The following is a 72089-nucleotide window of genomic DNA, read 5'->3' on the forward strand; positions in this document are numbered from 1 at the left end:
ACTAATGAAAATGTACTACATAAAAAAACTTGTATATACTAGATACGTACTAACGTAGCAGTGATCTTATGGAACATCTTGATGTACACTGTTCGGCCAAAACTATATATAGTCCCATACAGCCAGAGGTACTGACGCTCCATGACCCCACGCATGGCCAACGCCACCACCTTCGCTTGCCATGATCGCCGCCAACTCCCTTATCATCTCCTCCTGCACCTTCTCCCTCACGCTGGTGAGATGGTCAACGGCGTCCTTCTCAAACTTTCTCTTCTTGTTACTTTGAAGAAGAGCATGTGGCCACCGCATTAGCAGCAGTAGCTCTTGGATTAGTTTTGCTGGTCGCCGTCGTAACAAGTAGCTTTATGAAATTTGCGTTCTTTGTTGACTAGCTAGCATATGGGTGTGTTGTTTATGTGGATGTATCCTTATATAAATCACAAGAGTGTACTGTAGCAGTGAATGTAGATAATTTGCATGTGGCATTCAACCAAAAGCCAGAAACCATACTCTCTTATCACCCAAACATCGTAGGGACATTCGGATTAGCAGTTCATTTAGTCATAGTTTAACATCAAAATGATGCACACAAAAAAATCGTGCAATGGAGCCTCCGGTCAATGGATTCCAACGCCAACTTTTTAGTTTTGGGTGATGATGAACAATAGTTACTTATTTTGGTAATTAGCGTACACCAAGTTGAACGTGCTGGTCATAACTATGAAAAATTACAATCATTCTACAATGTAATCACTACTCAGTCAAACTTAGCTGTGACTTATCTATCAGAATATCTCAAAATTTGCACAATACTACGGAAACAAAGTGCCCCAATCCTTGGTTCGTCCCTCAATGACCACTCGGTGGTTTGTTCTCACATTATTTCTTCAGATGCCTTTTTGGTGCTACGCTCAGTTGTTAATTTTCACTAAAAAATCACTGCGGCTTGTGCATGTCTTGCAGCTTCCTCTGTCTGGCTTGAAGGATCTGTAGCATCTAGCATGGCATGCTTGTTTGTTCTTCCCCAATATCTCACTCCAACTGCATATTATTTTAGACACCTATGGCAACTCTCAACTATGACAAGAAAAAGGGAAACTACAAATGGCTCAGTAGCAATGCCCAGAACAGATTATCATGACTTTGCCCAACACCATGTTCATCCAATTTTGCACTGTTGTCATGCATGTGTTGGTGTACGTTCACATATAGTTTATGATATTGTTTTGGAGGTAGTACATAATGTGTGTGTTTTTGCACTTTTCCTATATTCGGTCTCTTTTCTCATCATCTTAACATATAAGTAAATCACACGTGTATATTATGAATCTTGGACAAAACTTAATGTCTTCTTCCCTATATATTGAAAGAATTGTATGTACCTGCATGTTCATGCAATTTTGGCAATTTAATTGTAGCAAGTTCATCGATTTTTGCATTATTGTCATGCACTTTTGAGGAATAGTTGCCATGTACTTTTAGTATTCACATATAGCCTTCATGCATGCTATCTTGCCAACAACGGAACGTGGCTAGGCTAGCCAATGGCGGCAGCGACCTGGAAGACAAACGATCTGCCTGCTGAAGTGTTGGTGGAATTTGGTGATGCCCTAGATGAACTTTTTTTTTCTAGGTTAGATGAACTTGTGTAAAACATACACTCTCATCCAGTTGTGTGGTACTCAACCAAACCACAATCTTGTATCACTCAAATTTCACAGGGTATTCATGGGAGACTTCGTATCGATGAGTATGGAGGCTCAACATTTAACAGAATCTGGATACTCTATTTTGGCTTACATATTGTATACTTCCCCAAAATAATGTTTTCATCACATACATCACCGCAATCAACTCTAGCAAATGAATGTAGTAGTCTTTGCATGTAGCATTCAGTACAAGTCACAAGATAATCTCAAGTTCATCAAAATTGCAAGCTGCATTCATCAGATCAATTATCCCATTTCAAACACGGTTAAGAACAAAATGACTAGATAGTAAACCTATATCCTCCCCGATTAAATCCATTGCAACGTGCTACTATTTTACAAGCAAAGCAGGGAAGTAATCCATTCCAATTGCATTGAATTAGCTAGAAACCCGTAATGTGACGTGTGTACTTTTTTCGTTGCTTTCTTGTTACCCCTTCGTGGAGCTCGATAACTCGTGCATCGCCAGAGGTGCCTCCTCTTCTTGCTTGCAACATCCCGCTCGCCATGACCGTTACCAATTACCTCGTCACATCCTCATGCACCTTCCCTCGTAGAAGTCACTAGATTCGATACGATTTCAAATTGCAGGTAAAAATAAAGTGTGCTTTTAAAACAGTACCACCTTCAATGTGCCATGCACTTCGCACAAAACTAATAACAAAAATTCACAATCATGCTAGAAGGTAAGTACTGTTCACCAGACGGTCAAGCAAACACAAAATTACATGCAGAACATGTTTAAGTGGGTTGGGCTTTAACATCTCAAGTTTGCACACGTGCAAGGACATATAAGTCTCGCCTTCCATCTAGAGGTCCTTCAAAAGGTGGCGGACTGCTTAAACATTGTTGATCCTCCTGTTCCACATGGAGATCCTTCCACATTGCCATATACTCTTTATATCTAGCATTGGAGTGATTGTTTGCTTTACCCCAATATCTCGCGTCGATTGCATATTTACTTTTGACACCTACAACAACTAGTATGATTAAAAAAGAGTACTAAGCAGAGGAGTCATGCATACATCTGTCTACCGAGCAAACCATGCATGTCTCTGCCTAGCGGCCTCGCCAATTTATGTGGGAAGAAATGCATGTGTTTGCGTTTTACTAGCTGGTTCATATCCAGTTGTTCATTGTTGTCATGCATGCGTTGTGCTACATTCACATCTAGTATGTTTACGAAGGACCAACACTACTAGGAAAAGGGCTATAGATGAAATTGACACTAATGGCGCACCAGACATGTGATGCGCCATTACTATATACTAATGGCGCACCATGTGTTGGTGCGTCATTAATGTCCAAATACTAATGACGCACCACATCCACGCACTACAAGGATTCCGGTCTATTGCAACAAAAATTATTGCTACAACTATCTTTTGTTGCAATGAAGTGTTATATTACCACAAAATTCCAGTTCGTGGTAATAGGATCTACATATCGCCACAACTTCGTTTCATCGCGCTAAGTACTCATTTTGTTGCAATAGAAGCCATGAATTGCCACAAGCGGCATTTGGCGTTGTAATATGGTAGTAATATTGCGACAGTTCCGTCCCGTTGCGTGAATTGGTCATCTTGTTGCAATAAAGGCTAGGTATTGCAACAAAGTACATCTTTGTGGTAATATTTAGACATATATTGCAACAATTCTGACCTGTGGCGCTAGTCATAGATACTGTTGCAAAAAAACATGGCTTCATATTGCAATAAAGCATGTATTGGTTGTAATAGGGTGACTTTTTGCCTCACCTTCGTTGTGTTGCAATAACTATTACATATTTCTGCCGCTGAAGATGTGTTACATGCATGCTTCTGGTAACACATAATTGTATGTTGCTTTATAGTTTTACAAATTCAAGGGAGGAAGCGAAGAATATGATTAACTACATTAATAAATCATAATTATCAAAGCACATAGGACTCGCTTTTCTATATTAAATTAGTTATTTATATTTTGATGTATTCATCAACTAGGACCCGAACAAGACCAGCATGACACATAATTCAAATGGCAAATATTTTGATGTATTCATCAACTAGGGCCCGAAGAGGACCAACATGACACATGATTCAAATGGCAAAAAAAAAAACATGTTGGCATCAGATTCGAAATAGGGACAAATAGATCCACAGCACACGAGCGTAACCATCACACCAAGCAGCCATGAGCTATGAAAGTCCACGTTATTACCTTATTTAGAATTTGGTTGGGCAGTTGGGCCTGGAAGCAATCTCCATTTTTTTTTAATCCACCAATGGGCCAGTCGCCCAAAGCTAAGCGGATTTTATTATTTTTTGAGAAAAAGCGGACCAACTAGACAGGGCTGTAGCGGCACAAGAGGCTTGCCCACTGGCCTTGGCCCAGTCATCCGCTTTAAGCGTCGAATACAAGCAATTAGGTACAGGAGCGAACCAAAAATATTGCGTTCGCTGTGCATCGAACCGTGTTCGTTTTGTTTAAGTAGGGAGCGAACCAAACCAATGGGATCAGATGACCAGATGTGCTAGAATGGTTTTAGGTATTCTTTATAAAATGAAAAAGAATGCGCTGTTTTCCAGTTTGCTTTCCTTTTACCTTTCTCTCTTTTTTCCTTAAATGCGTGAACCTTTTTCGAAGACAACGAAGTTTCTGCAAAAGTGATGAACTTTTCTTCAAATTAGATGAACTTTTTCAAATTCAACGAACTTTTTAAAAATTGATGAACTGTTTTTCAAATTAGATGAACTTTTTTTCAAATTCGACAAACTTTTTTCAAATAGGATGAACTTTTTTTCTAAAATTGATGATTTTTTTTCAAATTTGATGAACTTTTTCAAAATCGACGAACTTTTTTTCAAACTCGATGAACTTTTTTCAAATACGATGATTTTTTTTCAAATTTGATAGACTTTTTAGATTTTTGTGAAAATTTCGTTGAAAAGCCGTGAATTATCTTACAAAATGGATGAACTTCAAACAAAATGTGGATCGTTTTCCAAATTTATGTTTTCTTTAAAAAAATTGTACTGCCACGGAAACAATTTTCAAATAGTATGTTTTCGGAATAAACACACCAAAGTCGACGAGGTGCATTGGTACTGTGCGCAAGTTCCTCATGTTGGCTTGCGTGTTCGATTCCTAGTTCCCTCATATTTTTTATGAGATTTTGTTTTTTTTAGCATAGACACGAGCAATGTTGGGCCGGCCCACTATAGCGTACCTTCGGGCGCCCTCTCCCATAGAACCGGCACCAACCACCATTTAATGGAAGCTGCTGGCCAATACAGCTAATGGATGCTGATGACTAAATGGCAACGTGAATATTTGAACTAACTTCAGTTGCTGATTTGAAACAAAATTCGAAGTCCCAAATCAGCTTTTAGAAAACACAAACAAATTTCAGAATTTTCATTTGGTTGAACATTTTTTAAAAACACGAACAAAATTTGTAATGTGATTGTTTAAAAAATCGAACAAATTTTGAGATCTCAAAATTTTAATAAAGACATGATCTTTTTTGGAAATTCGAAACATTTTGGGTAATTTTTAGAGCAAATTTAAAATATTTGGAATTTTTATGTACGAACAATATGGAAATTCCTGAACATTTTATAAAAACTTAAATAAAACTTGTAATTCTCGATCATTTAGAAAAGTAATATTGTTTAAAATTCTAAACATTTCACATATGAACATTTTTTAAATTATGAATTTATAAATAAAAGAAATAAAAAGGAAAAAATGATAAGGAGAAAACGTAAAAAATAATTAAAAAAGAAAACCCAAAAACCGAGAAAACATATAAAAGAAACGTAAAACCAGTTCAGGAACCTTACTATCTAGAAGGTCCCTAAAACAGGTAAAACTGTCAGGAAACTTGTAGAAGATTACCAAAACCAGAAAAAGAATGCTTTATGTACAGCCAAAAATGGGTTGGTCCAGTTCGCACAATGTGTGTACCTTTCCATGTAATTTGACGCAGTTAGCGTCGTATAGAAATTCTGTAAGAAAGAGCATATGGAACAACTTGTTGGCTTCATAAGAGATTCATCCCAAATAAGTGAAGAAAGCTGTAAATATATTTTAGTTTCTAAAAAATAAAAGAGAATAAATAGAGTATTATGTTGAAAAACCAAGAAAATTCCTCGATGCATATGTAGTATCTAAATGCAAAAGATTAAGATAAAAGTATAAATAAAAAAGTAAGTGCCATGGTCACCATCACCATAGCTTTCTATGAATGATTTGATTAATTTCACGATCATATTTTCGCACGACCTTTCAATGGTGCATAGCCAAACACAGTTTATTACCCTCAGTAAAATAGAAAAATTGTTTAGTACTTTTTGTAATGACAAATATTAAATTAAAAATGCCACTAATATGCCATAATTTTGTTCTCCTACTTTTTGAGCAACCAAAAGGGACTCTCGTGGGTGATAACTCTTCTGTGCTTGAGAAGTTAGTTTGAATAGCTAGTGATATTTGTTTGCTTTCATCAGGTGAAAATGTTTAGTGCCTGACTCTTCTACTTGAACCACTAGGGAGAACACGATAAATAACCCTATTATTTTGTGAAAATAAACAGATATGGTATAAAAGTTCACTGAAAGTACAAAGTATATTAAACATAATAAAAATTACATCGAGATTTTGAGACCATCGAATAACCACTACTGCCGCCAGAACGAGTTGCCGACGCTCCATTGTTGCCGCCCTCGTAACAGAGCCGGCTTGACCTTGTCGATGTCAACCGAGAAATCTTCGTGCATGTGTTCCTAAGGGCCAACGTCCTGGAGCCGTAGTCGTAGCAGTTGTACTCTTGCATAGATCTGAGTAACCAGTGACACAAAATCTTTCCACTAGACGAGAAACCCTAACCTCATCGCCCCAAGGAGAAGGCAAAAATCTACGTCGGAGCTCCTCGACTACGTCTAAACGACCGGACTTGAGGGGGAACATAGCCCGGAAGACAGGCCTAAAAAAGAGACACCACCATCCGCCCGAGCGTCGCTCCTGCGAGGACTAAAAAACCCTAACCTAAACAACTAACCAGAGCGGATGCACCAGGGTTCCGCTCTCTGCCACCAGCCGCCGGAGCGATAAGCAGAGGGAATGCGAATTCACGGGCTCGCCGATTAAGTCTCGAGGGAGAAGTTTGCCCAAGCAACCTAGGGTTACGAGAGGAAACAAGATAAAGGCGTGGCTAATATTTTTAATAAATATAGCTCTATTCTATAGCCTCATAAGGCCCAAGTAGAGAAACCCACCCATTGTACACACCAAAATCATATGGTGGGGATGAACTATTTAGGATACTGGATTATGTTGCGATTATGTGTGTATCGTTGTTTCTACCACAATAACAATTTATAACTCAAATAAAATTTAAAAATAAATAAGATAATTACATTTTAGAACATATGTACAAGCTTAGGTCATATACACAAGATGGTTGGGAAAATCAATTATTTGTGAGCTAAAAAATTCTGACTCTAATTTTTCTATGGTTTTCAAGGTTCATTTAAGTGTTTGTGTTCTTTTATTACTGTAGTTATAATTTTTTTATCGTAAGTCTATGTAATAATGTTATAAAACTGGGATTTCTAATAAAATTTTGCATAGACTATGTCACGTGGGGCCAAAATGAAGCAGGCCCATCAGCCGCCAATGGAGGACAAAATATCAATATGAAAAGATTAGCGAGGGCGGAGCGCGCGGGGAGGCAAAATTCTCAGTGCCTTACGCGGGGTGTCAAATTTCGATCGATTTAACCCTGCATCGAACACAAAGACCTAACCCCGTCCCTTCTCCCACTCCGTGCGCCGCCCCCATCCCATCGTCGCCGCCCCGCATCCCTCCTACTCCTCCTCGAGCCTCCTGGATCGCATACTCATTGCAGCGCCGTCCAGATCCGTCAAAGACGGTGAGTCGCCCTTCTCTCATAGCAAGGCCGCCAATCTCTTCGTCCTTGTCCACAATAGACGCTGCATGGAGCTCCAGAGACGGCGCACTGGTGACGCGGGTCTCGGCGAGGAAGCCTGCATCAGTGGCCTTCATCGAGGCCAAGAACTCATGGAGCTTCAGATCTCCATCAGACCTATCTGTAAGGGAATACGGTTAGTCCAAAGTCATTTTTTTGGCTTTTCCATCCGCTGTTGACATAGCTATAGGCTTTCGATCTCTGTTTAACTCCGATGTTAGTGCTGCTGGGATTGTCCTTGGTGGGGTGGCGATAATGCCTTCAGGTCCACTCACGCCTGGCTGCTGCTGCACGTTCAAGGATGAGCAGTCCCGTCGCCGGCATCACAGGACAAGTGGCAGCCTAGAAGCAGTTTCTATCACAGACGACGGGCTCAGATTCATGTGCATAGAAAAAACATTATGCACGCCATGGATGCATGTTAATGTATTTATAGGCTATACCGTCGTGTGTTGGATGCGGTACTTTTTACATGTCGGGGTAGTACTAATAAGTCTCTAATTAGTCCAGCAATTCAGCGTGCATGCGTAGTGTGTTGTATCTAGCAAGAACCGATCAGTCTGATGGTTAGCTTTCTAACTATTGTGTACGTTGATTCATTGTTAATCAATTAATACAGATGGAGTTTCCTTTGTGCAGGATCATGTCAAAGAGGAATTGCCATCCTTTGTCGTCATCATGGTCGCCCCATGCCGAAAAGTACTCGCGTAGGAATGGGGCCAAGTCGGCGAATCGTCATCAGCGAGCTAGAACGTTCGATGGGTTGGTATTGATTGATGCAATCATATATTTCTACTAATGTATATATATCTTCCATGCGACAAGTATCTTCCATTCTCCACCACATGGAAGTGGAATCCATGTAAAATTTGTGTGAGAATGATGATGCTGATTAAGTGTTGTAGGAGATAGTTGCGCAAAAGATGTAAATTTGACATTTAAGGTAGTGATATGTTTTTGTACAGTTTACAATACCAGATTGTTTTAGTTTCTACGTCAAGATGGAAATTTGTAAGATGAGATATTAAGGCATGTCTCGGTGTCAATATATACTAGAAGAAACAACCTTCAGGTTTTCAATAATAATGTAGAAATTAAGGTGTGTTGATCTTTTGCTAACATAATTGTGAATATATGAGGTAATTACATGTCACAAATATTCTCTAGTAAAGCCTACACTTTTAATGTTATAGTTGCTGCTCATGTATTAATAATATGGTTAATTGTAATTGGGCTTATGAGCAGAACAAACTAGATGATCTATAACTCTTTGAAGTGCTACTATTTCCAATTGTGCCACTCCATTTAATATTGCTGTTACATTCCAGTTCTATAAAAACTTGGCCATTTGTCCTAAAACTAATCATATGTTTCTTTCCTAACAAGCTTGCTATCATTGGATTTCTAGAAAGTTGAGATTAGACATGGTTGTATTAATATATTGTCGTTTAGAAGTTAGAAAGATAATGGTTGCCTTGCATGTAAGTATGCATTATTGCATTTTTTGTGGTTTCATACTTCTCTTATACATCCACATTCAGGTTCACTCACATATATTTTCTCAAAAGATAAGGGATATAAAATATAGAATCTTCCAACTTTCGGAGACAATGTGTCTTTGAAGGGGAAAGTCTAAACGTTGGACAAAGCATATTGGACTACAAAGTTATCCAAGCAGCAAGAGGAAGTAGCAAGTATGTCAACCCGTCTATTCTGTATTGAATTTGTTTTATTCAGATTACACAAATCCATGCATTTTGTATATAGTTCGAATTCTTAGTTTCAGTCCTTCCAACATTGCATCTGTCAGATGTGAGTCTAGTTGTTGAGTATCACGGGAGACGAAACAGAACCAATGTATGGAATAGTTATTAAAGTCAAGATGCCATCTATCTATCATATTATCACTTTACATGCTACTGTTGTATCATTACATTGATTGGTGCAACAGAAAAAGTGTTTCCTGAACAATCCTACTTACATTGCTCCAAGATGAAGAAGGGAAAATAAGAGTTGTCATTTTGTTATGAAGCATTGGGAGCAGCTAAAGCTTCGTCCACTATGGGATCTAAGACAACCACTGAACAAGGTAATTTTGTCATGTTGTCCTTCCCTATATCTAAGCTCACTTTACATGACTCATTAACTAGAACTCTTTTTATTTCTTGATTGCAGGATCCAAAGAACTAGCTGGACTAGACTCTACATCATGAACAGTTTAGTCTTCGTAGTTAATTAGGATGGCTAAATTACATTTGAGTTTCATTTGATGGATGTTTGCTATGAGAAATTATGAATTTTATGAATCTACATATCATACATATGGTTTTGAATATTGTCACAATATTTTCTCGCTACAAAGATTTTACCTGTTGTGATACCTATTTATCACCACCAAAAGTATGTTGCAATTTTCTGTTACGATGACTGGAATATTTGTTGCCATAAGTTAATGCCACAAGTGCAATGGGTCGTGGCAACATGCCTAATGCCACGAAAACAAGGATTGTTGCCATAGTGTATTGCCACAAGTGCAGTGGGTCGTGGCAACATGCCTAATGCCACAAAAACAAGGATTGTTGCCATAGTTTATTACCACAATTGACTATCGCCACGGAAAAGTAATGCGCCACGAAACGGCCGTCGTTGGCATAGGTTGTTGCCACAAATCTCTATCGCTACGAGATATCAGTCGCCATGATTCGTTACATGTTGCATTAAGTCTATCTCCACAAATTAAATTGTGGCATCAGGTGAGTGTTGCCACGGGAAAACATGTGGTAACTTTCTGCATGGATGTTGCAATAGCACACATTATTGCCACGATTGCTTTTTTTTGGTAATAACCTATTACCATGCGTCCAGTCGCAACGGCTCCCAACGAATGTCGTTTCGTGGCAATAGGTACTTATTGCCACGAAACAAGATGTATTGCAACAAACGATTTTGTTGCAATAGACCAAGATCCTTGTAGTGACGGTGCGCCATTAGTAACAAGATTTTTTTATATTTTTTTTCAAAACTAGTAATGACGCACCAGAGGATACTGCGCCATTACTAGTTAAACTAGTAATGGCGCACCACATCCACGGTGCGCCACTAGTAATTTTTTTAATATTTTTTAAAAACTAGTAATGGTGCACCGTGGGAGTGGTGCGCCATTACTAGTTCAACTAGTAATGATGCACCACTCCCATGGTGCGTCATTACTAACTTGGCCCAAAAATTCCCTCGCATGCACACCCCCCCCCCCCCCCCGACTGCCTTTTCAGTTTAAAAAAATAAAAGAAAATGATGAAAATGTCAAAAAAATAAAAGAAAATTAGTTTTCCATGTGATATGTGGTCTAGTTGTTGGAAAAATTTACAAATATGAATTTTGACTTTATTTGCAAAATCTCTCTGGAATTTATAAAATGGGCATAACTTTTGCATATGAACTCGGATTAAAAAGTTTTCTATATGAAAAATCATCTACTCAAGAAGTTACATCTGAATTTAACTGGGGAACCCGTTAAACATTTTCAAAATCCTCAAAAACCTAACAGAAAAAAGTTACGGGGCTTTTAAGATCTGAAGGCAAAAAAATTCAAAAAAATTCAAACTTACTAGTGGCGCACCGTAGGCTAGGTGCGCCACTAGTAACAGAAAAAAAATAGTTTCAATTTTTTTCGGGATTTTTTTTCAAAATATGATACGTAATATGAACGGAAGTTTGAAATATTTTTTTCAAAATTTCATCACACTCATGAACATGAACAAAGTCCTAAACATCAACAAGGTTTAATAGGATTGATATGCTAGATATATCAACAAGTGCCTGTGAAGTGAGCTGGTGTTGGGGTTGGATAGAACTCTGAAGTTAAGCATGCTTGGGTTGGAGTAGTGTGAGGATGGGTGACTTTTTGAGAAATTTGACCACGGAGTACGATTTGACCTGAGATTAAGCATATTGACCCGAGATTAAGAAAAAAAAAATAAAAAAATTAAATTTTTAAAAAAAATTGAAAAAAAATTATTACTAATGATGCACTTCAGGTGCGCCATTAGTATATTAAAAAAAAATATTACTAATGACGCACTTCAGGTGCGCCATTAGTATCTGGTATACTAATGGCGCACCAGTGATGCGCCATTAGTAAAAAAATACTAATGCCGTGGTACTAGTGGCGCACCAGTAGTGCGCCATTAGTAGGCAAAACTGGTGCGCCACTAATAGGCCTTTTTCTAGTAGTGCAAGTATGGCTGATCCACTGAGCATTGACCCATATGGACATACTCCAATAGAATTTGGCTACATTGTTGAGCTTCCCACTAGTCTACATGTTCTAAATAATCTTAGCATCACATCAAATCCAATCTAGTAGTGAACGTAGTACATTTAGCAGTTCATTCAGTAAAAAGTTAGTCATTCGGAGGGAGTAGGTAATTTGTATGCAGCTTTCAACCAAAAGTCCAAAACCATATATGTTTAGAGGGAATCACCACTATCCTACAATGCTGATCAATAATCAGTCAAACACACAAAATGCATATCTATACTACTCCCTTCGTCCCATATTAGTGTTGCTCAAACGGATGTATCTAATGGGACAGAGGGAGTACTATATATAGTGTAGCAATTTGAAAGTTTAAATCCGAGCAATATAATGAAATTTCAACTGTTGATTGGACCCATCTGACGGCCCGGAATGCTTGGAAAAAAAGTAACCCCAGATCTCCCGGTGATTGTTTTGCGCTAACAGGGGTCCTTAGCATGTAGCAGGGGCATGCTTGTTTGTTCTTCCCCAATATCCCTACTTCAGTTGCATATTAGTTTTGGCACCTGTGGCAACTATCAACCATGATAAGAAAAAAAAAACAGGAAACTGCAGATGGCTTGGGTCATGCCTGACTCTGCCCATCCGCTCACCAATTTATATGGAAAAAAGATACCTTTGCACTGTACCTACTAGATCATCCAACATGTGCCAATGGACACCCACATAAGGTTTATGATATTGTTCAGGAGGAAGCAAAATATGTGTGTTCCTACATTTTCACTTTTTCAACGCATGACTGGGGACCAAGTATGGCACTTTCGTCCGTAGAGCGAAGCAAAAATTGCATGGAAGAGTTGCCCTGCTTACTACTCCTACTGCTGATTGAATTTGGCAACATTATTGACAGTCATATTTTCCTCAGCGTAATGATCTTAACCTCTGATAAAACCCAATTTAGCAGTGAACCAAGAAATCTAGCATTGAAGAAACCACATAGGCATATAATTCCATACCATCAAAACAAATCAGAAAAATAAAATTGATTTCCATGCTGCAATACAAGTAAGCAACCGTTCCCAATTACTATCAGTTTGCAATTGCATCAAAGATCAAACGTGTGTAAAATAGTTCAAGGTCACTAGGCCTGCATACTAGCGCCGTCGCCATGGCGCTCCATGACAAGACGCATGGCTAACAAAAGCCCAAAATTGTAATCTCCTATCACCCAGATGTCATACGGCAGTCCAATTAGCAGTGCATTGGGTCACAATTTGACAACAAAATGATGAGAAAAATAAAGATGTCGGTTTCCACCACTTTTTTTTTTGCTAATGTTGAACGTGAATCACCACCATATTACAATGTTGATGATCACTATCAACCAAACACACAAAATGCATATAGTAAGTTGGGTTGTGACAAAAACTATTTCAAATTTGGACAAATACTACAATAATCGTCTCTCTTAGTGTTTGTTTCTCGCTAACAAACTTGCACAGGCATTTTGTGCTTGGAGCCAAATAGAATGACCCAAACATTCTATGAAACTAGTTCAGTATTGTTAAGTTCTCCTAAAACTACATCATGACTCTGCCCATCCACTCACCAATTTATATGGAAAAAAATATGCGCTTGCACTGTACCTACAAGTTCATCCAACTTTGCAGTGGTGTCACGCATGTGACCATGTACACTCACATCAGGTTTATGATAATGTGTACGAGCAAGCATAATGTGTGCGTTCCTACATTTCCCCACTCTTTTAGAATACGAGGACGAAACAACCAAGCAAAAATTGCATGGAAGGGTTGCGTACTACTACTGCTGCTGATTGAATCGGCATTGTTGAGAGTCATACATGACGTTGCTGCTAATCCAGATATTCTATCAGGACTTTGTACAGCATATATTTCCTTAGCAGAATAATCTTAACCTCGATAAACTCCAATTTAGCAGTGAACCAAGAAATCTAGCATTGAAGAAACCATATAGGCATATAATTCCATACCATCAAAACAAATCGGACAAATAAAATTGAGTGAGTTCCATGCTGCAATACAAGTAAGCAACCGTTCCCAATTACTATCAGTTTGCAATTGCATCAAAGATCAAACGTGTGTAAAATAGTCTCAGGTCACTAGGCCTGCATACTGGCGCCGTCGCCGTGGCGCTCCATGACCCGGCGCATGGCCAGCGCCGCTGCCTCACTTGCCCGCAGCGTGCCACTGGCCATGAGCGCCGCAAACTCCCTCATCACCTCCTCCTGCACCTTCCCCCTCGCGCTGCCGAGATGGTCGGCCACAGTGGGCGCTGCTGCAGCGGCGGCTTTCTCCGGAGTCTGCTTCTCGACCTTCTTCTCTTCTTCTTTCTTGGAAGAAGAGCCAACGGGCGCCGCACTAGCAGCAGCAGCAGTTGTAGAACTCGTAGGGGCAGCAGGTGTCTTGCTGGCCGCCGCCGGCTGCGGCACAGAGACCGAGGCCGGAGTGGGCACGAACTGCGTGGTCTGGGGCGCGGCGTTGTTCCTGAGCGTGGCCTCGAGGTTCTGGATCATGGGCATGATCATGGCGCCCATGGGGCTGGACATGACCTCGTTGGGCAGGTTGAGGATGTAGTCGGGGATCCCGGCGCCGACGAGGAACTGCGCGACCTCGTTGCTGAAGTTGTTGCAGTTGTGGGTGAGCAGGCTGTAGGTGGCGGCGGTGTAGCGCGGCGCGATGTCGCGGAGGTAGTCCTCGAAGACCTCGCGGGGCAGGTGGGTGACGCCCAGGTCGACGACCCGCACGGGGCGGCCGTACTGCGTGGCCCCCGCCGGCGCCGCCTGGATCCCGCCCCCGAAGAAGTACTCGTTGCCGTACACCACCACGCCCGTGTGCCTGCCGGGATCGATCGGTGCGCGGACCGGGTCAAAATCGCGTCTTTTTCGGATCAATCGAATCGAGAGGGGAAATCTCAGAGGGGGCAAGGTGGACTCACCAGATGGCCTCGATGGGCTTGCCGAGGAAGGAGGTGGAGAGCTGGCGCGCGAGGCCGTTGCTGAGGTCGTACACGTTGAGCGCCACCTTGTGCCCCTCCTGCCGTCGGCGACAATCAGGCGAGCATCGTCAGATCCCGGACTAATTCGATCGATTGCGAGCGGCGCCGTACCGAACAACAACACCAACAACGAATTGGGAGTGAAGGGGAAGGGACGAGCGTTTACCTCCGCCATTATCGCTTAGGAAATCGTCGAGTCGAAGAGATTCGAGTCGAATCTGGAGGAAGACGACGACGCCGCCGGAAAGGAACGGGAACAGGAACGCACGCGCGGATCTGGGAGGAGCGGCGAAAGAGAGAGCACAGAGACCAGCCGGGGGACGCGCGCGCGTATATAAAAACGGAGAGGATTAGTTTAAGTCGGATTAAGAAAATAATAATACTGGTGGCGGAAGCTTCTCGAGCCGAGTGGGGAGAGGTTTGTGGTAGCGGATCCGGGTTTCCTGGGCCGTCGGATGGGGAACCGGGCAACGTGGCCGACGGCGGGGAGGGTTTCGTGGAAGGTTCGGAGGCGTGTCGGGATGGGACGGGGATGTTCTGGAAGGCTTGGGGAAGGAGGGTTGTGGTCGTGGTCGTTGTTGGTTGCTGCGTGTGGCAAGTGAGCCGGTTGGTTGCGTGCGCTCGGGTTCGGGTTCGGGAACGGATCCTCTAACATGAAGAGATATCATGAATCTATAGTGTAATCTCAGTGTAAAATAAAGAAGGAATATCACAGGCACCGTAACAAAAACACTGTGCGCAATTACTGTTTATAGAAAATAAATTCCGAAATTAATTTTATTGCATCATAATTTTGTTTGTATGTAATTTTTATAATTGCATATAGTAGATTTGTAATTTGCAAATTAATTCAAGTTATTTTAGGCTTAATCATATGGATGTGAAGAAGGGATGTCAGGGTACTGTAGCTTCCCTGACATCTCTTCGTGATGTTAGAGGATCTCGTTCCCTCGGGTCCGACGACTCACTCGTGCGCTGGTTGGTTGGGGGCTAATTTTTTTTAAATAATACATTTTTTATTAATTTGCACAAATATTACGCCTAAAAAATAATTTCAAAAATAATACATCGTCGGCCCGCAGCAGGCCGAGTGGACCTAGTCGGCCCACAGCAGGCCGACTGAGATCCTATCGGCTTGCAGCTGGCCGATTGGCCTATCGGCCACCAATTCAGGGCCGATATGGCCTGCTGTGGGCCGACATGGACTAATTGGCCTGCTGTGGGCCGACAGGTGCATGCCACCATTTTTGTCCTGAACGATCCCCGGATTTTTTTTATAAACTATGACGTATTTCGTGCAACCCTTTCCCCGCAATATTTTCCCGCCATATGTTCGCGCCAACTCTTTCCCGTCACCCGTTTCCCGCCATATGTTCGCGTCAACTCTTTCCCGTCACCCGTTTCCCGCCAATCGTTTCCCGCCATACCGCAGTCGTTCTTTCCCGCCATTTTCTCATCCCTGCCTATAAAACCCCCTTCAGACAAAGGAGGATAAGCATTCCAGTGTAGTGTAGTTGAGATGTCCCATTATCCTTTCGATCGTAGTTTTCACCCTGAGATGAGCAGGACTCTTCTGAGGCTAGCTACCGATTTCAGGATGGACAAATATGATAGTTCCATGAGACGAACTCACCGGTAGTGACACCATAATGAATGAGTTGGCTCACGAATTACGTGTGTCTGGGTGGCCTGAAAGGACCTATGAGGAGGTACGTATAGAACTTCTTAGGTTGCATGCAAGGTGGAAGAAGGTAGTGGAGCCGGAGAGTGAAACTTTCAGAAGGACTGCAGAAAAGCATACATTTTAATGGACTGAGGAGAGCGAGGATGAAGATGATATCTTCATGCTGCCGCTTCCGGGTTCTGCATCGTCAAAGAGAGTTTTGCATCGTCCAAGGGCAAGAGTACTGCATCCTCGAAGGGCAAGAGTTCTGCATCGTCCAAGGGTAAGAGTTCTGCATCCTCGAAGGGCAAGAGTTCTGCATCGACGGAGGATAACGATGATGACTTCATGTAGTTTTTATGATGTATGTTGTAAGTTTAGTCGTACGTACCGTTAATTTAGATGTAGTTCTATCTAGTTGTTTATACTGTCTTGTTGTACGAGCATTATGTTCTATCTAAATATGATGTTGTAGTTCGGATAACAGAGTACTAAAATAGAGTAGGCATATGTCTCATACATAAGTACATAGTCATTTGTCTCATACATAGAATAGACATAAGTCTCATACATAAGTAGATGGTCATGTCTCTACTGATAGATGAAAGCGTCAGTGACGACGTCTGGCCTAGCGGGGAGGCGGATCTGGAAGCGGCGACCATCCCAACCTGTTAGGTGGCCTAATATTACGAGGAGGAATTTCAGACTCTCCCTGGTCATGCTGTGTATCCTGTGTGGGGCCTGGTGGAGGAGTCGAATACATGTTCATCCACTGGGTGTGTTGCGACATCTGAGCATGTATATTCTCCTCGGGATTTTGATCACTCCCCCACGTATCATGTGATGCTGACATAGACGCATGATATCCGTAGACTCCTGCACAATGGAACGTTTAGTCATGAAGAATGAGGTCGCCTCAATTAATATTGAAAACAATAAAAATGAAGACACTTACCTGTTGGTTGTGACGGCTGCTCTGGCTCAAACACGAAGCTCGACGAGGGACTGTGCTGTTGTGGCTGTGGAGAAAACACGAAGCTCGACAAGGGACCGTGATGCTGTGGCTGTGGAGAAAACACGAAGCCCGACGTGGGACCATAGTGTTGTGGTTGCTGCCACGTTGAACTGCCAGGTTGGTCAGGACGGGGTGGCCTGGTTGTCGGCTGATGTGCTAGACATGGACGTGGTTGATGTCGGTGCATGGAGTGACGCGACTGCTGCTGCTGGTGCTGAACAACGTTGGTTCTCCGGGTGCACGTGATAGCCTCGTACATAGTCCGTATCTTGTTCTGAATTCGTTCCAAGAAGGGCTGTAGCACTGGACGGTGTTGAAGAAGAGGTCCAGATGACAGTGATCGTCCAAAGGTGGTCACGTCCTCATAGAGTTCGTGTGTTAAGGTAGCCTGCAAATTTCCATGACGATTAATAATGTATGTCTCTTGCACGTCAAAGTATGTGACTACATTACTTAAAGAAAATATATCTTGCCGCGTACTGCCTAGAGCCCGAAGTGTCATAGCTCGGGTACATATCCGACGGAGTAGGATCCGGTATCTCCTCTGGGCGGGAGTGCTCAACGATGCGTAACCGTGTTCCGGTCATGTAGCGCCGCAGATAGAGATTGAATTCATTGAGATCAAAATTGTGATTCTCGTGCCATAGATGTGTGTTTGCTGTCTCCTATTCTATAACATACGGCTCTAGTCTAACTAACCAGTCAGCAGTTGTCCTGGTCATGCCCTTCTTTGTCGTCCTAAAATTGTGGTGTGTGTTCAACAATTACCTAAAGCTTCAAATGGAGTACTATGAAAGATAATGCAACATTGAAAAACTAGTTAATACCTATGGATGTATGCTGGCACCGGGTTCTTTATAGGGGGAGGCAGCTCCAACTGCAGAAGACCAAATTGCCTCATAACCCTCTATTGTGCCATCTCCTCGATGAAGACATCGAAGATGATCTTTGATTTTGTCATCCAGTAATCTCGGTCCCTTGTGCATAGCATAGACAGACCACCAGGGTATCTCGCTTGTATGGCTGCTTCCGTGTAGGGCTGCCAGATGACCCCGGTGTACGCATCGAACTTCTCGTTCAACGCTGTGTATGCCTTCCTGGTCTGATCACTAGCAAAGCGTCGCTGCAGAAAACAAAAGTTAGTAGCCGCTAGCATCGAACTATCTCTTGTGCAGAAAAAAATTGCATTAAACTGTAACACGGTGCATACCTCGCGACGTGTCCAACACAGACCAAAAGTAGGCATGTCGATGCCGTCAGCATCAAACATGGCGTCTATAGGCTCACGAACACGTACATCTGGCGCCCTATAGAGAACCTCTCCCACGACCATAGCTGTAGGAATAGAGGGCATCCAAGAAGGGCTGGCTTTCTCGATGTAAGCTGGCAACCGTTGCACATACCTCGGTATGTAGCCGCTAAGACCGCGGAACCCCAACTCCTCTGTCTGATCTGATCCGCCGTTTGAGCGCTCGCTATCTCGAGTGCCATAGGGATGTAGAGCGTGCTAATAGTGGTGACATGGTTTTCTGTGAACATCACCTTGCCGAAAAGCTACATCAAGTAGGCCTCCAGGCTCCGAGTGATCTGTTCCGCGGTCAACGGCGCCCGGAAGTTTTGGATCTGCATTAAGCAAAGAGAAAGTTTTAGTTAGCCGTAGTTATTTTCTCTAAAACCATATGCACGATAACTTGAAGATAAGAGGTTGGGGAAATTACCCGGAAATTGAGCAACCACTCATATTTAGGTCTGTGATGCTCCCATACCGGATCCGGAGCATCCGGAAAAACACCATGAAAACGTTGTGTAAGGGCTCGCTCCCAACCAGCCGGTGCGTCCAACGGTCCTATGGCATGACCTGCCAATGGTAGTCCGAGCAAAAGTGACACATCCTCCAGAGTAGGAGCCATCTTTCCCTATCGGAAGTGAAACGTGTGGGTCTCTGGCCTCCAACCGTCCACTAAGCAGCTCAGAAAGGACCCGTCGATGGAGATGCGTTTCTCACCCGGAATAGACTCAATCAGATGCGCGAAAGGTAAACGGCCGGCCCATTTCAACCTTCATCAGAGAACATTTCAGTTAGTGTCTCCCATTAATATGCATGTTAGTGTGCAAATTAATAAAGCACGTATCGCTGAAGCCATCCTGGGTGTATCATCCAGTTTTCCTTAGGAGTGCGAGTGACCAGAGGCTCAAGCTTGCGCTCATACCATATCGCACCACGATGACCCCTATCAATGTCCCCATTCAGCAACCACATTCCCGACATTCTTGCACATAAAAAAATCAGAACATAGTGCCACACTTAATAAAAATTCAGAACATAGCGCAACACTAAATACAAATTCCGAACATAGTGTCACACTTATAAAAATTCAGAACATGGTGCCACACTTAATACAAATTCAGAACATAGTGCCACACTTAATAAAAATTCAGAACATAGTGCCACACTTAATACAAATTCAGAACATAGTGCCACACTTAATACAAATTCAGAACATACTACTGCTAGCTTAGCTTCTTCCTCTCGCCCTTACTCCTCTACTGCCTCTACCTCCTCTTCTTCCCCGATTGCCTCGTCCACGCCCAGTGATGAAAGTGGGACAATTAGTGTCCCTATGGCCAAATTCATTGCATAGAATGCATTGCCTAGTCGGACCTCCTGCTTCAGATTCATCCATATCATTCCGGATGTGCTGACACTGCTGTCTGCCTACACTTGTATGCATGTGCTCTGGGTTTGGAATGTAACGCCTTTCAGCGGGGTTGACGCTGTTGAAATTACCCATTGATCGAAAACCCATCAGCTCACCTGTCCAGGTATTGAGGACAGACTCTTTCAGAAAAAATGGAGACACAAACGATATTGCGTCCATTCCAAGCTGCCCGCAAGCAGCAAGTACATGTGAGCAAGGTAGGTGAAGCAATTTTGTTTGTTGCATGTGCACTCACACGTTGGCCAGGCTTCATTACCAATTTTCACCTCATGCGTCCTAAACTCATTTGCACATCCGAATTTGTTGTTGGCTAAGCGGACCTCAAACCTTCTTTCTTGATTACCGATGGCGACTACAGTGTGTGATATAGCTTTTTGCATCTTGTTGTCCATGTACTTTGTGACTCTTTCACAGTACCGTGTATTCGGGTTGTTGAAGATATGTTGCTCTGCTTTTTGACGTCTATCTCTGAAATACTTGACGGTGCCATAGAAAATACCCTCAACGATGGCTGTAAGTGGCAATGCCCGGTTTCCTCTGAGGACAAAGTTGTGTGTTTCTGCGAGGTTCGTTGTCATGACACCGTACCTTGCTCCATGTGTGTCATGTAGCAAAGACCACCTCTCCAGAGGCTCATGCTCTATCCACTGCTCGAAGGTTTTAATCGACCTCCCAAGCCTTCTCCTAGTACCAGGTGGGTCAAAGCCTGGCAGGTCACATAGCCCAACAGGCTCCTCCTCCACGGCCGCTGTTCCTGTTGCCAACTGTGCAGCTACTGCTTCAACATGTGCCCTCACCGCTGCATCTCTTGCAGCTTTCCTGTCCCTCACGTGTCTCTGCGTGCACATATTAAGTCTGTCGCATATCAAATTATACTTCCATAACTGGTTCTGCTTGCAGAGTTTTTTTGAATAGATTCATCAGGTTCTTATTTCTAAACCGCGAGAAGAAATTAGCCCCCAGATGGCGCATGCACCAACGGCTCTGCAAGTCCTGCCATGGAACTTGTTCCTCAGGGCCTGGGTTTGTGAGTGTCCTTATCGCACTGAGTATACATGCATGCCTGTCATGAAGGATGCACACATTGGGCTTCTCCTTCACAACTGATATTTTCAGCTGCCTGAAGAACCATGTTCAACTTTCAATGTTCTCACTCTCCACAAAAGCAAATGCGAGTGGGACGACTTGATTTTGGCCGTCTTGACCTATGGCTGTCAGGATTTGACCCTTGTACTTGCCTGTGAGAAAAGTACCGTCAACACATATCACCGGTCGGCAATGCCTGAAAGTTTCGATGCATACACCAAAAGAGAAGAAGAGACGATGCAACACCCTCACAGTTGGGAACTCTGGCATGAACATGTCTTGGATATCGATATAGGTGCCTGGATTCCACTGCTGCAGGGTGTGGAGGAGCTGGACAACAGAGTCATATGCATCAAAATAAGAACCAAATCTCCTCTCAAGCGCCGCATGCTTAGCCCTCCAAGCCTTGCCATAAGATTCTGTACTTGAACCTGGCGAAGACTTTTGTCTGGACTGCCTTCACTTCTATAGCTTTGCCCTGCACTATCTCATCGTAAAACAACCGAGCAATAAGCGTCGATGAAAGGTTGGCATGATCCTGAGGGATGCAGGGAATAAGACAAATGTGATTAACTAAGTCATCACCCAACTTGTGCCATACTTAGGGAGAAAGCCGTACACCCTGGCGGGACAATCTGCGTTCTTGCATACCATTGTCAGGAATTTCTGACTGGACACCTGAGCTGTGAAAACCCTTTGTGTGGACATTGCCCAGTTAATTATTGCATCTTTCAGGGCTTGCTTGTTCGGATACATAGCACCCGTCGCAATATTGTTCTGGTGATATTGCCAGGCTGAATCATGTCCATCATTCACGGTCATTGCAGATGAGAAGTCATGATTCCACGATGCAGGATTCGGGACCTCCTCTGCATTTTCTTCTTCATCTGACTCGTCGGAATCATCGGCATGACCCCTTTCAACATCGGTGTCTTCTTCTTCCATTTGGTCCTGCATGTGCCCATCTACCTCGTCAGCGTCCACGTCGCCATTGTAATCACCATAGGCATTTCCTCCTTTTACCTGACTACTCTGCCCTAGTTCATAACCATAAGCATTTCCTCCTTCTACCGGACTGCTCTGTCCTTGTTCGTAACCATCATCTCCAGCATTTGACATAGATAACTGCCTCCCTACACTGCTATGACCAGGATCGTAGCCACCCTCGCCTTCATGTGCAGTGACCTCCTTCACGACGAGAAGCACTAAAGCAACAGGATTGCATCCCCTTCGTTCACAACCTTGTAACCACCGCACCCATTCGGAGTCTCGCTCTATCGGCCTCAAATAAAAGTAAATTATTGAACTTGCCCGTGTCCACAATGCATGAACACCGACGGTGTGTGTTTCAGTATCAAGACCTAAACTTGCCGCAATCCATTCTTTCAACTGACAGACAGACCATGTTTGAGGTGCGCTCATTGGCACATCTATGTGAGTAAATTCACTCAGATCTGCTCCCATCTCAGTTGTTTGGACAGTACCAGGACCATAGAAAAATCTGAAGTTCACTACATCGGACATCGCGGCTCACCTTTTTTTTTCAACAACGAAATGCAGGTATTAAGCAACAACTTAATATACCCCCACTAACAAATATTAGACATATCTATTATATTAGCTAGCTATATATTACAGAATATTAACGGAGCAACTAATACTACCGGAGCAACTACAAATTTTTACACAACTAATTAGTTAACATCTAAATATATTTACGTATACTACCGGAGCAACTACAAATTTTTACACAACTAATTAGTTAACATCTAAATATATTTACGTATACTACCGGAGCAACTAACAACAATCACACACCTAATTTATTTCACATCGAAACATATTAACAAATACTACCGGAGCACCTACGAAAAAAATGTTGGTTGAAATATACCCTTGAAGCATGCGTGCGAACGACGAACGGCGGCCTTCAATCACCGGAATCGGAGCGGGAAACTCCACCAAACTGCCGGAGCTTCACCTCCACCGCCTCCACCACACTGTCCCAGCTTCTCCACCACCACCTCCACCTCCACCGCCGCAACAAGCTCCACCAATGAGCTGGAAAAAAACTCCACCCAAATGCTCACCACGACCGCCACGAGCTACCCCATCAGTAGATCGAGGTCTCTTTTGGTTGCCCTAACTGAGTAGAATCCATTCACGGTGCCAAATCCGCAAATAAATGGTTCATTTAGGTGTAGAAATTGGGGAATTTTGGTGTACAGAGAGGAGAAGGAAAGAACAGAAGAAGAACGCTCGCGTGCGTGGGAGGAGGAAGAAGACGCAGGGAGCCTGCTGCCGCGTGAGGTGGGTCCACACCCTGTCGGCCCGCAGCTGGCCAATCGGCCCGCGATAAGCCGACAGGGGCTCGCCCCGTGACCACCGCGCCGACAGCTTCCTCTCTCCCCCTCGCGACGTGGCCTGCCCAATCCGCGCGCGACACGTCGCAGGCTGGCCAGCTGTCGGCCTGCTACTGGCCGAGTGCACCCAGTCGGCCTGTTGTGGGCTGACTAGGCCCAGTCGGTCCGCAGCGGGCCGACGGTGTATTATTTCTAAAATTCTTTTTTAAGCGTAATATTTGTGAAAATTAATTTAAAAATGTATTATTTAAAAAAAATTAGCTGGTTGGGGACGAGAACAAAGTTTTTTTTTCTATCAAATGGAAATGTTACATGATGTATGTTCGCGAGGAGACTGATGCTGGCGAACGCCCTTCCCAGCGTCTGATTTATTTTTCGTCAAACTTGTGCACTCCATGACAATTATCTTGTCTCTTTAATGCCCCCATGGCGATTATTATGAAGAGCGCGACATTTTAATAACTAGATGGTACCTCACATGCTGTTACGAAAAATGTAGTAAGGAAAAATGATATATATTAAACAAATGAAATATAAATTATTTTAATATACTTGTTAACCACGTCGTCGCTCATCTACATAAGTCCATTTCATTAGATTGAACAATGCATGTCTGTAAAGAAAAATACAAAAGATTTCCTGTAATAAAATATTTACATTAGCTAGTGCTTCAGTTTCCATCGACTAAATACTGTTGACCCCTCCATCCATCTGTAAATCCAAAACATGTCACGCATAGACCAAAAAGATGTTCCATAATTCAAATAGGCATTGGAGTTTTTCTTTGGAGGTGGATTATTCTAAGTTGCCCGCATCATAGCTAACATTTTTTTATCTTCATCTGGTGAGGATAACAAACAACCACCCGCATTGGTTTGGCATGTCGGGATAACCAATTCCAAACAACATGTACTTTAAGTCAAACAACTATGACAATGAGGAGGGATTAGTAAAATAAATCTTACCAATTGAACAAAGCCATGCTGAAGGTGTAGAAATAAAGCAATTCAATAGGAATCAAATAATAACAATCAATAATGATAATTATAGGAGGACATGTTCTTACTTCTATAGATCGGGAAATTGGCATTTGATAGCACAACCACCAAAGTTTCATCGTAAATAACAAATACAAAATCATACGGAAGAAATACACAATATATAGGTTAGAAAAAAATAAGGAGTGTTCACTATTGATGTATATCCATTGGAGTTTTGACAACTTTCAAACAATTTGTATGTTGTTTCACAATACAACTTTTAGGTCCATGGAAGGCTAATGAGAATGGATGCAAAAAATACGTTGATATTCCTTCAACTCTTTTTTATCATCTTCCTTCAATTGTTCAGACCTATAGTTGTCAATATTCTTAGGTCCACATAAATGCTAAAGTAACTCATGTCATTAACATATCGAGATGATTGGAAGACAACTGCAGAATATAGGAAAAAGTTACCTGCAAAAATCAAGTTATTTTGATTATTCAGAAATACATTCAGCACACACCAGTATTTACAAATAGTAGATGCATTGAACAACAAAAAATATTATGGGCATCATACCATCAAAAAAGATTTGCGTTTTTGTAAAGCAATTTCTTCAGAGGTTCTTCTTAGCGATGGACAATACTGCAATCTGTGCAAAACTGATGCAATCCTACTAAAATAAGGGCGGAGCATCAGTTATCTCAAGTGAATCTTAGCATCGCCTATCTCAAAAGGATTCAGTAATATGATTGACGCAACCTGCTAGAGCCAATCAGATCAGTAGCAAATTTGCAATGAGTTTACTTTTTTTGCGCGGGATCTGCAGTGAGTTTACAATCTAAAACAAAGCAAAGTTTTAAGAAAACGCTAGTAAATAATTAATATGGGGAATCAACCTGCACGGAAGGATATGCACTCACGCAAAGATTTGATGATACAATACCCAAACATCAGGGCAGTATCTACTCTTATTCATTGCTTCAGGAGTTAACCACTTAGGTCTCCTGGGGCTTTCCAGCAGCGTGAGTTTGTGCATATGGCGCTAGGGGATAGGATCAATCTACGCACACATGTATCAAGTCTAGCCGGCGGCAGATGTCAAGGTAGGGCGAGTGAGGCATACCGTGTGGTCAAGATATTGATGACTGGCCATGGCGAACCAAGAACGGTGACGACGAGACAGTTGTCGAACTCAGTTAGATAGGAGAAGGAGAGCGGCGCCGTGCGCGGTGGCTGCGTGACAGAGGCGGGCGTCTCCCATCAACGACCGACTGGTTCTAGAAGCCTACACACTCCGCCTCCGCCTCGAGATTTACCACCAGGAGATGTGGTGTCCACGAAAACTTAAAGGGAGAACAAACTATGATGCCGATGGAAGCTTAAAGCGGAGAATCGTTCCAGTTTTTACTCCAGCATTTATGCAGAGAAGATGAATAGGATCAGTTATGGAAATCAATGGGCGGGAGAGAGGAGGGGGTGTTAATTGGGACATGGGTGAGGCTGCTCACAATGGGCAAGAACATAAGCTAGTAACTTACACACTTCCCTAGACTATGTTACTATCTTCATAGTGGGTAGGAACATCTATATAGTGTCATGCAACGATGTATTTATTAAATTATAGACTCATTGTTTCTTGGAGTGTGTGATGTTCCGGTAACTTAGCTAGTTACCACAAGCACCTCTCTCTTCATTAAATATGTGACACATAAGCATAGTTGTATGGGAGTGTGTGATGTTACTGCTAATTTCCTCCCCATTGTGACCAGCCTGAGGGAGCCAATTGGGGAGATAATTGGGTCAGGATTCATAGCCGGTGTGGAAATTTTGGTCAGGGAAGGCAGCGACTCGACTCCCTACATCGCGCACGCGGAAGCAGCAGAAAACGACGAGGTAAGAAAAAAACTACCGAGGGGCACCTGCAATGATGTGGATGCCCTGCATGTTGAGATAAATTCTATAGTGGGGATGAATCTCTTAGCCCCGCCCGTTGCTGCCGGAACACATGATAACAAAAATTTTAAACAAATGTGAGAGAAATAAACTTTTTACTGTTTTCTTAACAGAAAGTGTTATGTATTATTGTAAAAAGTGCGAGTACAGGAAATATATATAACAAACATGTGATTCCTGCAAAAAAAACTTGGATAGATTGATAGAAGAGCTTCTAATACTAATTAAAATATGCTGGTTTTTCGTATGCTATTTTATTTCAATATAAATCAAATGGATATCACCTTCATTATCATCAATACTCTTCAACTGAAAAAAGTAGAAGGGCCATTCATCTCATACATCATCAATATTGATTTGGAAAAAAGTCTCCTGAGTTATCGGGTCTAAGCATACTGTGAAAATAGGCTTTTGGTACCTTACACCACCAATTTGTTTGAAATCAAGCTATAATCCTTAACATAAGCTATGCACATGGTAAAGAAGAAATACATTACCTTTTGATGACTGATGCACATCCGGAAGGCATTAATGATTACTCTAACATAGATGTGTTGACAGTGAATTGCACCTTAGATGGAGTTGCGTGCAAAGAGGATGGCACTGATGCAAGTAGTTAACATAAGCAGTAATGTTGTGGAATTGTCACGGCAGATGTCCTCTTGCAAGGACTTAATCGTGGAGCCATCGCAACTAGGAAGCTTAAAGGGGTTAATCGGGACAAAGGACACGCGAGGTTTATACTAGTTCAGCCCCTTGCGGTGAAGGAAGGCCTACGTCTAGTTGGGTTGGTATTGCTTGAGGTTTCGATGACCAGGGAGCGAGATACGCTATGCCCGGTTCTCGATTGGTTGTTTCTTGCCCTAAGCCGCCGGCGGGTCGTTCCCTTATATACACGGGTTGACGTCCTGCGGCCTACAGAGTCCCGGCCGGCTCATAAACAGTGTCCGGCTCGGTGACTAGTTACCTCTACCTTATGTTACAAGTCATGTCATTACGGCGGTTTGTCTCTATGGGCCTTAAGCTCTATGAACCGCCATCCTCACGCTGGGTCTTGGGCTTCCTTTACGATGAGTCTTCTTTGCATAACCCGGCCCCTCCTGGCCGGCTTACTCAAATAGTTATATCCCCAACATTAGGCCCCAGATTGATTTGGACCGGTTCATGTCAATCTTAAAATACCTTAAGAATCAGTCCTTCTGTCTTCTGTCCGTGAAAAGGTCATAACCCATTGTGACGTCATCTTCTGGATCCGGGTTAACCCACCGTGACATCATCTTTTAATTAAATCCTTATCTTATTTCATCATATCTTCAACGGATCTTTGCCTTAACTGACCATCCCTAAAATCGAGGCGTCGGGGTCGTTGTAAAATGATATTCCATCTCCTCGTTTCTCGCGCCGTCTTGGTCGGCCCCTCCTTATAAATAGATGCGACCTAGGTCTTTTTCATTTCCTTCAGTCGTCTTCCTCCTCGCACCTCCTTCTTTGCTGCTCAAGCTCCGCCGCCGCCGCCGTCGACCCCCTCGTCTTCACCGACTCAGGCCGCTGCATCACCCTGATTCTGACCAGAAAACGACGGCGACCCTCCGCAGTTCTTCCGCATCTGTGAGTACCTCTTTTCCCCCTTCTCAGATCTGCATTGAAACCGTCTTGAGTTCGTCGTCGTTCATCGCCGCCCGACGCAAACCTCCATTAGTTCTCACCTCCAATGCCTTGTTTAGATTATAAAAAATAACTTAGAACTGCTGCGGAAAATGTTTGTGCTTATCCTGTATGAGAACAGATCTCATTTCCCTTGTTTTGGAAGCCCTCCGCGAGTACATGAACTTCTCTGTACTGTTTTAGGTCTAGAAATATTTTCCTTTCCAGAGCATCGTTTGATCCAAAATAATGATTGCAACTTGTGAAACATGTTTGTTCCACACTTAGCCAAAAAACTGCGTCTGTTGACTCTGTTTCAGCCATAGTAGTCCGTGTAGCCGGTTTAAGATAATACCGACTGTCAGCACCGCTTGCCTCTGGCGACTTAAGAAAACCTTAATCATCTTTAATACATGCAGCTGTTAAACATTATCACATAGTTACCTGTATGTCATTAGGCCCCTTCTCAAGCCGCCATCTTAAATAACCCAATAATGTTTATTCTCTGGGTTATAATAAACCAGAACAATTTCCTTTATCTTGTTGTAGGCTTCAATTTACCCAATGGCACCCAAAGCTGTTAAACCTCCGGTTACCTGCAACTTGGTCCCATCCATTATTACAGAGAGCAAACTGTCCAAGTTTGTAAAGTCTGGCCATCTGCCCAAGAAGGATGTCATGTCTTATCGTGCTCCTGAACCGTCTCAAGAGAAACCTCAACCCAAGGAAGGAGAGGTGATCATTTTTACCGATCACATGAGCCGGGGATTTGCTCCTCCCGGTTCAAAATTCTTTAGAGACGTTCTGCACTTCTTTGACTTAAGACCTCAAGACATCGGGCCCAATTCCGTGTCAAATATCTGCAACTTCCAAGTTTTCTGTGAGGTCTACCTTGGAGAAGAACCCAACCTACTTTTGTTCAGGGAATTGTTCTATTTGAACCGGTAGAATGGGGGGCCAGCGGGCCCAGTTTGGAGCTTGGTGGCATATCGATTCAAAGGCGGAGAGACTGCCTGTTCCCTTATGCTGAATTGCCGAGTCATCCAAAGGACTGGAACCAGACATGGTTCTACTGCCAAGATACTTCTCCGGCTGGTGAAAACCCGCTGCCCGGCTTCCGTGCATTGCGCGTTGAACCTACTCACCCGCTGCCGGATAAGTTGACTGCTATTGAACGTCTGCCACTCACCCCCAAGATCAAGAAGATTAAAGCTCTTTTAGGGAACGGCTTAGATGGCATTGACCTGGTCCGAGTCTGGGTTGCTTGGAGAATAATTCCGTTAAGCCCCCGCCCCGGCTTAATGTGTAATTATTCAGGTGAGAAAGATGACCCTCAGCGTCATAGTCCTGACGACTTACCAGATGACGTAGTGGAAGCTACAACTCAGTCTTTGTTGAAAGAGGGCACAGTGAATAGTAACGCTTTCGGCTTACTACCTTTTTGCCAGAAGAACCCGGCCCCTGCAGTAAGTTTCCAGCCGTCGGGTTATTTTTTTACCATGTTATACTGTATTCTTACGCATAACCCTTTATAACCTTTTACAGGCAAATGATAACTTCTGGAAAATCCAATATGATCATGAGGCGGCCAAGACAGCCAGGGCGGCCAAGAGGGCCGAAAGGAAAACCGCCAAGCCCACCACTTCAAGGAAAAGGAAGCCAAGCGCTTCTGAGTTGTTTCAGCTTGATGATACTGATGATAATGAGGAAGAGGTAATCTTTTAATTTCCCTTTCTCCTTTATCACTACTTTACTGATATTAACCTTCTTTCAGGAAGACACGGGCAACAACCAACCCGTCGAGGAAGAGGTAATTATAATCTCCTCTGACTCCGAACTTTGGCCGCGTCAGAAAATTCGAAGAGTAACCCGGAAAGTAAGATTTTCACACCCTTTGGCTTACCAAGATCCTGACTTTCTTTTGAAGCAACAGCAATTTGAAAACCGGAGGCAGACCCGGACCAGCAAGGATGCAGAGCTATCCTCCGGCTTGCCTGACACAACCCGGAAGCGTCGGACTGAGGTTATCTCCAATTTATACCCTTTTTTACCTTTGGCGGGTCTAATCCGTCAACCTCTCAATTCCTCTGACTCCAATTACCAGGATACCTCTCCTTCATCCGGCGAGTCCATGCAATCAAACATGCCGGCTTTTAAGACTGCCCCTGGGTAATATCAATTTATTCACCTTATGTTTTTCTTTCTTCATGTTTCTTTACTTATTTCTCTGCTTTGCCCACAACGTGCAGGTTAAGCCCAGGAAGAAAACCAAGAAAGATAAACCGGCCCAAACCCCTGTGGTGACTGAACCGGAACATGGTATAGCTGCTCCCAACTCCCACACATCAACCGCCGCCTAAGCCGGCTCAAGACATTGCAGCACCAACTTCTGACCCGCCTGCTGAAGATATTCCTGATGGTTCTGTTAACCCAGAGGCACCTAGCCCAGTCAAAATGGCTGACCCAGAAGTGGAATTTCTCAAGGCTCAATTCGTTGAGCCGGCCAGGCCCACCATCCTTGCCAAATGCTCGGCTAAAGAGGAGTTGCTAGAACGCCGTAAGGCCAAGATGGATATCACCGACTATACTCATTTGAGTATTGGAGAGATCGTCTCGGGCTATATCAACCAGGTGCAAAGCAGCCGTGACCTGGAAATTGACATGGTGAAGCAAATACAGCAAAAATCTGAGGTATGACTTATGCTTCCTTACTTTCAATCATACTTACTGTACCAGCCCCCAAGTCTGTTACTTATGAATAAATATGCTATAGACTTAGAAAAATTGTTAGAGCTGCTTGCCCGGCTTAAAGAAAAATATTTAAACCTGATGTAACACAATACCTTTAACTTGCGATACACATTAGCCCCCAAGTGCCAAGTATCTTTGCTTGCAAAGTATTTGGGACTTAATATCCAGGTCCGACTTAATAATTTAGAAAGCTTTGTATACATTAGCCCCCAAGTGTCAAGTATCTTTGCTTGCAAAGTGCTTGGGACTTAATATTATTTACCGTAATCTTGACTACTATCCGGTGCAATGCAGGCCATCATAAGTCAATTTGAATCGGAGATTGTTGACCTGAAGAACCGCGTGGCAGCCCAGGAGATTGAAACTCAAAAGGCTAACTCCAAATTTGAATTCAGCGTCTCTGAACAAGAGAAGCTGAAGAAAAAATTTGAGTCGGAGAAGAAAATTTGGACTGACGAAAAGGCCGGACTAGTGACCCGGGCCGAGACAGCAGAGGCGTCGCTGGCAAATGCAACAGCCGAACTGACCGGCTTACAACGCCAGATATCTCGGATGGTCTCAGCGATCTTTGGTAAGTTATCTTAAGCAAGCATAAAATATTGTAAATATTCCTTCAATTGTTACCTGAGGTTTACCTTATACTTACCAATACAGGCCCCAGGAGCACAAACCTCAAGAAGAATATGCTGATCAAATTGAAGGCGGTGTATACTCTAGTAGAGCAACTGTACATCGGGTCACAACGTGCCTTGGCCGTTGTATCCTTATCAAATGATGTGCCCTACCTCTTGCAAGATGTGTTACAACGGCTTGCTGTACTTCCTCAGCGGATTCAAGAGTTGAGACGGGCCCAAGCAAGAGCCGGAGCAATAGCCGCTTTGAGTCGGGCCAAAGCCTGGTTACGAGGGCTAGACCCGGCCGACATCGCTCTTGGGTATCCAAGTTTAAAGGAGGATGGCACTCCATTTGATGAAAATGATTTCACCACCTGCGTGAGGGATATACGCCCTGTGGCCACTCAAATTGGAAATGACACTGACCTCACCAAGTGTCAGCCGGGTTATGACAAGGAGAATCGGAGAATCTCCACGCCGCATTATGACGATGTCAGCTTGATCCCTCCAATCCGTAAGCACACCTTTGCCCCTGAAGTCGACCCAACGGGTTTAATAGATAATGAAGCTGAGTTTGAGGCTTTGAGTGGCATTGACTGGGCCTCATCATCCTTCCAGGACAAAGCAGCCGGCGGAGAGGCGGAGAAGGATAACCCGGAAGCTTCAAGTCAACCCCAAGAGTAGATTGCCAGGCGCCACCTGCTTATGTCGTTGTAGAAAAACAATGCCACATCATTCAGACTCGGGGAGTCTTGTAATAGAGTAGAAAATACTTTGAGTTTTGCTATGCCTTTGCGCACGCTTATGGCCCTTAATACTTGCATAAGCCACTGTCACTATGCACTTTGTAGTTTATATGAATCTATTATGTCCTTTGCAGAAATGTCTTGCATTGCCTTGCCATGCTTACAGCTGCTTTTCTGGCTTATATAAGCCAACCCCTGAGGGTAAGTTTAACTCCTGAAAATTGGCACATAAAAGTTCACCTGGTACTTAACAACCTGATGTAACCAGTATTAATCCTGGAGGATTGTAATGTATTCCATTGTATTTTCAAGAGGGTCACAAGATATCCAATGTTGATACTTGTAAAATATGATGAACAAAATTCAAGGGTTTCTGATTCGAATACGATCAGTGAACCATTCCAAAGGGGTTGAGCTAAGATTCGGATACGATCTGTTAGCCCCCAGTGGCTGTGGCGATGCCGATCAAGTGGGTATCGACAGCTATGTTCTCTTTGGTTCAAATACGACCTATATTTGAACAGGAAGCCCCCAAGTGACCATAAGAGTTGTTTAATGACGCTGATTCGAATACGATCCACATCAGACCCAAAGGGGTTAAGCTATGATTCAAATATGATCAAGAAGCCCCCAAGTGGGTTTGGCAGTATGCCGATCAAGTGGGTATCGACAGCTATGTTCTCTTTGGTTCGAATACGACCTATGTTTGAACAGGAAGCCCCCAAATGATCACGGCTAGATTCAGATATGATCATAAGCCGGACCAAAGGAAAGCCGGATTCAGATATGATCCGCCTTTCCTTGGTTATCTCCACCACCTGACAAAGAAAACACATAAACCTTTTTGGGAGTGGAAAAAAGGACAGAGGTCCTGCTTTATTGCTTTATGTAATATACATAGTATAAGTATATACACATTAGAGCCGATGGCTCAAGTATAATAAGGCCGAAGATGAGCGATATTCCACGGCCGACGGGTCTCCTCCTCCGACTTACGTGAGTCTTTATGCTCCCGAATGTCGATAAGGTAGTATGATCCGTTGTTCAGATTCTTGCTGACCACAAAGGGTCCTTCCCAAGGAGGGGATAGCTTGTGCATGTCAGATTGATCCTGGATGAGTTGGAGCACTAAGTCGCCTTCCTGAAAGGTTCTGGACCTAACCTGGCGGTTGTGGTAGCGGCGTAGGTCTTGCTGGTAAATCGCCGAGCGGGCTATTGCCAAGTCTCGCTCTTCATCCAACAGGTCAAGTGCGTCTTGCCGAGCTTTTTCATTGTCTTCCTCAACATAAGCCGCCACACGGGGTGAGTCATGACGGATGTCAGTTGGCAGGACCACCTCTGCTCCATACACCATAAAGAAAGGCATGTAACCCGTAGATCTGTTAGGTGTAGTATTGATGCTCCAAAGTACAGAAGGTAACTCCTCCACCCAACAACCCGGCGTCCGCTGCAAGGGGACCAAGAGCCGGGGCTTGATACCCCTCAAGATTTCTTGATTAGCTTGTTCTGCTTGACCATTGGATTGAGGGTGAGCCACAGCTAAAACGTCAAGCCGGATATGCTCTCGTTGACAAAACTCTTCCATAACTCCTTTGGAGAGGTTAGTGCCATTATCAGTTATAATGCTGTGTGGAAAACCAAAGCAAAAAATCACCTTTTTCATAAACTGGACCGCCGTGGCTGCATCACACTTCCTGACTGGCTCTGCCTCCACCCACTTTGTGAACTTGTCAACCGCCACCAAGAGGTGCGTCTTTTTATCCTTAGACCTTTTGAAAGGACCGACCATATTAAGCCCCCAGACTACAAATGCCCAAGTAATTGGAATCATCCTCAATTCTTGAGCAGGCACATGGGCTCGTCGTGAGAATTTATGACATCCATCACATTTACTGACCAGGTCTTCTGCATCAGCATGAGTCGTCAGCCAATAAAACCCATGACGGAAAGCTTTGGCCACAAGAGATTTTGAGCCGGCGTGATGACCATAATCGCCTTCATGAATGTCATGAAGGATCTCCTGACCCTCTGTAGGTGACACGCAACGTTGAAATGCTCCAGTGACGCTGCAGTGATGTAACTCGCCATTGACAATTGTCATGGACTTGGACCGCCGGGCGATTTGTCTTGCCAAGGTCTCATCTTCAGGCAACTCTCCCCGGGTCATGTAAGCCAAATAAGGCACTGTCCAATCCTGGATAATGTGGAGAGCCGCCACCAACTGTGCCTCCGGGTCTGGTACTGCCAGATCTTCCTCTGTAGGTAACTTAACAGAAGGATTATGCAAAACATCAAGAAAGGTGTTAGGCGGCACCGGCTTACGCTGAGACCCCAGCCGGCTTAAGGCATCAGCCGCCTCATTCTTCCTTCAATCAATGTGTTCCACCACATAACCCTTGAAATGTCCAGCCACGACATCGACTTCACGACGGTAAGCTGCCATAAGGGGATCTTTAGAGTCCCACTTGCCTGACACCTGTTGATCCACAAGGTCTGAGTCTCCCAAGCATCTTACCCGGCTCAAGTTCATCTCTTTGGCCATCCAGAGACCATGGAGTAGGGCCTCGTACTTAGCTGCATTGTTAGTACAAGGAAACATAAGCCGGAGCACATAACAAAATTTGTCACCTCGAGGGGAAGTTAACACGACTCCAGCCCCCGAGCCTTCCAACTGTCTGGACCCATCAAAGTGAATAGTCCAATAAGTGTTATCGGGCTTCTCCTCAGGTGCATGTAGCTCTGTCCAGTCATTGATGAAATCCACCAAAGCTTGAGACTTAATGGCAGTGCGTGGTACGTATTTCAGACCATGAGGCCCGAGCTCGATGGCCCACTTGGCGACTCGTCCTGTAGCCTCTCTGTTCTGAATAATGTCTCCCAAGGGGGCAAAACTTACCACAGTGATAGGGTGACCTTGGAAGTATTGCTTCAGCTTCCATCTTGCCATGAACACCCCGTAAACAAGTTTCTGCCAATGAGGATATCTTTGTTTTGACTCGATGAGTACTTCACTGACATAATAAACCGGCCGTTGAACCGGATGTTCCTTACCAGCCTCCTTGCGCTCTACCACAATTGCCACACTGACGGCTCGTGAATTAGCAGCGACATATAACAGCAAAGGCTCTTTGTCAATGGGAGCTGCAAGAACTGGCGGCTCAGATAACTGCCTCTTCAAATCCTCAAAAGCAGCATTAGCAGCATTACTCCAGACAAAGGTGTCTGCCTTCTTCATCAGTTGGTACAGCGGTAGGGCCTTCTCACCTAACCGGCTTATGAAACGGCTTAAAGCGGCAACACGACCCGCCAGTCGCTGAACATCATTGATACATGCCGGTTAGCCAAAGAAGTGATTGCCTTAATCTTCTCCGGATTAGCCTCGATGCCCCTGTTTGAGACCAAGAATCCCAAAAGCTTGCCTGCAGGCACACCAAATACATGTTGGAAATATGCCCTAGAGGCAATAATAAATTGATTATTATTATATTTCCTTGTTCATGATAATCGTTTATTATCCATGCTAGAATTGTATTGATAGGAAACTCAGATACATGTGTGGATACATAGACAACACCATGTCCCTAGTAAGCCTCTAGTTGACTAGCTCGTTGATCAATAGATGGTTACGGTTTCCTGACCATGGACATAGGATGTCATTGATAACAGGATCACATCATTAGGAGAATGATGTGATGGACAAGACCCAATCCTAAGCATAGCTCATAGATCGTGTAGTTCGTGTGCTAAAGCTTTTCTAATGTCAAGTATCATTTCCTTAGACCATGAGATTGTGCAACTCCCGGATACCGTAGGAGTGCTTTGGGTGTACCAAACGTCACAACGTAACTGGGTGACTATAAAGGTGCACTACGGGTATCTCCGAAAGTGTCTGTTGGGTTGGCACGAATCGAGACTGGGATTTGTCACTCCGTGTGATGGAGAGGTATCTCTGGGCCCACTCGGTAGGACATCATCATAATGTGCACAATGTGATCAAGGAGTTGATCACGGGATGATGTGTTACGGAACAAGTAAAGAGACTTGCCGGTAACGAGATTGAACAAGGTATCAGGATACCGACGATCGAATCTCGGGCAAGTGTCGTACCGATAGACAAAGGGAATTGTATACGGGATTGATTAAGTCCTTGACATCGTGGTTCATCCAATGAGATCATCGTGGAACATGTGGAAGCCAACATGGGTATCCAGATCCCGCTGTTGGTTATTGACCGGAGAACGTCTCGGTCATGTCTGCATGTCTCCCGAACCCGTAGGGTCTACACACTTAAGGTTTGATGACGCTAGGGTTATAAAGGAAGCTTGTATGTGGTTACCGAATGTTGTTCGGAGTCCCGGATGAGATCTCGGACGTCACGAGGAGTTCCGGAATGGTCCGGAGGTAAAGAATTATATATAGGAAGTGCCATTTCGGCCATCGGGACAAGTTTCGGGGTTATCGGTATTGTACCGGGACCACCGGAAGGGTCCCGGGGGCCCACCGGGTGGGGCCACCTGCCCCGAGGGGCCACATGGGCTATAGGGGGTGCGCCTTGGCCTACATGGGCCAAGGGCACCAGCCCCAAGGGGCCCATGTGCCTAGGGTTTCACAAAGGGAAGAGTCCCAATAGTGGAAGGCACCTCCTAGGTGCCTTGGGGGGAAGGGAAACCTCCCTGGCCGCCGCCCCCCCTAGGAGATTGGATCTCCTAGGGCCGGCGCCCCCCCCTTGGCCCTCCTATATATAGTGGGGGAAGGAGGGATTTTCATCGATGCCTTTGGTTGCCTCCTTCTCCCTCTCCAACACCTCTTCCTCCTCTTCTGCGGTGCTTGGCGAAGCCCTGCAGGATTGCCACGCTCCTCCATCACCACCACGCCGTTGTGCTGCTGCTGGATGGAGTCCTCCTCAACCTCTCCCTCTCTCCTTGCTGGATCAAGGCATGGGAGACGTCGTCGGGCTGTACGTGTGTTGAACGCAGAGGCGCCATCCGTTCGGCACTAGGATCTCCGGTGATTTGGATCACGACGAGTACGACTCCATCAACCCCGTTCTCTTGAACACTTCCGCTTAGCGATCTACAAGGGTATGTAGATGCACTCTCCTTCCCCTCGTTTCTAGTCTCTCCATAGATAGATCTTGGTGACACGTAAGAAAATTTTGAATTTCTGCTACGTTCCCCAACAGTGGCATCATGAGCTAGGTCTATGCGTAGTTTCTATGCACGAGTAGAACACAAAGTAGTTGTGGGCGTTGATTTTGTTCAATATGCTTGCCGTTACTAGTCTTATCTTGATTCGGCGGCATCGTGGGATGAAGCGGCCCGGACCGACCTTCCACGTACTCTTACGTGAGACAGGTTCCACCGACTGACATGCACTATTTGCATGAGGTGGCTAGCGGGTGCCAGTCTCTCCCACTTTAGTCGGATCGGATTCGATGAAAAGGGTCCTTATGAAGGGTAAATAGAAATTGGCATATCACGTTGTGGTTTTGCGTAGGTAAGAAACGTTCTTGCTAGAAACCCATAGCAGCCACGTAAAACATGCAAACAACAATTAGAGGACGTCTAACTTGTGTTTGCAGGGTATGCTATGTGATGTGATATGGCCAAAAGGATGTGATGAATGATATATGTGATGTATGAGATTGATCATGTTCTTGTAATAGGAATCACGACTTGCATGTCGATGACGTGACAAGATGATCATGGAGCCCCAAGATGGAGATCAAAGGAGCTATATGATATTGGCCATATCATGTCACTATTATTTGATTGCATGTGATGTTTATCATGTTTATACATCTTATTTTCTTACAACGACGGTAGTAAATAAGATGATCCCTCATTACAATTTCAAGAATGTGTTCTCCCCTAACTGTGCACCGTTGCTAAAGTTCGTCGTTTCGAAGCACCACGTGATGATCGGGTGTGATAGATCCTTACATTCACATGCAACGGGTGTAAGACAGTTTTACACATGCAAAACACTTAGGGTTAACTTAACGAGCCTAGCATGTGCATAGACATGGCCTCGGAACACAGAAGACCGAAAGGTCGAGCATGAGTCGTATGGTAGATACGATCAACATGAAGATGTTCACCGACGTTGACTAGTCCGTCTCACGTGATGATCGGACACGGCCTAGTTGACTCGGATCATGTAATCGCTTAGATGCCTAGAGGGATGTCTATCTGAGTGGGAGTTCATAAGATGAACTTAATTATCCTGAACATGGTCAAAAGGTCTTCGCGAATTATGTCGTAGCTCGCGCTTCAGTTCTACTGTTTAGATATGTTCCTAGAGAAAATTTAGTTGAAAAGTTGATAGTAGCAATTATGCGGACTAGGTCCGTAAACTGAGGATTGTCCTCATTGCTTCATAGAAGGCTTATGTCCTTAATGCACCGCTCAGTGTGCTAAACCTCGAACGTCATCTGTGGATGTTGCGAACATCTGACATACACATTTTGATAACTACGTGATAGTTCAGTTAAACGGTTTAGAATTGAGGCACCGAAAACGTTTTTGAAACATCGCGAAACATATGAGATGTTTCGAGGGCTGAAATTGGGATTTCAGGCTCGTGCCCACGTCAAGAGGTATAAGACCTCCGACGATTTTCTTAGCCTGCAAACTAAGGGAGAAAAGCTCAATTGTTGAGCTTGTGCTTAGATTGTCTGAGTACAACAATCGCTTGAATCGAGTGGGAGTTGATCTTCCAGATGAAATAGTGATGGTTCTCCGACGTCATTACCACCAAGCTACTTGAGCTTCGTGATGAACTATAATATATCAGGGACATATATGATGATCCTTGAGATATTCGCAATGTTTGACACCACAAAAGTAGAGATCAAGAAGGAGCATCAATTGTTGATGGTTGGTGAAACCACTAGTTTCAAGAAGGGCAAGGGCAAAAAGGGATGCTTCATGAAACGGCAAATCAGCTGCTGCTCTAGTGAAGAAACCCAAGGTTGAACCCAAACCCGAGACTAAGTGCTTCTGTAATAAAGGGAACAGCCACTGGAGCAGAATTACCCTAGATACTTGGTAGATAAGAAGGCTGGCAAGGTCGATAGAAGTATATTGGATGTATTATGTTAATGTGTACTTTACTAGTACTGCTAGTAGCACCAGGGTATTAGATACCGGTTCGGTTGCTAAGTGTTAGTAACTCAAAACAAAAGGCTACGGAATAAACGGAGACTAGCTAAAGGTGAGCTGACGATATGTGTTGGAAGTGTTTCCAATGTTGATATGATCAAGCAACGCACGCTCCCTCTACCATCGAGATTGGTGTTAAACCTAAATAATTGTTATTTGGTGTTTGCGTTGAGCATAGACATGATTGGATTATGCCTATCGCAATACGATTATTCATTTAAGAAGAATAATGGTTACTCTGTTTATTTGAATAATACCTTCAAATGGTCTTACACCTGAAATGAATGGTTTATTGAATCTCGATCGTAGTGATACACATGTTCATGCCAAAAGATAGTAATGATAGTACCACCTACTTGTGGCACTGCCACGTAAGTCATATCGGTATAAAACGCATGAAGAAGCTCCATGTTGATGGATCTTTGGGCTCACTCGTTTTTGAAAGGTTTGAGACATGCGAACCATGTCTATTGGTGTATTTGCATGAAGAAACTCCATGCAAATGGACCGTTTAGACTCACTTGATTTTGAATCACTTGAGACATGCAAATCATACCACATGGGCAAGATGACTGAAAGCCTCGGTTTCAGTAAAATGGAACTAGAAAGCAACTTGTTGGAAGTAATACATTTTGATGTGTGCAGTCCAATGAGTGCTGAGGCATGTAGTGGATATCGTTATGTTCTTACTTCACAGATGATTTGAGTAGATGTTGAGTATATTTACTTGATAAATCACGAGTCTGAATTATTGAAAGGTTCAAGTAATTTCAGGGTGAAGTTGAAAGATCGTCGTGACAAGAGGATAAAATATCTATGATATGATCATAGAGATGAATATCTGAATTACGAGTTTGGCACAGAATTAAGACATTGTGGAAATTGTTTCACAACTAATACAGCCTAGAACACCATAGTGTGATGGTGTGTCCGAACATCATAACTGCACCCTATTGGATATGATGCATACCATGATGTCTCTTATCGAATTACCACGATAGTTTATGGGTTAGGCATTAGAGACAACCACATTCACTTTAAATAGGGCACCATGTAATTCCGATGATATGACACCGTATGAACTATGGTTTAGAGAAACCTAAGCTGTCATTTCTTAAAGGTTTGGGGTTGCGACGCTTATGTGAAAAAGTTTCAGGCTGATAAGCTCGAACCCAAAGCGGATAAATGCATCTTCATAGGACACCCAAAACAGTTGGGTATGCCTCCTGTCTCAGATCCGAAAGCAATAAGGGATTGTTTCTAGAATCAGGTCCTTTCTCGAGGAAAAGTTTCTCTCGAAAGAATTGAGTGGGAGGATGGTGGAGACTTGATGAGGTTATTGAACCGTCTCTTCAATTAGTGTGTGGCAGGGCACAGGAAGTTGTTCCTGTGGCACCTACACCAATTGAAGTGGAAGCTTATGATAGTGATCATGAAACTTCGGATCAAGTCACTACCAAACCTCGTGGGATGACAAGGATGCGTACTACTTCAGAGTGGTACGTAATCCTGTCTTGGAAGTCATGTTGCTAGACAACAGTGAACCTACGAGCTATGGAGAAGCGATGGTGGGCCTGGATTCCGATAAATGGCTCGAGGCCATAAAATCCGAGAGAGGATCCATGTATGAAAACAAAGTGTAGACTTTGGAAGAACTACTTGATGGTCGTGAGGCTGTTGAGTACAGATGGATTTAAAAGGAAGACGGACAATGATGGTAAATGTCACCATTAAGAAAGCTCGACTTGTCGTTAAGAAGTTTCCCGACAAGTTCAAGGAGTTGACTACGGTGAGACTTTCTCACTCGTAGCGATGCTAAGAGTCTGTTGGAATTATATTAGCGATTACTGCATTATTTATGAAATCTTGCAGATGGGATGTCAAAACATTGTTTCCTCGACGATTTTCTTGAGGAAAGGTTGTATGTGATACAACCGGAAGGTTTTGTCAATCCTGAAAGATGCTGATAAGTATGCAAAGCTCCAGCAATCCTTCTGAGGACTGGAGTAAGCATCTCGGAGTTGGAATGTATGCTTTGATGATGATCAAAGATTTTGGGTTTATACAAAGTTTATGAGAAACTTGTATTTCCAAAGAAGTGAGTGGGAGCACTATAGAATTTCTGATGAGTATATGTTGTTGACATATTGTTGATCAGAAATGACGTAGAATTTCTGGAAAGCATATATGGTTATTTGGAAAGTGTTTTTCAATGGAAAGCCTGGATTGAGCTACTTGAACATTGAGCATCAAGATCTATAAGGATAGATCAAAACGCTTAATAGTACTTTCAAATGAGCACATACCTTGACATGATCTTGAAGGTGTTCAAGATGGATCAGTCAAAGAAGGAGTTCTTGCCTGAGTTGTAAGGTATGAAGTTAAGACTTAAAGCTCGACCACGGCAGAATAGAGAGAAAGGACGAAGGTCGTCCCCTATGCTTAAGACATAGGCTCTACAGTATGCTATGCTGTGTACCGCACCTGAAATGTGCCTTGCATTGAGTCAATCAAGGGGTACAAGAGTGATCTAAGAATGGATCACAGGACAGCGGTCAAAGTTATCCTTAGTAACTAGTGGACTAAGGAATTTTCTCGATTATGGAGGTGGTAAAAGAGTTCGTCGTAAAGGGTTACGCCGATGCAAACTTTAACACTAATCTAGATTATTCTGAGTAGTAAACTGGATTCGTATAGTAGAACAGTTATTTGGAATAAGCTCCAAATAGAACGTGGTAGCTGCATCTAGGAGATGCCATAGAGATTTGCGAAGTACATACGGATCTGAATGTAGCAGACCCGTTGACTAAAACCTCTCTCACAAGCATAACATGATCAAACCCAGAACTCATCGAGTGTTAATCACATGGTAAATGTGAACTAGATTATTGACTCTAGTAAACTCTTTGGGTGTTAGTCACATGGCGATGTGACCTTGAGTGTTAATCACATATTGATGTGAACTAGATTATTGACTCTAGTGCAAGTGGGAGACTGTTGGAAATATGCCCTAGAGGCAATAATAAATTGATTATTATTATATTTCCTTGTTCATGATAATCATTTATTATCCATGCTAGAATTGTATTGATAGGAAACTCAGATACATGTGTGGATACATAGACAACACCATGTCCCTAGTAAGCCTCTAGTTGACTAGCTCGTTGATCAATAGATGGTTACGGTTTCCTGACCATGGACATAGGATGTCGTTGATAACGGGATCACATCATTAGGAGAATGATGTGATGGACAAGACCCAATCCTAAGCATAGCTCATAGATCGTGTAGTTCGTATGCTAAAGCTTTTCTAATGTCAAGTATCATTTCCTTAGACCATGAGATTGTGCAACTCCCGGATACCGTAGGAGTGCTTTGGGTGTACCAAACGTCACAACGTAACTGGGTGACTATAAAGGTGCACTACGGGTATCTCCGAAAGTGTCTGTTGGGTTGGCACGAATCGAGACTGGGATTTGTCACTCCGTGTGACGGAGAGGTATCTCTGGGCCCACTCGGTAGGACATCATCATAATGTGCACAATGTGATCAAGGAGTTGATCACGGGATGATGTGTTACGGAACGAGTAAAGAGACTTGCCGGTAACGAGATTGAACAAGGTATCGGGATACCGACGATCGAATCTCGGGCAAGTGTCGTACCGATAGACAAAGGGAATTGTATACGGGATTGATTAAGTCCTTGACATCATGGTTCATCCGATGAGATCATCGTGGAACATGTGGGAGCCAACATGGGTATCCAGATCCCGCTGTTGGTTATTGACCGGAGAACGTCTCGGTCATGTCTGCATGTCTCCCGAACCCGTAGGGTCTACACACTTAAGGTTCGATGACGCTAGGGTTATAAAGTAAGCTTGTATGTGGTTACCGAATGTTGTTCGGAGTCCCGGATGAGATCTCGGACGTCACGAGGAGTTCCGGAATGGTCCGGAGGTAAAGAATTATATATAGGAAGTGCCATTTCGGCCATCGGGACAAGTTTCGGGGTTATCGGTATTGTACCGGGACCACCGGAAGGGTCTCGGGGGCCCACCGGGTGGGGCCACCTGCCCCGGGGGGCCACATGGGCTATAGGGGGTGCGCCTTGGCCTACATGGGCCAAGGGCACCAGCCCCAAGGGGCCCATGCGCCTAGGGTTTCACAAAAGGGAAGAGTCCCAATAGTGGAAGGCACCTCCTAGGTGCCTTGGGGGGAAGGGAAACCTCCCTGGCCGCCGCCCCCCCTAGATGATTGGATCTCCTAGGGCCGGCGCCCCCCTTGGCCCTCCTATATATAGTGGGGGAAGGAGGGCCTTTCATCGATGCCTTTGGTTGCCTCCTTCTCCCTCTCCAACACCTCTTCCTCCTCTTCTGCGGTGCTTGGCGAAGCCCTGCAGGATTGCCACGCTCCTCCATCACCACCACGCCGTTGTGCTGCTGCTGGATGGAGTCCTCCTCAACCTCTCCCTCTCTCCTTGCTGGATCAAGGCATGGGAGACGTCGTCGGGCTGTACGTGTGTTGAATGCGGAGGTGCCGTCCGTTCGGCACTAGGATCTCCGGTGATTTGGATCACGACGAGTACGACTCCATCAACCCCGTTCTCTTGAACGCTTCCGCTTAGCGATCTACAAGGGTATGTAGATGCACTCTCCTTCCCTCGTTGCTAGTCTCTCCATAGATAGATCTTGGTGACACGTAGGAAAATTTTGAATTTCTGCTACGTTCCCCAACAATACACACTTCTCCGGGTTAAGCATCATTTTGTAAACCCGGAGATTGTCAAAGGTTTCTCTGAGATCAGATATAAAAGTTTCCGCCTCTCTGGATTTCACCACTATGTCATCCACATAGGCATGAACATTGCGCCCAATCTGATTGTGGAGACAATTCTGTACACACCGTTGATAAGTCGCCTGGGCACTCTTGAGCCAAAAAGGCATAGACACACAGCAGAAGGCTCCAAACGGAGTGATGAAAGCCGTCTTCTCCTGGTCCTTAACTGCCATCTTGATCTGATGATAACCAGAGTAAGCATCCAAAAAGCTCAAACGCGCACAGCCTGCCGTAGCATCAATGATTTGATCAATACGGGGGAGAGCGAAAGGATCAGCCGGACAAGCCTTATTTAAGTCCGTGTAATCCACACACATCCGCCAGGTGCCGTTTTTCTTGAGCACGAGCACCGGGTTAGCTAACCACTCCGGGTGAAAAACTTTGACAATGAACCCAGCCACCAAGAGCCGGGCGACCTCTTCTCCTATAGCTTTTCGTCGTTCCTCATTGAATCGCCGCAAAAACTGCCGGACCAGCTTATACTTCGGATCAATATTAAGAGTGTGCTCAGCGAGTCCTCTCGGTACACCCGGCATGTCAGAAGGCTTCCATGCAAAGATGTCCCGGTTCTCACAGATGAACTCGATGAGCGCGCTTTCCTATTTAGGATCCAAGTTGGCACTGATGCTGAATTGCTTAGACGAATCGCCCGGAGTAAAGTCAACAAGCTTAGTCTCTGCAGCCGATTTAAAATTCATGGCCGGGACATGCTCCGTAGTCGGCTTCTTGAGAGAGGTCATATCCGCCGGGTCAACGTTATCTTGATAAAATTTGAGCTCCTCTGCTGCACAGACAGACTCGGCATAAGCCGCATCGCCTTCTTCGCATTCCAGGGCCACCTTTCGGCTTCCATGCACGGTGATGGTACCCTTGTAACCCGGCATCTTGAGCTGTAAATAAACATAACACGACCGCTCCATGAACTTGGCATAAGCCGGCCCCGAACAAAGCGTGATATGGACTCTTGATTTTTACCACCTCAAAAGTGAACTTTTCCGCCCTAGAATCATGCTCGTCTCCAAAGGCCACCTCTAGCTCAATCTTACCCACAGGATACGCCGATTTACCAGGCACCACTCCATAGAAGACGGTGTTGGAAGTCTTTAAATTCTTGTCAGTTAAGCCCATGCGCCGAAAGGTCTCGTAATAGCGGATGTTGATGCTGCTACCTCCATCCATGAGCACCTTAGTAAATTTATAACCACCAACCTGCGGTGCCACTACCAAGGCCAGTTGACCCGGATTATCAACCCGGGGAGGGTGATCCTCCCTGCTCCAGACAATAAGCTGTTCCGACCACCTCAAGTAACGAGGGACTGCCGGCTCAACAGAATTCACCGCCCTCCTATGAACTTTCTGATCACGTTTACACAAACTTGTGGTAAACACGTGATACTACCCTGTTGGAAATATGCCCTAGAGGCAATAATAAATTAGTTATTATTATATATTTCATTGTTCATGATAATCGTTTATTATCCATGCTAGAATTGTATTGATAGGAAACTCAGATACATGTGTGGATACATAGACAACACCATGTCCCTAGTAAGCCTCTAGTTGACTAGCTCGTTGATCAATAGATGGTTACGGTTTCCTGACCATGGACATTGGATGTCGTTGATAACGGGATCACATCATTAGGAGAATGATGTGATGGTCAAGACCCAATCCTAAGCCTAGCACAAAGATCGTGTAGTTCGTATGCTAAAGCTTTTCTAATGTCAAGTATCATTTCCTTAGACCATGAGATTGTGCAACTCCCGGATACTGTAGGAGTGCTTTGGGTGTGCCAAACGTCACAACGTAACTAGGTGGCTATAAAGGTACACTACATGTATCTCCAAAAGTATCTGTTGGGTTGGCATGAATCGAGACTGGGATTTGTCACTCCGTGTAACGGAGAGGTATCTCTGGGCCCACTCAGTAGGACATCATCATAATGTGCACAATGTGACCAAGGAGTTGATCACGGGATGATGGGTTACGGAACGAGTAAAGAGACTTGCCGGTAACGAGATTGAACAAGGTATCGGGATACTGACGATCGAATCTCGGGCAAGTATCGTACTGCTAGACAAAGGGAATTGTATACGGGATTGATTGAATCCTTGACATCGTGGTTCATCCGATGAGATCATCGTGGAATATGTGGGAGCCAACATGGGTATCCAGATCCCGCTGTTGGTTATTGATCGGAGAGTTGTCTCGGTCATGTCTGCATGGTTCCCGAACCCGTAGGGTCTACACACTTAAGGTTCGATGACGCTAGGGTTATAGGGAATAGATATACGTGGTTACTGAATGTTGTTCGGAGTCCCGGATGAGATCCTGGACATCACGAGGAGTTCCGGAATGGTCCGGAGGTAAAGATTTATATATGGGACGTCCTGTTTTGGTCGCCGGAAAAGTTTCGGGTTTTATCGGTAATGTACTGGGACCACCGGGAGGGTCCCGGTGGTCCACCAAGTGGGGCCACCAGCCTCGGAGGGCTGCATGGGCCAAGTGTGGGAGGGGACCAGCCCCAGGTGGGCTGGTGCGCCCCCCCCCCCACAAGGGCCCAAGGCGCCTAGGGTTTGGGGAGGGGGCGCCTCCACCTAGCTTGGGGGGCAAGTTTCCCCTCTCCCCCCCCTTGGCCGCCACCATAGATGGGTTTGGGGCTGCCGCACCCCTTGGGGTGGAAACCCTAAAGGGGGCTCACCCCCTCCCTCTCCCCTATATATACTTGAGAACTTTGGGGCTGCCAACACATGAGTTTTGACCTCTCCATGGCGCAGCCCTGCCTCTCTCCCTATTCCTCTCCCGCGGTGCTTGGCGAAGCCCTGCAGGATTGCCACGCTCCTCCACCACCACCACGCTGTCGTGCTGCTACTGGATGGAGTCTTCCCCAACCTCTCCTTCTCCCCTTGCTGGATCAAGGCGTAGGAGAAGTCACCGGGCTGCACATGTGTTGAACGCGGAGGTGCCGTCCGTTCGGCACTAGGATCTCCGGTGATTTGAATCACGACGAGTACGACTCCATCAACCCCGTTCACTTGAACGCTTCCGCTTAGCGATCTACAAGGGTATGCAGATGCACTCTCCTTCCCCTCGTTGCTAGATTACTCCATAGATTGATCTTGGTGATGCGTAGAAAATTTTGAATTTCTGCTACGATCCCCAACAGTGGCATCATGAGCTAGGTCTATGCATAGTTTCTATGCACGAGTAGAACACAAGTTGTTGTGGGCGTCGATTTTGTCAATTTGCTTGCCATTACTAGTCTTATCTTGATTCGGCGGCATCGTGGGATGAAGCGGCCTGGACCGACCTTACACGTACTCTTACGTGAGACTGGTTCCACCGACTGACATGCACTAGTTGCATAAGGTGGCTAGCGGGTGTCTGTCTCTCCCACTTTAGTTGGATCAGATTCGATGAAAAGGGTCCTTATGAAGGGTAAATAGAAATTGGCATATCACGTTGTGGTTTTCGCATAGGTAAGAAACGTTCTTGCTAGAAACCTATAGCAGCCACGTAAAAACTTGCAACAACAATTAGAGGACGTCTAACTTGTTTTTGCAGCATATGCCTTGTGATGTGATATGGCCAAAAGGATGTGATGAATGATATATGTGATGTATGAGATTGATCATGTTCTTGTAATAGGAATCATGACTTGCATGTCGATGAGTATGACAACCGGCAGGAGCCATAAGAGTTGTCTTTATTTATTTATGACCTGCGTGTCAACATAAACGTCATGTAATTACTTTACTTTATTGCTAAAGCGTTAGCCATAGTAGTAGAAGTAATAGATGACGAGACAACTTCAAGAAGACACGATGATGGAGATCATGATGATGGAGATCATGGTGTCATGCCGGTGACAACGATGATCATGGAGCCCTGAAGATGGAGATCGAGAGGAGCAAAATGATATTGGCCATATCATGTCACTATTTGATTGCATGTGATGTTTATCATGTTTTACATCTTATTTGCTTAGAACGACGGTAGCTTAAATAAGATGATCCCTCATTAAAATTTCAAGAAAGGTGTTCCCCCTAACTATGCACCGTTGCGAAGGTTCGTTGTTTCGAAGCACCACGTGATGATCAGGTGTGATAGATTCTAACGTTCGAATACAACGGGTGTAAGCCAGATTTACACAGCAAAAACACTTAGGTTGACTTGGCGAGCCTAGCATGTACAGACATGGCCTCGGAACACGGAAGACCGAAAGGTCGAGCATGCGTCGTATAGAAGATACGATCAACATGAAGATGTTCACCGATGTTGACTAGTCCGTCTCACGTGATGATCGGACACGGCCTAGTTGACTCGGATCATGTTTCACTTAGATTACTAGAGGGATGTCTATCTGAGTGGGAGTTCATTAGATGAACTCAATTATCATGAACATACTCTAAATTGTCTTTGCAAATATGTTGTAGATAAATAGCTCACGTTGTAGCTCCCTGTTTCAATACGTTCCTAGAGAAAGATTAAGTTGAAAGATATTGTAAGCAATGATGTGGACTGGGTCCGTAGTCCGAGGAGTGTCCTCACTGCTACACAGAAGGCTTACGTCTTTGCTGCACCGCTCGATGTGCAAACCCCTACAACGTCGTCTGTGGATGTTGTGAACACCTGACAGACACGTCCTGATGACTACTTGATAGTTTTGTGCACCATACTTTACGGCTTAGAATCGGGATTCCAATGATGTTTTAAACGCCATAGAACATATGAGATGTTCCAAGAGCTGAAATTGGGATTTCAGGCTCATGCCCGTGTTGAGAGGTGTGAGACCTCTGACAAGTTCTTTAGCCAACAAGATGGAGGAGAATAGCTCAGCTAGTGAGCATGTGCTCAGAATGTCTGGGTGCTACAATCACTTAAATCAAGTGGGATTTAAACTTCCAGATAAGATAGTGATTGATAGAGTTCTCTAGCCACTATCACTAAGCTACTAGATCTTCGTGATGAACTATGACATGCAAGGGATGGAGTTGATCCCGGAGCTGTTCGCGGTGCTTAAGACCGTAAAGGGTAGAAATCAAGAAGGAGCATCAAGTGTTGATGGTTTAACAAGACCACTGGTTTCAAGAAGGGCAAGGGCTAGAAGGGAAACTTCATGGATGGCAAACCAGTTGCCGCTCCAGTGAAGGAACCCAAGGTTGAACCCAAACCCAAGACTAAGTGCTTCTATTGTAAGGGGAACGGTCACTGGTAGCGGAATTACCCCAAATGCATGGTAGATAAGAAGGCTGGCAACTTCAACAAAGTATATACGTGTTATTAATATGTACCTCGCTAGTACTCCTGGTAGCACCTGGGTATTGGATACCGGTTCAGTTGCTATTACTGGTGACTTGAAGCAAAAGCTACGGACTAAATGGAGACTGGCTAAGGGCAAGGTGACGACGTGTGTTGGAATTGCTTCCAAAGTTGATGAGATCACCATCGCACGCTCCATCTGCCTTTGGGATTAGTATTGAACCTAGATAAATGTTATCAGGTGTCTACGTTGAGCATGAATATGATTAGATCATGTTCATTGCAATACGGTCATTCATTCAAGTTAGAGAATAATGGTTATTCTGTTTACATGAATGATACCTTTCATGGTCATGCACCCTATGTGAATGGTTCATTGAATCTCGGTTGGGGTAATACACATGTTCACGCCAAAAGATGTAGAGTTAATAATGATAGTACCACTTTCTCGTGGCACTGCCGCTTAGGTCATATTGGCGTAAGATGCATAAAGAAACTCCATGTCGATGGATGTTTGGAGTCACTTGATTTTGAATCGCTTGACACATGCGAGCCATGCCTCATGGGCAGGATGACTAAGACCCCGCTTTCAGGTACAATGAAATGGGCAAGTGACTTGTTGGAAATCATACATGCTGATGCATGTGATCCAATGAGAATTGAAGCGTGCGGTGGATATCGCTATTTTCTCATCTTCACTGACGATATGAGTAGATATAGGTATATTTACTTAATGAAGCACAAGTCTGAAACGTTTGAAAAGTTCAAGCGATTTCAGAGTGAAGTTAAGAATCACCATAACAAGAAGATCAAATTCCTACGATCTGATCAATGAGAATATCTGAGTTATGAGTTTGGCAATCACTTAAGACATTGTGGAATTATTTCACAGTTGAAGCCACCTGGAACACCACTGAGTTATGATGTGTCCGGATGTCGTAATCGAACCTTATGAGATATGGTGCGATCTATGATGTCTCTTATCAATCTACCATTTTCATTTTGAGGTTATGCGTTAGAGACAGCTGCATTCACTTTAGATAGGACACCATATAAGTCCATTGAGACGACGTCGTGTGAACATTGGTTTGGCAAGAAACCAAAGTTGTCGTTTCTTAATGTTTGGGGCTGCGATGCTTAAGGCTTCAGCCGGAGAAGCTCGAACCCAAAGCGGACAAACACATCTTCATAGGAAACCCAAAGGTGACAGTTGGGTACACCTTCTATCTCAGATCCGAGGGCAAATTGTTTGTCGCTAAGAACGGGTCCTCTCTCGAGAAGGAGTTTCTTTCAAAAGAATTGAGTGGGAGGAAGATAGAACTTGATGAGGTTGTCGAACCATTACTTCAACTAGAGAGTTATGCAACATAGCAAGATGTTTTCTGTGACGCCTACGTCTGTTGAATAGGAAGTTAATGATAGTGATCATGAAGCTTCGGATCAAGTTGCTATCGAACCTCATAGGTCGACAAGGATATGTACTACTCCTGAGTGGTACGGTAATCCTGTCTTAGATTGTTGGGGAACGTAGTAATTTCAAAAAATTTCCTACGCACACGCAAGATCATGGTGATGCATAGCAACGAGAGGGGAGAGTGTGATCTACGTACCCTTGTAGACCGACAGCGGAAGCGTTAGCACAACGCGGTTGATGTAGTCGTACGTCTTCACGGCCTGACCGATCAAGCACCGAAACTACGACACCTCTGAGGGAGTCCTGGATTAGGGGGTGTTCGGGTAGCCGGACTATACCTTCAGCCGGACTCCTGGACTATGAAGATACAAGATTGAAGACTTCGTCCCGTGTCCGGATGAGACTTTCCTTGGCGTGGAAGGCAAGCTTGGCGATGCGGATATTCAAGATCTCCTACCATTGTAACCGACTCTATGTAACCCTAACCCTATCCGGTGTCTATATAAACCGGAGGGTTGTAGTCCGTAGGCAATCAACTCCATATACAACAATCATACCATAGGCTAGCTTCTAGAGTTTAGCCTCCTTGATCTCGTGGTAGATCTACTCTTGTACTACCCATATCATCAATATTAATCAAGCAGGACATAGGGTTTTACCTCCATCAAGAGGGCCCGAACCTGGGTAAAACATCGTGTTCCCTGCCTCCTATTACCATCCGGCCTAGACGCACAGTTCGGGACCCACTACCCGAGATCCGCCTGTTTTGACACCGATTTGGTGCTTTCATTGAGAGTTCCTCTGTGTCGTCGCCTTTAGGCCCGATGGCTCCTTTGATCATCAACAACGATGCGGTCCAGGGGAGACTTTTCTCCCCGGACAGATCTTCGTCTTCGGCGGCTTTGCTCTGCGGGCCAATTCGCTCGGCCACCTGGAGCAGATCGAAAGCTACGCCCCTGGCCATCAAGTCAGGTTTGGAAGCTTAAACTACACGGCTAACATCCGCGGAGACTTGATCTTCGACGGGCTCGAGCCACGGCCAAGCGCGCCGCACTATCTCGAGGGGCATGATCTAGCTCTGCCCCCGGACAGTGTCCTGGAGGCCACACATGCATCGGTTCCGACCCCTAACTCGGAGCCTATTGCGCCAATCGAGGATGAGCGGTTGGACGTCACCTCGGGGGCTGCGATCCCGAAAGCGATCGAGCCGAATGCTAGCCCCGCACTCTGCACGACTCGTGACTCTGAGGATCCGGACTCCTCCCCGGACTCCGAACCCCCCGTGCCCCTGCCAATCGAATCCGATTGGGCGCCGATAATGGAGTTCACCGCCGCAGACATCTTTCAGCATTCGCCTTTTGGCGACATCCTGAATTCTCTTAAGTCTCTCTCTTTATCAGGAGAGCCCTGGCTGGACTACGGTCAGCGAGGGTGGGATACGGACGATGAGGAAATTCAAAGCCCACCCACCACCCACTTTGTAGCCACTATCGACGATCTAACCGACATGCTTGACTTCAGCTCCGAAGACATCGACGGCATGGACGACGAAGTAGCAGACGAACAGGAACCAGCACCTGTAGGGCGCTGGAAGGCCACCTCGTCATATGACATATATATGGTGGATACTCCAAAAGATGGAGATGGCGATGGAACAGTGGGGGATGACGCCCCCAAGAAACAGCCAAAGCGCCGCGTCAGCGGCGCCACTCTAAATCCCGCCAAAGCAAAAACGGTGATTCTGGCACGGGAGATAATACTACCCTGGATAGCGTCGAAGAGCACCCACCTCAGCAAGATTCGGCACAGGAAAATGGAGAAGCCAGCCCTCATGAGAGAGCGGCAGACCGAGAGGTCGAGGATGATAACTATACGCCTCCCTCCGAAGACGAGGCAAGCCTCGATGACGACGAATTCGTCATACCATCAGACCCCGCCGAACAAGAACGTTTTAAACGTAGGCTTTTAGCCACGGCAAGCAGCCTCAAGAAAAAGCAGCAACAGCTTAGAGCTGCCCAAGATTTGCTAGCTGACAGATGGACTGAAGTCCTTGCGGCTGAAGAGTATGAACTCGAACGCCCCTCCAAGAGTTACCCGAAGCGCAGGCCGCTACCCCGATCAGAGGAGGAAGCACCTACATCACCAGCGCATGACATGGCAGACCGGCCACCTCGCGGCCGTGACAGAGAGGCCTCTCGACCCTCCACCCAAGCCATGTCCCGACGCCGCTCAACTAAGGCACGGGAAAATGCGCCCGACCTGCGAGACATACTGGAGGATAAGGCAAGACAAACAAGATCGATCTACGGATCGCGCAGGCGCCCTACGGCATGTGACAATGATCTTCACTCCGGATACAACAAATCCGGCCGGGCCGAACACAACAGACATAGCTCTTCCGAGCTGCGTCGTGATATAGCCCAGTACAGAGGCGCCGCACACCCGCTATGCTTCACGAATGAAGTAATGGATCATAAAATCCCAGAGGGTTTCAAACCCGTAAACATCGAATCATACGATGGCACAACAGATCCGGCGGTATGGATCGAGGATTATCTCCTTCACATCCACATGGCACGCGGCGATGATCTACACGCCATCAAATACCTCCCGCTCAAACTTAAAGGACCGGCCCGGCATTGGCTTAATAGCTTGCCAGCAGACTCAATCGGTTCTTGGGAGGACCTGGAAGCCGCATTCCTCGACAACTTCCAGGGCACTTACGTGCGACCACCGGATGCCGACGACTTAAGCCACATAATTCAGCAGCCAGAGGAATCGGCCAAACAATTCTGGACATGATTCCTAACAAAGAAAAACCAGATAGTCGACTGTCCGGACGCAGAGGCCCTAGCAGCCGTCAAGCATAACATCCGCGACGAGTGGCTTGCCCGGCACCTGGGACAGGAAAAGCCGAAATCCATGGCAGCCCTCACGACACTCATGACCCACTTTTGCGTGGGAGAAGACAGCTGGCTAGCTCGCAGTAACAACTTATCAAAGAACCCTGGTAATTCGGATACCAAGGACAAAAGTGGCAGGACACGTCGGAATAAGCAAAAACGCTGCGTTAGCAGCGACAACAATGAAGACACGACAGTCAATGCCGGATTCAAAGGCTATAAATCCGGTCAGAGGAAAAAGCCATTCAAAAAGAATACTCAGGGCCCGTCCAGTTTGGACCGAATACTCGATCGCTTGTGCCAGATACATGGCACCCCCGAAAGACCAGCCAATCACACTAACAGGGATTGTTGGGTGTTCAAGCAGGTAGGCAAGTTAAGGGCCGAAAACCGAGACAAGGGGCTGCACAGCGACGACGAGGAGCCCAAGCCGCCAAACAACAATGGACAGAAGGGTCTCACAAGAGTCCTCATGGACGGCGGCAGTAGCCTGAACCTGCTTTATCAAGATACAGTGCGGAAAATGGGCATAGATCCCTCAAGGATTAAGCCCACAAGAACGACCTTTAAAGGCGTTATACCAGGTGTAGAAGCCAACTGTACAGGCTCAGTAACACTTGACGTGGTCTTCGGATCCCCGGACAATTTCCGAAGCGAAGAGTTAATCTTCGATATAGTCCCGTTTCGCAGTGGCTATCACGCCCTGCTCGGACGAACCGCATTCGCAAAGTTCAATGCGGTGCCGCACTACCATATCTCAAGCTCAAGATGCCAGGCCCTCAAGGAGTAATTACGGTCAACGGAAACACCGAACGCTCCCTCCGTATGGAGGAGCATACGGCGGCTCTCGCAGCGGAGGTACAAAGTAGCCTTCTCAGGCAATTCTCCAGTCCGGCCATTCAAAAGCCAGACACTGCCAAGCGCGCCCAGAGTAACCCACAGCAGGACCGCCTGGCACACTCTGAGCAAGCGTAGCAATGCGGCCCAACCCCAGCTTTCGCAACATAGCGAAACCAGTACCTCGCGTACATAACTACGCCCTTGAAATACCATGGGCACAGGGGAAGGGGCACAATAACGGCACGCCCAAAATACGGCTTAAAACGTACTAGGGGCTGCTGGATTTTTTTTAATTTTTTCTTACTTTCAGGACTCCATACTTCGGACGACCTGTTCGGCAATTCGACTGCCGCACAAACGATGCAAGATCCAGGGAGGCAGACAAGCCATGCTGCATTATGGAACTCCCATGTGGTCTCTGTTACGAGCGGTATACCTGTTTTAAATACAATTCCGCGGCCTGCCCCTGGTCAGGACACACTGAATAGTCCAATATCTTTTGCTTACCGCACTATTTGTATCGTTCGGCTTTGATAAATAGCCTCTCTATAAACAATGCTTAGCTTCTTGTCTATTTTTTGCATTGTCTTCTTTTCACATTTATGTTTATTAAATGACATGATTGCACCCGTACACCATGGTACGGCAAACACGCCAGGGGCTTTAGTACCCCTCATAATGGTGTGAGAAGTCCGTACACTTTCACAAGTGCGGCACCCCGAACTTATAGCACTATATGCATCGGCTCCGAATCATGATTTGGGTCAATAGTTGGGTTTGCCCGGCTCCTATGTTTTGGTGCCTTACGTTCCGCTCTATCGGCTAAGGTAGCACTAGGAGAACCACTGCGATTGTGCCCCGATTCAGCTGGGTTAAGCACCTTAGTGGAGAAAGCTAAAACTGATTGTCATGATGTGGCGAGAGACCGATCGCTGTTCGAGAGGTTTTTCGAGTCCCTAAAGGCTTATGCCGCTTCGAGTGAGGAGCTGGCTTTTTCCGGCCAAGGCGTGGATAGCGCCCCGAACTCGGTCTTCCGAACTAGGGGCTTCGCCAAAATTTAAAATTATAGAGTTCTATGGCTAAGTGAGAGTGTTCAAGCATTATAGTCCGATTGCCTGGTTCGTTGTGCTGAGCGCCTCCCTCGAAGGACCCAACTATGGGAAAAAGAGCGCTCAGGTTTATCCCAAACACCCCAGCACTAGTGGCACGGGGGCAGAAGCCGACGACTGGCCATCTCTCAATTTTTGATAAACGGCCGCACAGAAAGTAATATTTTAAATTCAATAAGCATTGCTTAGCGCATATGAACAAGTTTTCAGCGCACAGGATAAACACGAGCGAGTTCATTCAAATATCACATCCTTGGTACATTCATCCGCCACAAGGCAGGCACCTACAAGAACATCCTTGTAGTAGTTCTCGGGCTTGCGATGCTCCTTCCCCGGCGGCGGCCCGTCCTTCACAAGCTTCTCACCGTCCAGCTTACCCCAGTGCACCTTTGCACGAGCAAGGGCCCGACGGGCACCTTCGATGCAGACGGAGCGCTTGATGACCTCAAGCCTCGGACAGGCCTCCACCAGCCGCCGCACCAGCCCGAAATAGCTCCCAGGCAGGGCCTCTCCGGGCCACAGCCGAACTATGAAGCCCTTCATGGCCTGCTCGGCCGCCTTGTGGAGCTCGACCAGCTGTTTCAGCTGGTCGCTCAAGGGCACAGGGTGTCCGGCCTCAGAATACTGAGACCAGAACACCTTCTCCATCGAGCTGCCCTCTTCAGCTCGGTAGAATGCGGCGGCATCAGATACGCTGCGGGGAAGATCTGCGAACGCCCCTGGAGAGCTCCGGATTCGGGTAAGTAACAGGTAGTTCACTTTTATATTTCTGCTTTGCATAAAGAATGCCTTACCCGCTGCTATCTTCCTCATCTCCTCCAACTCTTGGAGGGCCTTTTGGGCTTCGGCCTTGGCAGACTTGGCAGCCTCTAGGGCCGTTGCAAGCTCGGATGCTTGCGCCTTCGACTCCAGCTCCAAACTCATGTTTTTTCATGAGAGCCTGCAGCTCTTGCTGCACCCCGCCGACCTGAGCCCCAAGTCTGTCTCGCTCGGTGCGCTCCGCGGCCGTTTTCTTTTTGGCCTCAGACAGCGCCTGCTTAAGTGTCGCCACCTCAGTCGTGGCCCCTACAATAAGCAGTACAATCCTGTTACTCTTTTTTGCAATCAACCTTTTATAGGCACTTTTTTTGTAAGGTATTTCTTACCTTCTTCCTCCTCGAGCCGCCGCTTGGCAAGGCCGAGCTCTTGCTCGGTCCGCTCGAGGTCTTGCTTCAGGACACCCACCTCCGCAGTCAGTGCGGCGGTGGATAGCAGCGAAGCCTGCATACACATATTGACTCTTTTTTTAGACTCTTGCGAAATTTAATAGATCCTCTATTCGGCTTTTCTTTCCGAACGCCAAACAGAGCATCAGGGGCTACTGTCTATGCGGTAATATTTTTACATATTTTTACTTACCTCGAAGCCTGTTAGAAGGCTAGCGCAAGCTTCAGTCAGTCCGCTCTTGGCAGACTGAACCTTCTGGATCACCGTACTCATAATAGTACGGTGCCCCTCGTTGATGGAGGCGTCGTCAAGCACCTCCAACAGATTGTCCGGCACCTCCGGTTGGACGGAGGCTGCCGGCTCAGAGGGCTTGCTCCTCTTGGAAGGAGTTCGCCTACCGCGGTCCGAAACTGATTCCGGCGCGGTGTCCGGCACAAAGCCGGACTTAGAGCCCTGGGGAGCCTTACCCCCTTCACTCCTGGATTCCGGGAGGTTGCCTTGCGGCTCCTCCGGGACCACCTCCTCCTGCCCCGGAGCTTGTCACGACGCCACTTCGACGTCGTCTGCAGTGCGGGGGGAGACAGCGGGCGGAACTGAGTTCACATCGGATGAGTCCAGGGAGCCGCCCGACGATTCGTCGAATTCGGCCCGGGGCGGACTGCATAATTACATTCGGCATTAGGGAAAGCTGTGCAACAAAGGAACATCATGAGTTACTCTGATATCTGAACTTAAGATTTCGCCGGACGCTTGGCCCTATTTGGCCACTCCTCTTTGCCCTCTTCGGCGTTGGGGGCATAGTCCGGCGGAGGGGTCTTCCTTTTCCTAGACCCCTCGGCCTCCCCCGTTGGGGCAGCCTTCCCCTTCTCTCCTCCCTCCGCTGGGGGGGGAGAGTTTTCTTCTTCCTCCTCCTCGTTTTCGCGGGAGGAGGGCGTCTCGGACTCGTCAGATGACGAGTCCGACACCACCACGTTGCGGGCACTCTTTCGAGTCCCCGTGGTCTTCTTCTTCTTGGCCTTCTTCTCCGGCACCAAATAAGGCACCGGAACCAGCAGCTTCGCTAGCAGAGCTGGGGCTGGGTCTTCAGGCAGCGGAGCCGGACAGTTAATCGGTCCGGATATCGCCCGCCAAGCCTGTCAAAGGTAAGGGAGTTTAGATCCCGCATAGAGTCAAACTATGAAAAAAGCTTAACATCCTGTAAAAGGCGTTGATGGCATACCTCGCTAGCGTGACGCTGCAAGCTGTATCCGCGGTCCTCGGAAGCGGATGCGGGAGCCTCGGCGCCCTTGAATAGCATCTTCCAGGCGTCTTCGTACGTCGTGTCAAAGAGCCTGCTGAGGGTTTGATGCTGCGCCGGGTCGAACTCCCATAGATTAAAATCCCGTTGTTGGCACGGGAGGATCTGGCGGACGAGCATAACCTAGATTATATTAACAAGCCGGACTAGCTTGTTCACCAGGGACTGGATGCATGTTTGCAATCCGGTCACCTCTTTTTCGTCACCCCACGACAGGCCCGTCTCTTTCCAGGACATAAGCCGCGTGGGGGGTCCGGATCGGAACTCGGGGGCTGCAGTCCATTTCGGATCGCGCAGCTCGGTGATATAAAACCACCCGGATTGCCATCCCTTTAGGGTCTCCACGAAAGAGCCCTCGAACCATAGGACGTTGGCCATCTTGCCCGCCATGGTGCCTCCGCACTCCGCCTGGCTGCCACGCACCACCTTGGGCTTGACGTTGAAGGTCTTGAGCCAGAGGCCGAAATGGGGGCAGACGCGGAGAAAAGCCTCGCACATGACGATAAACGCCGAGATGTTGAGGATGAAGTTCGGAGCCAGATCATGGAAATCCAGGCCGTAGTAGAACACGAGTCCCCGGAAAAATGGGTGGAGTGGAAAACCCAGTCCGCGGAGGAAGTGGGGGAGAAATACTACCCTCTCATGGGGCCTTGGGGTGGGGAGAAGCTGCCCCTCTTCGGGAAGCCGGTGCGCGATGTCCTTGGACAGGTATCCGGCCTTCCTTAGCTTCTTGACTTTACCCTCCGTGACGGAGGAGACCATCCACTTGCCTCCCGCTCCGGACATTGCTGGAGAAGGTTGAGGTGGGAAGTGCGGGCTTGGGCGCTGGAGCTCGGGTGCGCAGGAGATGGATAGGCAAAGGAGGAAGAAGGCGTAGGTAAAAAGGTGGATCCTTGTCCCCTTATATGGGCGGATGCGGTTGTGCGTCTCCACCTGCCTAGTAAAACTCGCTTGCCTCCCAAGCGCCGTGATAAGTGGCGCGGTTGGGTTACCCACGTCCGTATTGATGAGAATCCCGTAAAAGGGGGGGTACACGATCTCTGCTTTGACAAGACATGCCAAGGAAACCGCCTCGCAAAACACGCTGAGGTGGAAAAGTCAACACGATTCGAGTGAAGGACTTGGCTGTAGTGTGATGACGCACTGCGGAATACGTCAGCAGATTTGATTTGTGTTAATATTATTCTCTCTATGGCAATATGTGGAAGCTTATTTTGCAGAGCCGGACACTACTCTTGGTGTTTACAATCTTCTATGAAGGACTTGGAGGAGGAACCCGCCTTGCAATGCCGAAGACAATTTGCGTGCCAGACTCGTCGCCATTGAAGCCTGGTTCAGGGGCTACTGAGGGAGTCCTGGATTAGGGGGTGTTCGGGTAGCCGGACTATACCTTCAGCCGGACTCCTGGACTATGAAGATACAAGATTGAAGACTTCGTCCCGTGTCCGGATGAGACTTTCCTTGGCGTGGAAGGCAAGCTTGGCGATGCGGATATTCAAGATCTCCTACCATTGTAACCGACTCTATGTAACCCTAACCCTATCCGGTGTCTATATAAACCGGAGGGTTGTAGTCCGTAGGCAATCAACTGCATATACAACAATCATACCATAGGCTAGCTTCTAGGGTTTAGCCTCCTTGATCTCGTGGTAGATCTACTCTTGTACTACCCATATCATCAATATTAATCAAGCAGGACGTAGGGTTTTACCTCCATCAAGAAGGCTCGAACCTGGGTAAAACATCGTGTTCCCTGCCTCCTGTTACCATCCGGCCTAGACGCACAGTTCGGGACCCACTACCCGAGATCCGCCGGTTTTGACACGGACAACCTCCGAGTTCTAGCACACGTTCAGCTCGATGACGATCCCCGAACTCCGATCCAGCAAAGTGTCAGGGAAGAGTTCCGTCAGCACGACGGCGTGGTGACGATCTTGATGTACTACCGTCGCAGGGCTTCGCCTAAGCACTGCTACAATATTATCGAGGAATATGGTGGAAGGGGGCACCGCACACGGCTAAGAATATGATCACGTGGATCAACTTGTGTCTCTATGGGGTGCCCCCTGCCCCCCGTATATAAAGGAGTGGAGGAGGGGAGGGCTGGCCCTCTCTATGGTGCGCCCTAGGGGAGTCCTACTCCCACCGGGAGTAGGATTCCCCCTTTCCTAGTCCAACTAGGAGTCCTTCCATGTAGTAGGAGTAGGAGACAAGGAAGGGGAAGAGGGAAGAGAAGGAAGGAGGGGGCGCATCCCCTCCCCCTAGTCCAATTCGGACTAGGCCTTGGGGGGGCGCGTGGCCTGCCTCTCCCTCTCCCCTAAAGCCCAATAAGGCCCATATACTTCTTCTCCCGTATTCCCGTAACTCCCCGGTACTCCGAAAAATACCCGAACCACTCGGAACCTTTCCGATGTCCGAATATAGTCATCCAATATATCGATCTTTATGTCTCGACCATTTCGAGACTCCTCGTCATGCCCCCGATCTCATCCAGGACTCCGAACTCCTTCGGTACATCAAAACTCATAAAATCATAATATAACTGTCATCGAAACCTTAAGCATGCGGACCCTACGGGTTTGAGAACAATGTAGACATGACCGAGACACGTCTCCGGTCAATAACCAATAGCGGAACCTGGATGCTCATATTGGCTCCTACATATTCTACGAAGATCTTTATCGGTCAGACCGCATAACAACATACGTTGTTCCCTTTGTCATCGGTATGTTACTTGCTCGAGATTCGATCGACGGTATCTCAATACCTAGTTCAATCTCGTTACCGGCAAGTCTCTTTACTCGTTCCGTAATACATCATCTCGCAACTAACTCATTAGTTGCAATGCTTGCAAGGCTTATGTGATGTGCATTACCGAGAGGGCCCAGAGATACCTCTCCGACAATCGGAGTGACAAATCCTAATCTCGAAATACGCCAACCCAACATGTACCTTTGGAGACACCTGTAGAGCTCCTTTATAATCACCCAGTTACGTTGTGACGTTTGGTAGCACACAAAGTGTTCCTCCGGTAAACGGGAGTTGCATAATCTCATAGTCATAGGAACATGTATAAGTCATGAAGAAAGCAATAGCAACAAACTAAACGATCGAGTGCTAAGCTAATGGAATGGGTCAAGTCAATCACATCATTCTCCTAATGATGTGATCCCGTTAATCAAATAACAACTCTTTGTCTATGGTTAGGAAACATAACCATCTTTGATTAACGAGCTAGTCAAGTAGAGGCATACTAGTGACACTCTGTTTGTCTATGTATTCACACATGTATTATGTTTCCGGTTAATACAATTCTAGCATGAATAATAAACATTTATCATGAAATAAGGAAATAAATAATAACTTTATTATTGCCTCTAGGGCGTATTTCCTTCAGTCTCCCACTTGCACTAGAGTCAATAATCTAGTTCACATCGCCATGTGATCTAACATCAGTAGTTCACATCTTTATGTGGTTAACACCCATGTTTCACATCGATATGTGACCAACACCCAAAGGGTTTCCTAGAGTCAGTAATCTAGTTCACATTGCTATGTGATTAACACCCAAAGAGTACTAAGGTGTGATCATGTTTTGCCTGTGAGAGAAGTTTAGTCAACGGGTCTGCCATATTCAGATCCATAAGTATTTTGCAATTTTCTATGTCTACAATGATTTGCACGGAGCTACTTTAGCTAATTGCTCCCACTTTCAATATGTATCCAGATGAAGACTAAGAGTCATCCGGATCAGTGCCAAAACTTGTATCGACATAACCCTTTTATGACGAACCTTTTGTCACCTCCATAATCGAGAAATATATCCTTATTCCACTAAGGATAATTTTTGACCGCTGTCCAGTGATGTACTCCTAGATCACTATTGTACTCCCTTGCCAAAATTAGTGTAGGGTATACAATAGGTCTGGTACACAGCATGGCATACTTTATAGAACCTATGGCCAAGGCATAGGGAATGACTTTCATTCTCATTCTATTTTCTGCCGTGGTCGGGCTTTGAGTCTTACTCAATTTCACACCTTGTAACACAGGCAAGAATTCTTTCTTTGTCTGTTCCATTTTGAACTACTTCAAAATCTTGTCAAGGTATGTACTCATTGAAAAAAAACTTATCAAGCGTCTTAATCTATCTCTATAGATCTTGATGCTCAATATGTAAGCAGCTTCACCGAGGTTTTCTTTGAAAAAAAATCCTTTCAAACACTCATTTATGCTTTGCAGAATAATTCTACATTATTTCCGATCAACAATATGTCATCCACATATACTTATCAGAAATGTTGTAGTGCTCCCACTCACTTTCTTGTAAATACAGGCTTCACCGCATGTCTGTATAAAACTATATGCTTTGATCAACTTATCAAAGCGTATATTCCAACTCCGAGATGCTTGCACCAGTCCATAGATGGATCGCTGGAGCTTGCATATTTTGTTAGCACCTTTAGGATTGACAAAACCTTCTGGTTGCATCATATACAACTCTTCTTTAAATCCATTAAGGAATGTAGTTTTTTTTATCCATTTGCCAGATTTCATAAAAATGCGGCAATTGCTAACATGATTTGGACAGACTTAAGCATCGCTACGAGTGAGAAAATTTCATCGTAGTCAACACCTTGAACTTTGTCAAAAACCTTTTTCGACAAGTCTAGCTTTGTAGATAGTAACACTACTATCAGCGTCTGTCTTCCTCTAGAAGATCCATTTATTTTCTATGGCTTGCCGATCATCGGGCAAATCCATCAAAGTCCATACTTTGTTCTCATACATGGATCATATCTCAGATTTCATGGCTTCAAACCATTTCGTAGAATCTGGGCTCATCATCGCTTCCTCATAGTTCGCAAGTTTGTCATGGTCTAGTAACATGACTTCCAGAACAGGATTACCGTACCACTCTGGTGTGGATCTCACTCTGGTTTACCTACGAGATTCGGTGGTAACTTGATATGAAGTTACATGATCATCATCATTAGCTTCCTCACTAATTGGTGTAGTAGTCACAAGAACAGATTTCTGTGATGAACTACTTTCCAATAAGGGAGCAGGTACAGTTACCTCATCAAGTTCTACTTTCCTCCCACTCACTTCTTTCGAGAGAAACTCCTTCTCTAGAAAGGATCCATTCTTAGAAACGAATGTCTTGCCTTCGAATCTGTGATAGAAGGTGTACCCAACATTTTCTTTTGGGTATCCTATGAAGACGCACTTCTCCGATTTGGGTTTGAGCTTATCAGGTTGAAACTTTTTCACATAAGCATTGCAACCTCAAACTTTAAGAAACGACAGCTTAGGTTTCTTGCCAAACCATAGTTCATACGGTGTCGTCTCAACGGATTTAGATGGTGCCCTATTTAACGTGAATGCAGCTGTCTCTAATGCATAACCCCAAAACGATAGTGGTAGATCGGTAAGAGACATCATAGATCGCACCATATCTAATAAAGTACGGTTATGACGTTCGGACACACCATTACATTGTGGTGTTCCAGGTGGCGTGAGTAGTGAAACTATTTCACATTGTTTTTAACTGAAGGCCAAACTCGTAACTCAAATACTCTTCTCTACGATCAGATCGTAGAAACTTTATTTTCTTGTTACGATGATTTTCCACTTCACTTTGAAATTCTTTGAACTATTCAAATGTTTCAGACTTGTGTTTCATCAAGTAGATATACCCATATCTGCTCAAATCATCTGTGAAGGTCAGAAAATAACGATACCCGCCACGAGCCTCAACACTCATCGGATCACATACATCAGTATGTATTATTTCCAATAAGTCAGTTGCTCGCTCCATTGTGCCAGAGAACGGAGTCTTAGTCATCTTGCCCATAAGGCATGGTTCGCAAGCATCAAGTGATTCATAATCAAGTGATTCCAAAAGCCCATCAGCATGGAGTTTCTTCATGCGCTTTACACCAATATGACCTAAACAGCAGTGCCACAAATAAGTTGCACTATCATTATTAACTTTGCATCTTTTGGTTTCAATATTATGATTATGTGTATCACTACGATCGAGATCCAACGAATTATTTTCATTGGGTGTGTAACCATATAAGGTTTTATTCATGTAAACAGAACAACAATTTATTCTCTTACTTAAATGAATAACCGTATTACAATAAACATGATCAGATCATATTCATGCTCAACGCAAACACCAAATAACACTTATTTAGGTTCAACACTAATCCCGAAAGTATAGGGAGTGTGCAATGATGATCATATCAATCTTGGAACTACTTCCAACACACATCGTCACTTCACCCTTACCTAGTATCTATTCATTCTGCAACTCCCGTTTTGAGTTACTACTCTTAGCAACTGAACCAGTATCAAATACCAAGGGGTTGCTATGAACACTAGTAAAATACACATCAATAATCTGTATATCAAATATACCTTTGTTCACTTTGCCATCCTTCTTATCCGCCAAATACTTGCGGTAGTTCCGCTTCCAGTGACCAGTTCCTTTGCAGTAGAAGCACTTAGTATCAGGCTTAGGTCCAGACTTGGGCTTCTTCACTTGAGCAGCAACTCGCTTGCCGTTCTTCTTGAAGTTCCCTTTCTTCCCTTTGCCCTTTTCTTGAAACTAGTGGTCTTTTCAACCATCAACACTTGATGTTTTTCTTGATTTCTACCTTCGTCGATTTCAGCATTACGAAGAGCTTGGGAATCATTTCCGTTATCCATTGCATATCATAGTTCATCACGAAGTTCTACTAACTTGGTGATGGTGACTAGAGAATTCTGTCAATCACTATTTTATCTGGAAGATTAACTCCCACTTGATTCAAGTGATTGTAGTACCCAGACAATCTGAGCACATGCTCACTAGTTGAGCGATTCTCATCCATCTTTTAGCTATAGTACTTGTTGGAGACTTCATATCTCTCAACTTGGGTATTTGCTTGAAATATTAACTTCAACTCTTGGAACATCTCATATGGTCCATGACGTTCAAAACGTCTTTGAAGTCCTGATTCTAAGCTGTTAAGCATGGTGCACTAAACTATCAAGTAGTCATCATATTAAGCTAGCCAAACGTTCATAACGTCTGCATCTGCTCCTGCAATAGGTCTGTCACCTAGCGGTGCATCAAGGACATAATTCTTCTATGCAGCAATGAGGATAAACCTCAGATCACGGATCCAATCCGCATCATTGCTACTAACATCTTTCAACACAATTTTCTCTAGGAACATATCAAAATAAACACAGGGAAGCAACAACGCGAGCTATTGATCTACAACATGATTTGCAAAATACTACCAGGACTAAGTTCATGATAAATTTAGGTTCAATTAATCATATTACTAAAGAACTCCCACTTAGATAGACATCCCTCTAATCCTCTAAGTGATTACGTGATCCAAATCAACTAAACCATGTCCGATCATCACGTGAGATGGAGTAGTTTCATTGGTGAACATCACTATGTTGATCATATCTACTATATGATTCACGCTCGACCTTTCGGTCTCCGTGTTCCGAGGCCATATCTGTATATGCTTGGCTCGTCAAGTATAACCTGAGTATTCCGCGTGTGCAACTGTTTTGCACCCTTTGTATTTGAACGTAGAGCCTATCACACCCGATCATCATGTGGTGTCTCAGCACGAAGAACTTTTGCAACGGTGCATACTCAGGGAGAACACTTCTTGATAATTATTGAGAGATCATCTTAAAATGCTACCGTCAATCAAAGCAAGATAAGATGCATAAAATATAAACATCACATGCAATCAATATAAGTGATATGATATGGCCATCATCATCTTGTGCTTGTGATCTCCATCTTCGAAGCACCGTCGTGATCACCATCGTCACCGGCACGACACCTTGATCATCATCGTAGCATCGTTGTCGTCTCGCCAATCTTATGCTTCCACGACTATCGCTACCGCTTAGTGATAAAGTAAAGCATTACAGCGCAATTGCATTGCATACAATAAAGCGACAACCATATGGCTTCTGCTAGTTGCCGATAACTTGGTTACAAAACATGATCATCTCATACAATAAATTTTTTAGCATCATGTCTTGACCATATGACATCACAACATGCCCTGTAAAAACAAGTTAGACGTCCTCTACTTTGTTGTTGCAAGTTTTACGTGGCTGCTACGGGCTTAAGCAAGAACCAATCTTACCTACGCATCAAAACCACAACGATAGTTTGTCAAGTTGGTGTTGTTTTAACCTTCGCAAGGACCGGGCGTAGCCACACTCGGTTCAACTAAAGTTGGAGAAACTGTCACCCGCTAGCCACCTTTGTGCAAAGCACGTCGGGAGAACCGGTCTCGCGTAAGCGTACGCGTAATGTCGGTCCGGGCCGCTTCGTCCAACAATACCGCCGAACCAAAGTATGACATGCTGGTAAGCAGTATGACTTATATAGCCCACAACTCACTTGTGTTCTACTCGTTCATATAACATCAACACATAAAACCTAGGCTCGGATGCCACTGTTGGGGTACGTAGTAATTTCAAAAAAATTCCTACGCACACGCAAGATCATGGTGATGCATAGCAACGAGAGGGGAGAGTGTGATCTACGTAACCTAGTAGACCGACAGCGGAAGCGTTAGCACAACGCGGTTGATGTAGTCGTACATCTTCACGGCCTGACCGATCAAGCACCGAAACTACGGCACCTCCGAGTTCTAGCACACGTTCAGCTCGATGATGATCCCCGAACTCCGATCCAGCAAAGTGTCGGGGAAAAGTTCCGTCAGCACGACGGCGTGGTGACGATCTTGATGTACTACTGTTGCAGGGCTTCGCCTAAGCACCGCTACAATATTATCGAGGAATATGGTGGAAGGGGGCACCGCACACGGCTAAGAATATGATCACGTGGATCAACTTGTGTCTCTATGGGGTGCCCCCTACCCCCGTATATAAAGGAGTGGAGGAGGGGAGGGCCGGCCCTCTCTATGGCGCGCCCTAGGGGAGTCCTACTCCCACCGGGAGTAGGATTCCCCCTTTCCTAGTCCAACTAGGAGTCCTTCCATGTAGTAGGAGTAGGAGACAAGGAAGGGGAAGAGGGAAGAGAAGGAAGGAGGGGGCGCAGCCCCTCCCCTTAGTCCAATTCGGACTCGGCCTTGGGAGGGGGGGGCACGCGGCCTGCCTCTCCCTCTCCCCTAAAGCCCAATAAGGCCCATATACTTCTTCTCCCGTATTCCCGTAACTCCCCGGTACTTCGAAAAATACCCGAACCATTCGGAACCTTTCCGATGTCCGAATATAGTCGTCCAATATATCGATCTTTACGTCTCGACCATTTCGAGACTCCTCGTCATGTCCCCGATCTCATCCGGGACTCCGAACTCCTTCGGTACATCAAAACTCATAAACTCATAATATAACTGTCATCGGAACCTTAAGCGTGCGGACCCTACGGGTTCGAGAACAATGTAGACATGACCGAGACACGTCTCCGGTCAATAACCAATAGCGGAACCTGGATGCTCATATTGGCTCCTACATATCCTACGAAGATCTTTATCGGTCAGACCGCATAACAACATACGTTGTTCCCTTTGTCATCGGTATGTTACTTACCCGAGATTCGATCGACGGTATCTCAATACCTAGTTCAATCTCGTTACCGGCAAGTCTCTTTACTCGTTCCGTAATACATCATCTCGCAACTAACTCATTAGTTGCAATGCTTGCAAGGCTTATGTGATGTGCATTACCGAGAGGGCCCAGAGATACCTCTCCGATAATCGGAGTGACAACTCCTAATCTCGAAATACGCCAACCCAACATGTACCTTTGGAGACACCTGTAGAGCTCCTTTATAATCACCCAGTTACGTTGTGACGTTTGGTAGCACACAAAGTGTTCCTCCGGTAAACGGGAGTTGCATAATCTCATAGTCATAGGAACATGTATAGGTCATGAAGAAAGCAATAGCAACATACTAAACGATCGAGTGCTAAGCTAATGGAATGGGTCAAGTCAATCACATCATTCTCCTAATGATGTGATCCCGTTAATCAAATAACAACTCTTTGTCTATGGTTAGGAAACATAACCATCTTTGATTAACGAGCTAGTCAAGTAGAGGCATACTAGTGACACTCTGTTTGTCTATGTATTCACACATGTATTATGTTTCCGGTTAATACAATTCTAGCATGAATAATAAACATTTATCATGAAATAAGGAAATAAATAATAACTTTATTATTGCCTCTAGGGCATATTTCCTTCATAGATATCATGTTGTTGGACAACAATGAACCTACGAGCTATGGAGAAGCGATGGTGGGCCCGTATTCCGACAAATGGTTAGAAGCCATGAAATCCGAGATAGGATCCATGTATCAGAACAAAGTATGGACTTTGGTGGACTTGCCCGATGATCGGCAAGCCATTGAGATAAATGGATCTTTAAGAAGAAGACGGACGTGGACGGTAATGTTACCGTCTATGAAGCTCGACTTGTGGGAAAGAGTCTTTTCACAAGTTCAAGGAGTTGACAACGATGAGAATTTCTCACCCATAGCGATGCTTAAGTCCGTCAGAATCATGTTAGCATTAGCTGTATTTTTCAATTATGAAATCTGACAGATGGATGTCAAAACAAGTTTTCTTACCAGTTTTCGTAAGAAAAAAGTTGTATGTGATGCAATAAAAGGTTTTGTCAATCCTAAGGATGCTAAAAGGTATGTTGGCTCCAGCAATCCTTCTATGGACTAGAGCAAGCATCTCGGAATCGGAATATATGTTTTGATGGAGTGATCAAAGCTTTTAGGTTTATACAATGTTTGCTAGAAACTTGTATTTACAAGAAAGTGAGTGGGAGCACTACAATATTTCTGATAAGTATATGTGGATGACATATTGTTGATCTAAAATAATGTAGAATTTCTGGAAAGCATAAACGGTTGTTTGAAGAGTGATTTTCAAAGGAAGACCTGGATAAAGCTGCTTACATATTGGGCATCAAGATCTATAGAGATAGATCAAGACGCCTGATGGTGCTTTCAAAGAACGCACACCTTGACATGTTTTTGAAAGAGTTCAAAATAGATCAGTCAAAGAAGGGGTTTTCTTACCTGAGTTGTAAGGTGTGAAGTTGAGTAAGACTCAAAGCTTGACCACGGCATAAGAAAGAGAAAGGACGAAGGTCGTCCCCTATGCTTTTGTCATAGGCTCTATACGGTATGCCATGCTGAAGTACCGCACCTGATGTGTGCCTTGCCACATGTCTGGCAAGAGGGTACAAAGGTGATCTAGGAGTAGATCACCAGATAGCGGTCAAAATTATCCATAGAGGAATAAGGAAATGTTTCTCGGTTATGGAGGTGATAAATAGTTCGACGTAAAGAGTTACGTCGATGCAAGCTTAACACCTATCCGGATAGCTCTGAGTAGAGATACCGGATACGTATAATGGAGCAACAATTTGGAATAGCTCCAAGTGGAACGTGGTAGCAGCATCTATGATATGACATAAAGTTTTGCGAAGTACATAGGGATCTGAATATGGCAAGACCCGTTGACTACAACCTCTCTCACAAGCATAACATGATCAAACCCAGAACTCATTGAGTATTAATCACATAGTGATGTGAACTAGATTAGTGACTCTAGTAAACTCTTTGGATGTTGGTCACATGGCGATGTGACCTGTGAGTGTTAATCACATGGCGATGTGAACTAGATTATTGACTCTAGTGCAAGTGGGAGACTATTGGAAATATGCCCTAGAGGCAATAATAAATTAGTTATTATTATATATTTCATTGTTCATGATAATCGTTTATTATCCATGCTAGAATTGTATTGATAGGAAACTCAGATACATGTGTGGATACATAGACAACACCATGTCCCTAGTAAGCCTCTAGTTGACTAGCTCGTTGATCAATAGATGGTTACGGTTTCCTGACCATGGACATTGGATGTCGTTGATAACGGGATCACATCATTAGGAGAATGATGTGATGGACAAGACCCAATCCTAAGCCTAGCACAAAGATCGTGTAGTTCGTATGCTAAAGCTTTTCTAATGTCAAGTATCATTTCCTTAGACCATGAGATTGTGCAACTCCCGGATACCGTAGGAGTGCTTTGGGTGTGCCAAACGTCACAACGTAACTGGGTGGCTATAAAGGTACACTACAGGTATCTCCGAAAGTATCTGTTGGGTTGGCACGAATCGAGACTGGGATTTGTCACTCCGTGTAACGGAGAGGTATCTCTGGGCCCACTCGGTAGGACATCATCATAATGTGCACAATGTGACCAAGGAGTTGATCACGGGATGATGTGTTATGGAACGAGTAAAGAGACTTGCCAGTAATGAAATTGAACAAGGTATCGGGATACCGATGATCGAATCTCGGGCAAGTATCGTACCGCTAGACAAAGGGAATTGTATATGGGATTGATTGAATCCTTGACATCGTGGTTCATCTGATGAGATCATCGTGGAACATGTGGGAGCCAACATGGGTATCTAGATCCCGCTGTTGGTTATTGGTCGGAGAGTTGTCTCGGTCATGTCTGCATGGTTCCCGAACCCGTAGGGTCTACACACTTAAGGTTCGATGACGCTAGGATTATAGGGAATAGATATACGTGGTTACCGAATGTTGTTCGGAGTCCCGGATGAGATCCCGGACATCACGAGGAGTTCCGGAATGGTCCGGAGGTAAAGATTTATATATGGGAAGTCCTGTTTTGGTCGCCAGAAAAGTTTCGGGTTTTATCGGTAATGTACCGGGACCACCGGGAGGGTCCCGGTGGTCCACCAAGTAGGGCCACCAGCCCCGGAGGGCTGCATGGGCCAAGTGTGGGAGGGGACCAGCCCCAGGTGGGCTGGTTCGCCCCCCCACAAGGGCCCAAGGCGCCTAGGGTTTGGGGAGGGGGCGCCTCCACCTAGCTTGGGGGGCAAGTTTCCCCTCTCCCCCTGGCCGCCACCCTAGATGGGTTTGGGGCTGCCGCACCCCTTGGGGTGGAAACCCTAAAGGGGGCGCACCCCCTCCCTATCCCCTATATATACTTGAGGACTTTGGGGCTGCCAACACATGTGTTTTGACCTCTCCATGGTGCAGCCCTGCCTCTCTCCCTCCTCCTCTCCCGCGGTGCTTGGCGAAGCCCTGCAGGATTGCCACGCTCCTCCACCAACACCACACCATTGTGCTGCTACTGGATGGAGTCTTCCCCAACCTCTCCTTCTCCCCTTGCTGGATCAAGGCGTAGGAGACGTCACTGGGCTACACGTGTGTTGAACGCGGAGGTGCCGTCCGTTCGGCACTAGGATCTCCGGTGATTTGAATCACGATGAGTACGACTCCATCAACCCCGTTCACTTGAACGCTTCCGCTTAGCGATCTACAAGGTTATGTAGATGCACTCTCCTTCCCCTCGTTGCTAGATTACTCCATAGATTGATCTTGGTGATGCGTAGAAAATTTTGAATTTCTGCTACGATCCCCAACATGCCCACTGTTTAGCTGTTTTGGATGGCTCTGATAACCCGACTGCTGCTGCT

General features: G+C 45.3%; 2 protein-coding genes and 2 pseudogenes across 2 annotated transcripts; 1 reads left to right on the forward strand and 3 right to left on the reverse strand.

The window, feature by feature from the left end:
• Window positions 1-13916: 13916 nt before the first annotated feature.
• Window positions 13917-15370, reverse strand: LOC125515391 (PPPDE putative thiol peptidase family protein). The gene is made up of 3 exons (XM_048680857.2): window positions 15141-15370; window positions 14915-15012; window positions 13917-14814 (listed from the first exon to the last, which is right to left on the reverse strand). Exons 1-3 carry the CDS (start codon window positions 15147-15149, stop codon window positions 14079-14081), a joined length of 843 nt encoding a protein of 280 aa, XP_048536814.1. The 5' UTR covers window positions 15150-15370; the 3' UTR covers window positions 13917-14078.
• A 3102-nt stretch (window positions 15371-18472) lies between these two features.
• LOC147966633 (serine/threonine-protein phosphatase 7 long form homolog) lies at window positions 18473-19191 on the reverse strand (annotated as a pseudogene).
• Window positions 19192-20168: 977 nt separating this feature from the next.
• On the reverse strand, window positions 20169-22982 carry LOC147966634 (uncharacterized; annotated as a pseudogene).
• A 6724-nt stretch (window positions 22983-29706) lies between these two features.
• On the forward strand, window positions 29707-30625 carry LOC147966635 (uncharacterized). Its single transcript, XM_087527327.1, has 4 exons — window positions 29707-29871; window positions 29951-30118; window positions 30180-30215; window positions 30333-30625. Exons 1-4 carry the CDS (start codon window positions 29707-29709, stop codon window positions 30576-30578), a joined length of 615 nt encoding a protein of 204 aa, XP_087383453.1. The 3' UTR covers window positions 30579-30625.
• The last annotated feature ends 41464 nt before the right edge of the window (window positions 30626-72089 follow it).

This window comes from Triticum urartu, chromosome 6A, assembly GCF_056163025.1.
Source record: "Triticum urartu cultivar PI428250 chromosome 6A, HENAU_Tu73, whole genome shotgun sequence".
NCBI lineage: Eukaryota > Viridiplantae > Streptophyta > Magnoliopsida > Poales > Poaceae > Triticum > Triticum urartu.

Bases quoted from the DNA above. Each gene is read 5' to 3' on its own strand.
- LOC147966635 (XM_087527327.1), top strand. From the start codon at position 29,707: ATGTGTAATTATTCAGGTGAGAAAGATGACCCTCAGCGTCATAGTCCT. The intron at 29,872-29,950 runs GTAAGTTTCCAG...AACCTTTTACAG, and splicing joins AGAAGAACCCGGCCCCTGCA to GCAAATGATAACTTCTGGAA. The intron at 30,216-30,332 runs GTAATTATAATC...TTTCTTTTGAAG, and splicing joins ACCAACCCGTCGAGGAAGAG to CAACAGCAATTTGAAAACCG.
- LOC125515391 (XM_048680857.2), bottom strand. The intron at 14,815-14,914 runs GTGAGTCCACCT...CGATCCCGGCAG, and splicing joins AAGCCCATCGAGGCCATCTG to GCACACGGGCGTGGTGGTGT.